Source organism: Magnolia sinica, chromosome 3, assembly GCF_029962835.1.
Source record: "Magnolia sinica isolate HGM2019 chromosome 3, MsV1, whole genome shotgun sequence".
Taxonomy (NCBI): Eukaryota; Viridiplantae; Streptophyta; class Magnoliopsida; order Magnoliales; family Magnoliaceae; genus Magnolia; species Magnolia sinica.
The window spans coordinates 98,249,135-98,321,223 of record NC_080575.1 but is presented as its reverse complement, the minus strand read 5'-3'; the positions used below and the strand labels follow the sequence as shown (position 1 = coordinate 98,321,223).

At 38.7% G+C, this 72,089-nt stretch overlaps 1 protein-coding gene across 2 annotated transcripts; it reads right to left on the bottom strand.

Annotated features, from left to right (window-relative positions):
* Positions 1 to 24,382: 24,382 nt before the first annotated feature.
* LOC131240364 (ethylene-insensitive protein 2.1-like) lies at positions 24,383 to 63,471 on the bottom strand. Of its 2 annotated transcripts, none has more exons than XM_058238539.1 (8): positions 63,317 to 63,471; positions 59,279 to 60,206; positions 58,037 to 58,123; positions 57,776 to 57,886; positions 57,469 to 57,681; positions 32,836 to 33,021; positions 26,154 to 28,775; positions 24,383 to 25,072 (listed from the first exon to the last, which is right to left on the bottom strand). In XM_058238539.1, the coding sequence occupies exons 2-8, from the start codon at positions 59,525 to 59,527 to the stop codon at positions 24,686 to 24,688; spliced, it is 3,855 nt and encodes a 1,284-aa protein (XP_058094522.1). In that variant the 5' UTR covers positions 59,528 to 60,206; positions 63,317 to 63,471; the 3' UTR covers positions 24,383 to 24,685. The 2 variants fall into 2 exon arrangements, with proteins under 2 accessions (XP_058094522.1, XP_058094525.1); XM_058238542.1 differs by having other exon boundaries at positions 24,411 to 25,072; positions 32,836 to 33,018.
* Between the last annotated feature and the right edge of the window lie 8,618 nt (positions 63,472 to 72,089).

Sequence of the window (72,089 nt, the reverse complement as noted above, 5' to 3'; positions counted from 1 at the left end):
AAGGTTTAGGTTTAGGAAATTGGGTTCGGGTTCAGGATCGGGTTTTGGTTTTGGTTTTCAAGTTTAGGTTTAGGTTTAGGTTAGGGAGTTGAGATTAGAATTAGGTGTAGGTTTAGGTTTAGGGATTTGATAATACATTTAGGTTTTAGGTTTAGGTTTAGGTTTAGGTTTAGGGATTTGATAATACATTTAGGTTTTAGGTTTAGGTTTAGGTTTAGGTTATAGGTTACAGGTTTAGGTTTAGGTTAAGGTTATAGGTTATAGGTTTAGGTTTAGGTTTCGGTTTAGGTTATAAGCTATAGGTTTAGGGAATTGAGAATAGGTTAAGGTTTAGGTTTAGGAAATCGGGTTCGGGTTCGGGATCGGGTTTAGGTTTGGGTTTTCAAGTTTAGGTTTAGGTTTAGGTTAGGGAGTTGAGATTAGGATTAGGTGTAGGTTTAGGTTTAGGGATTTGAGAATACATTTAGGTTTTAGGTTTAGGTTTAGGTTATAAGTTACAGGTTTAAGTTTAGGTTTAGGTTAAGGTTATAGGTTTAGGTTTAGGTTTAGGTTATGGTTGAGGTTTAGGTTTAGGTTATAAGATATAGGTTTAGAGAATTAAGAATAGGTTAACGTTTAGGTTTAGGAAATCAGGATCGGGTTCGGGATCGGGTTTAAGTTTAGGTTAAAGAGTTGAGATTAAGATTATGTGTAGGTTTAGGTCTAAGGATTTGAGAATACACTTAGGTTATAGGTTTAGGTTTAGGTTATAAATTTAGGTTTAGGTTAGGTTACAAGTTAAGGTTTAGGGAATTGAAAATAGGTTGAGGTTTAGGTTTAGGGAATTGAGAATAGGTTGAGGTTTAGGTTTAGAAAATCAGGTTCGGGTTCAGGATTAGGTTTAGGTTTGGATTTTCAAGTTTAGGTTTAGGTTTAGGTTAGGGAGTTGAGATTAGGATTAGGTGTAGGTTTAGGTTTAGGGATTTGAGAATACATTTAGGTTTTAGGTTTATGTTTAGGTTATAGGTTATAGGTTTAGGTTAAGGTATAAGTTTAGGTTTTGGTTTAGGTTATAAGCTATAGGTTTTGCGAATTGAGAAGGATTAGGTGTAGGTTTAGGTTTAGGGATTTGAGAATACATTTAGGTTTTAGGTTTATGTTTAGGTTATAGGTTATAGGTTTAGGTTAAGGTATAGGTTTAGGTTTCGGTTTAGGTTATAAGCTATAGGTTTAGCGAATTGAGAATGGGTTTAAGGTTTAGGTTTAGGAAATCGGGTTCGGGATTTGAGAATAGGTTTAGGCTATAGGTTTTGGTTAAAGTTATATGTTAAGGTTAAGGTTATAAGTTTAGGTTTATGTTAAGGTTATATGTTTAGGTTTAGGTTAGGTTATAGGTTTTTGGTTAAGGTTTAGATTATAGTTATAGGTTTTGGGATTTAAAAATAGGTTTAGGTTATAAGTATAGGTTTAGGTTAGGTTATAGGTTAAGGTTTAGGTTTAGGAAATCGAGTTCGGGTTCAGGATTGGGTTTTCAAGTTTAGGTTAGGGAGTTGAGATTAGGATTAGGTGTAGGTTTAGGTTTAGGGATTTGAGAATACATTAGGTTTTAGGTTTAGGTTTAGGTTATAGGTTTAGGTTTAGGTTTAGGTTTAGGTTTGGTTTTGGTTTTGATTTAGGTTATAGGTTATAGGTTTAGGTTAAGGTTTAGGGAAAGGTAATAGGTTTTGATTTAGGTTATAGGTTATAAGCTTAGGTTTTAGGTTTAGGTTTAGGTTTTGATTTATATTATAGGTTATAGGTTTAGGTTAAGGTTAAGGTTTAAGTTTAGGTTATAGGTTTTGGGATTTGAGAATGGGTTTGGGTTTAGGTTATAGGTTTTGGTTATAGGTTATAGGTTTAGGTTAAGGTTTATGTTTAGGTTATAGGTTTTGGGATTTGAGAATGGGTTCGGGTTTAGGTTATAGGTTTTGGTTTTGGTTTAGGTTATATGTTTTGGGATTTGAGAATGAGTTCAAGTTTAGGTTATAAGTTTTGGTTTTGGTTTAGGTTTAGGTTATAGGTTTTTGGATTTAAGAATGGGTTATGGTTTAGGTTTAGGAAATCGGGTTCAAGTTCGGGATTGGGTTTAAGTTTGAGTTTTCAAGTTTATGTTTAGGTTTAGGTTAGGGAGTTGAGATTAGGATTAGGTGTAGGTTTAACTTTAGGGAATTGAGTTTAACTTATAGGTTTAGGGAAAGCTTAGGTTTAAGTTATAGGTTTTGGGATTTGGGAATAGTTTTAGGTTATAAGTATAGGTTTAGGTTAGGTTATAGGTTAAAGTTTAGGGATTTGAGTTTAGGCTATAGGTTTAGGTTTAGGTCTAGGTTTAGGTTTAGAGAATTAAGTTTAGGTTATAGGTTTAGGGAAAGGTAAGGTTTAGGTTATAGGTTTTGGAATTTGAGAATAGTTTTAGGTTATAAGTATAGGTTTAGGTTAGGTTATAAGTTAAGGTTTAGGGATTTGAGTTTATGTTATAGGATTAGGATTAGGTTTAGGTTTAGGGATTTGAGTTTAGGTTATAGGTTTAGGTTTTAGGTTTCGGTTTAGGTTTAGGTTTAGGTTTGGGTTTTGGGATTTGGTTTTGATTATATGTTTTGATTTAGGTTATAGATTATAGGTTTAGGTTTTAGGTTTTGGTTTTAGGTTTAGGTTTGGTTTAGGTTATAGGTTTTGATTTAGGTTATAGGTTAACGGTTTAGGTTATAGGTTTTTGGATTTGAAAATGGGTTCGAGTTTAGGCTATAGGTTTTGGCTTTGGTTTAGGTTATAGGTTTTGGTTTAGGTTATAGGTTATAGGTTTAGGTTTAGGTTTAGGTTTAGATTATGGGTTATAGGATTTGAGAATGCGTTCGGGTTTAGGATATAGGTTTTGGTTTTGGTTTTGGTTTTGGTTATATGTTTTGATTTAGGTTTAGGTTATAAGTTTAGGTTTTAGGTTAAGGTTATAGGTTTAGGTTAAGGTTTAGGTTTAGGTTTAGGTTTAGGTTAAGGTTATAGGTATAGGTTAAGGTTTAGGTTTAGGTTTAGGTTTAGGTTATAAGATATAGGTTTAGGGAATTGAGAATAGGTTAAGGTTAAGGTTTAGGTTCGGGTTCGGGATTGGGTTTATGTTTGGATTTTCAAGTTTAGGTATAGGTTTAGGTTAGGGAGTTAAGATTAGGATTAAGTGTAGGTTTAGGTTTAGAAATTTGAGAATACATTTAGGTTTTAGGTTAAGGTTTAGGTTTAGGTTAAGGTTGAGGTTTAGGTTATAGGTTAAGGTTTTAGGTCATAGGTTTTGGTTTAGGTTAAGAGTATGGTCCCTGCAAATACAGATATAAACACGGTCATCCGGCGCAAATGGCCAGGCCCTTCCAATGCTGTCCATAAAAAATGGACAGCTTCATCATGGTCATAATAGTGGTTCCCTCTTTCCAGGAAACCCCGCTCTTCCGAATAGCTCCGACGCACATCCGGGCCTGTTCCATTAATTTCGATCAAATACATAAACACAGCATGTCCAAATGGCCAGGCCCCTCCAATGCTGTCCATAGGAAATGGACAGCTTCATCATGGTCATAACAGCGGTTCCCACCTTCCAGGGACCCCCGCTCAACATTCGGATAGCTCCAACACACATCCAGGCCTGCTCCATCAATTTCGAGTTAATACATAAACATGGCCTGTCCAAATGGTCAGGTCACTCCAATGTTGTCCATAGAAAATGGACAGCTTCATCATGGTCATAACAGCGGTTCCCACCTTCCAGGGACCCCCGCTCAACATCCGGATAGCTCCGACGAACATCCAGATCTGCTCCATCAATTTCGATCTAATACATTTAAAAACAACATAATTATATCTAAAAGCATTTGGATACCTGGGGAAGGCCTCCCATATTCGTATTGTTGGTTACTCATCCCTTTGTCTATAAGCCACAATCGACCAACACTTTCTATTGCTACCTGTACTCTGAAACCAACACAAATATAACTGGGAAACAATATAAGGAATAAAAAAATGAATTTACCTGTATACATCATTAAATGTTTTCCTATAAGGAGGTGATATTATATCTTTGATAGCCACAACCTGTATGATAGAGAAAAATGCAACCGATACAGTCTATTACAATTCAAAGGAGAAAAAAGATTTGTGGCTGCACCGATATTCTAGTACATTACGAACGGCTGCCTACGTATCCAAAAAGTCAAATTGGGATCAAGCCACTGCGTAGTTCTTTTTAATTAACCAAGTTACTAAAGGTCATAAATTTCATATTTAGCAAAGTATCACTGAATGTCATCTCAAATCGTTTCTGGTTGGGATTTGAGAATAGGTTTAAGTTAAGGTAATAAGTTTAGGTAAAGGTTATAAGTTTAGGTTATAGGTTAAAGTTTAGGTTTAGGTTTAGGTTATAGGTTATAGGTTAAGGTTTAGGTTAGGTTTTAAGTTTAGGTTAAGATTATAGGTTTAGGTTATAAGTGTAGGTTATAGGTTTAGGTTTAGGTTAGGTTATAGGTTAAGGTTTAGGGAATTGAGAATAGTTGTAGGTTTAGGTTTAGAAAATTGGGTTCGGGTTCAGGTTAAGGTTTAGGTTATAAAGATAGGTTTTGGTTATAAGAATAGGTTTAGGTTTAGGTTTTATGTTTAGGTTGAGGTTATAAGTTTAAGTTATATGTTTAGGTTTAGGTTATAAGTGTAGGTTATAGGTTTAGGTTTAGATTTTATGTTTAGGTTAAAGTTATAGGTTTAAGTTATATGTTTAGGTTTAGGTTAGGTTATAGGTTAAGGTTTAGGGAATTGAGTTTAGATTTTAAGTTAGGGAGTTGAGATTAGGATTAGGTGTAGGTTTAAGTTTAAGGATTTGAGAATACGTTAAAGTTTAAGTTTAGGAAATCGGGTTCGAGTTCGAGATTGGGTTTACATTTGGGTTTTAGGTTTAGGTTTAGGTTATAGGTTATAGCATTAGGTTATAGGTTTATGTTTAGGTTAAGGTTAAGGTTTAGGTTATAGGTTTTGGGATTTGAGAATAGGTTATATATTATAAATTCTTTATTTTCATTTACATTCGCAAATACATTCATCATCCATTCAAGAAAATTGAGACAAGTGAAAGATACACATAAAAGAGAGGACAGGAAAAAAAAATTGGTAAGAAAAGCAGTAAAATCTCACTCTGCCATGTAGGAGATTGGTTCATAAGAGTAAGGTGGATTGACCATTTTAGGCTGACCATTGTAATTTTATCAGGAACCCAAATGAGGTTTAAAAAAAAAGAAAAGAGAGAGAGAGAGAGAGAGAGAGAGAGAGAGAGAGAGAGATCTTTACTTAAGGTATTTGGAACCCGCAGTATTGCATTAGCTCACCCTTTGCAATACCAACTTAAAAATCAAGATGTATCTAAGCGAGTTGACGCATGTAAGGCATGTTGGAGACTTGGTTCATGAAACAAAGGTGACTGATAATTGTACTGTGGCCTTGGTAATTTTAACTAGAACCCAAATGCATACAATCTTTTGAGTTCCAAAACTATCAACTCACAGGCAGGAGGGTTATCACCATGTCTCTTTGTTTTAAACTAACCCAATTGATATGCAACATGTGGAACTATCGATAAAAGAACTTGAAACTTTCCCATCCTTAAATGTACTGAAACTCAAACAAAATCTCCAACATAATCTATCATCATAATCATCTTCATAATCAATGAACGGGTGCAAATCCACCAAATGGTTTGTTCCCCAATTATCTCTTAAATTTCAAATGATGGAAAATGAGAGGTTCCATGATCATGATTGAATGGAATTAGTAAAGAAACTGAAAATAGAAAATAAATTACACCACTTATCTTCATTAGCCATAAAAGCAAGCGTCTAGCCATACCATGGTTTTATTGTACCAGATAAGGATGAATGGTATGGCAAATTAACAACCAATGACAAATCGGAAGATGCATCAGCAGTATTTATGTTACCCCATAGAAAGCCCCTGGTGATGGGAAATTTGCAACTTCTCCAAGATGTTCAAGTAGATTATCTATACATAAGTGCTCATCTTCCATGTACTGTTTGGGTCCTTTATCTGAACAACTCCCAGAGCGAAAAATGGGTAAAAACACAGACTTCTCGTTTGCTGGTGATTTGGGGCCAATATTCTCAATATTCAACTCCTACATGCAGAGAGAGAGAGAGAGAGAGAGAGATTGGTAGCAATTACGTTAGATTTAGCTTGATTCCCAAGGCAGCAAGATGCCCATGGTTATAATTTTTCGGGCATATCCGTAATTTTCAAACATAAAATGTCCAATTAAAAAAAATCCGTAACAAAGGGGAAATTCAAAAACTCACCAATTCGTCTTCAGCCACCAGCTGAGCACTGCTGATGCAATGCCGAATGACCGAAAGGTGCCGAGGAGGTTTCCCGATATTCATCTGTTTCAAGCTCTCCAGGGCCTCAGAGTTCTCATCGCCAATGGTGGCCTATTATCATTACAGAATCGACCATCTAATACAGTAAAAGGACGCGATAAATCAGTCCCTGCAGCCATTACCCTTTCCACACATAAAACCCTCCAAAATAACCCAAAATTCAAACGACCCAAAATTTTGTTACACCAGTTACAAAGCTAAAACCCTTCAAAATTGGATCAGATACCCAACCATCCGTTATTTGCAAGAGATAGAAAACCAAAAAACTAAAACCTGATCCACCCCAATTCCGAATTCAGTGAATGCTCATCAGTTACAACTTGAAACTTTCCCATCCTTAAAATTATATACATCTAAGCCATTTGGCCTTTCATACAATGCTCAGCCATTTTTGTTTTTCAGTTTGTACAGATGGGGCTAGTCTGACAAATAGTCGTTGGAGAAAGAAAACTCAGCAATGGTTTACATTCAACCTGGAAAAGGCCAAATATTCTATAGCCGGGATCTTCCAATCTTAGGATCCTTCCATATGTGGCCCATCTATGAAAAGTTCGGATTACTGAACCATGGACCCGACTTGTATAAACTGACTCACCTGAACATACTGTACAAACTCAGCTTGAGCATTGTATAATGAGGCCTCAAACATTCAGGAACTTAGCTTGAGCATTCTATAATACCTCAAACATCCAGGAACCATTTGTTAATCAAATAAAAGAAGATAGCGTGATCTCACTGCCTTACACCATCTTTGCACCTTACAATTCGAATCTCACAGCCCACCATTCAAAATGTCACCTTCATCAACAAACAAACAAGCAGAGAGAGAAAAAAAAACATTGATGATGTTGAAAACTCTCCTAGCTTGACTTTAAAAAGATTTTAAAAAAGCAGAATCTGATCTGAGCAAAACCAAGACTCCAAAACAAAATCAAAGCCTAATAGTAACAGCTTATGACAAGTTTAATAACCAATGGCACCACCATAGCAGGGAGAGAGAGAGAGAGAGAGAGAGAGAACCAAACAGACCAGATATAACAATCCCATAGACCTTGCACCAATCCACTGACGCAGCTAGCATTACCTTGAAATCCATGCAATCCACTCTTATACCATCCAATCCCATCCATTCTGCCCGGCCAAACAGGCCCTTATTATACTGAGTAAACTCAGTAGGGCCCACCTTAAACCCTAAATCCCTAAATCCCCAAATCCCCAAATTCCTAAATCCCTAAATCCACAAATCCCCAAATCCCTAAATTAATATTGAGATTGAGAGAGATTGAGAGAGAGAGAGAGAGATACCTCACTGTCGTGAATGACCTTCAACCGAGCTTCAGAGAGAGAGAGAGAGAGAGGGCATGCGTGGGTAGGGCGTTCGACAACAGACCGCAGGAGACGGAGAGGGAGGGACGGATTGGGGAACAGAGAGAGAGAGAGAGAGAGAGAGAGAGAGAGAGATTGGGGAACGAATAAAGAGAGGGAGGAAGATGAGAGAGTTGGAGCAAGATCGAGAGAGAGGGCTAGGGAACGGCGAGAGAGAGAGAGAGAGAGAGAGAGAGAGAGAGAGAGAGAGGGAGGGAGAGAGAGAAATGGAGTCATTTTTGGGCGCGGCTCTGTTTTGAGCGCGCACCCAAATTTGGAAAACGTACGGTGTGCTCTGTGGGACCCAACATGATGTATGTGTTGCATTCATGCCGTCCATCTCTTTTTACAGATCATTTTATGGTATGAGACCAAAAATGGGGTATATCCCAATCTCAAGTGGACCACATTACAGGAAACAGTGTTGAATGAGTGTCGACCACTAAAAATATTTTAGGGGCCATAAAAGTTTTGGATCAAGCTGATTTTTGTTTTTTCCCATCATCTAGGCCTGTATGACCTAATCAACATGTTGGGTGTCAAATAAATAGTACATTGGGCCTTAGGAGGATTTTAATGGTGGATATCCAATCACTATTGTTTTCATATGGTGTGGTCCACCTTAGATTTATATCCCTCTCATTTTTAGGATCAAGCGATAAAATGATCTTTAAAAATGGATGAACAGCATGGATGAAACACATACATCATGGTGGGGCCCACAGAGCACCGACCACCAGCCACGGGGCTGGTGGTTGGGAGAGTAGCCAATCGGTGGATGGGGTACGACGAACATGGATGTCCTGTCTAGAGTTTTGTGGGACCCACCATGATGTATTTTGTATATCCATTCCATCCAATAATTTTAATAAATAATTTTAGTACATGATACCAAACATAAAGTAGATTGAAGGCCCAAGAGGACCACACCATAGGAAGCACATGTGATTTAATCTCCATGTTTCCTACCGTGTGGTCCACTTTAGCCTTCAATATACCTGATTTTTAGTTTCATGACCTATAATAATATTTCAAAATAGATGGACGGCTTAGATATAAAACATATATTTTTGTAGGCCCTATAGAGCTCCTATAGAGCCCTATAATAACATTTCAAAATAGATGGACGGCTTCGATATAAAACATATATTTTTGTAGGCCCTATAGGGTCCTATAACCTAATCTTTTTTCTCAGATCATTATAAGGTATCATGCAAAACATTAGGAAGGAACAAGGCTTGAGTGGACTACAAATTGGGCATTGCACTTCCACCATTAAAAACTTCTTGGGAGCTGGAGAAGTTTCGGATCAAGCTCATTATGTGTCCCACTGAGGGGTCAGACCCAGTTTCAGCTGCATTCAAAACTCATGTGGGCCCCACCAAGTGCTTTTATATTTTTTTTAAATGTCTTTACATAGTTTTAGATATGGTATAGCCCACTGAGTTTCGTATATGGATGATTTTTGAGATATCTCATATGCTAAAGGGGACACATCAAAACTATGTATGTCCCACCTTATTCCATGTCTGTATTAACTTATAAACAGGTTGGATCTCAAATAAACATCGCAGCGGGCCCTAAGAAGGTTTCAATAGTGGGTGTCACTATCCCACTCTTTTCTATGGTGGGTCCACTTGAACTTTGGATTTGCCCCGTCAGTCAGATGCACCATTCTACAGTGGGCCACGACCTTAAAAATATCATTTTTATTATAAAATATTTCAAAAAAAAATTAAAATACAAATTTTGAATTTTTATTTTCAAAATCTCAAAAAAATTCTCATATTTTAATTTTTTCTCAAAGATTTCAAATTTTCGATTTTTTTCTTCAAAAGCATCATTTTGTTCTACAAATTTTTCTCAAACATAGTTAAAATTTCTAAACTTTTCAATATTCTTTTTCATATAATATTTTAAATCATTTAAATATTACCTTTTAATTATATATATATAGATATTTTAAATCATTTAAATATTACCTTTTAATTATATATAAAATATTACCTTTTTAATGCTAATTTTAGGGGTTGATCCCAAAATTGAAGTAGATCCAAAGCTCAATTGGACCATTACATAGGAAACAGTGTGGAATAGTGATTTCCACTGTTGAAACCTTCTTAGGGTCTAAAGTAATTTTTATTTGTCATCCAACCTGTTAATATGATCACAAAGACATGGATGAAGAGAAAGCACAAACACCAGCTTGATCCAAAACTTCTTTGGCCTCCAAAAAATTTTCAATGATAGATGTTCAATCAAACTGTTTCCTGTGCTGTGGTCCACTTGAGATTTTAATTTTCTTCATTTTTCAGATCATACCCTAAAATTATCCATTAACATAGATTAACGGAGTGGATAAAATAAATTAAATAACAGGTTCTCACGAGGTCAATAAGTTAGGATTTTGACCAGAATATTTGGTCCATTTTACATGTCTGGTCCATTCACTCTATTTTATTGATCATTACCCTCAAACTGACTAGTTACTCGCCCCGATCATGCTACATATGAGAGAGATATTGGGTAAACAAGATTGATTAACAATTTGAGTGAATTTTGAATTAAACATGTGAAGTTATTTACTTTTCAATCTGGACTGATCAGATTGTCCAAAAACAGTTAAAGGTTGTTCATAATATCAAAAATATATGAATGAATAGAAAACACAAACATCAGCTTGATCCAAAACTTCTATGGCCTCCAAGAAATTTTAAATGGTAGAGGTTCAATCACACTAGCTATTTCCTGTGGTGTGGTCCACTTGAGCTTTGGATATGCTTCCTTTTTGTTCTTTAGACCTCAAATTATCTATTAACATGGATGAATGGAGTGGATAAAATAAATAAATAATAGTGGACCCCACAGAGTTTACTTTGGTAAAAGTAACAAGTAACTACCTAAATGTAGTAGAGAAGGGTTTCCTTAAAACATTCATAATCATATATTGGGCCTGCCTGAATGTGATTCACATATCCAACCCACTCATTATGTGTGTCCCACTTGGATGAGGGATATCATACCAAGTTTCAACCGCATCCATGTCTATATTAACTTATAAACAGATTTGAGCTCTAATAAACATTGCGGCGGGCCCTAAGAAGGTTTCAATAGTGGTTGTCAGTATCCCACTCTTTTCTATGGTGAGTCCACTTGAACTTTGGTTCTACCCCGTCAATCAGATGCACCATTCCATGGTGGGCCACGAGCTTAAAAATAAAGTCAATCCATGACTTGGGTGGGCCACACCACATACTATAGTTGAAAGGGTTACCCTCCCATTAAAACATTCATAATCATTTATTGGGCCTACCTAGATGTGGTTCATAGATCCAACCCATTCATTATGTGTGTCTCACTTGGATGAGGAGTCAGACCAAGTTCATACACATCCAAAACTCATGTGGGCCCCACCAAATGCTTTTATATGTTTTAGGGATGTCTTCACATAGTTTTAAATGCTATGGCCCACCTGAGTTTCGTATATGACTGATTTTTGGACTTAAAGGGGACACATTAAATGCATGGTGTTGATGTTCTACATACTTCATGGTGGGGCGCACACAGATTAACCTCATGGGAAGTTCCCATGAGGTGACCTTATAGTACAATTTCACTATTTTAAGTCTTTCATGGGTGTTACTCTAACCGTGTAGGGCCCACCTTAATATATTTTATGTATATCGACATCGTCCATATATTTTTTCATCATATTTTAGGATGTGATTTTAAATCATAAGAACTAAATAATCTTAGGTGGGCTATACCAATCAAAATAATATGATGAATAACCATTAAAAACCTTTTGAAGGCCACAAAAGTTTTGGATCAATTTGATCTTTGTAGTTTACCTTCATCTAGATCTTCTTTACATTATCAACAAGTTGGATTCAAAATAAATATTACTAAAACCATACGATGGGCTCTTTATAATTTTTAATGGTGAGGTACTATATTATCATTCTTTCTAGTGGTGTGGTCCACTTAAGATTTAAATCTACACAATTTTTTATACCCGGCCAAAAAATGGGTTGGAGAAACGTATGGGCGGCAAGGATATACAACACATCATCAAAATCTCATTTCTGTTATATAATTTTTCAATTTTTCTTGTCAAAATACAAAATCGAGTTTTCTTTTTTTAAAATATATTTTTTTACAATTTGACAATTTTTTCACAATTTTGTTTATTTTTTAAAATTTTATTTTTCAAAATATCATTTTTTTTATCAAAATCTCACTTTTGTTATCCAAGTTTTCAATTTTTCTTGTCAAAATACAAAATTTAGTTTTCTTTTTTAAAATATATATATATTTTTTACAATTTGTCAATTTTTTCACAATTTTGTTTAATTTCTTAAATTTTCTTTTTTAAAATATCATTTTTTTTAATCTCACTTTTGTTATATATAACTTTTCAATTTTTCCTGTCAAAATACAAAATCTAGTTTTCTTTTTTAAAAAATATTTTTTTTTCAATTTGTCAAAATTTTCACAATTTTGTTTAATTTTTAAAATTTTCTTTTTCAAAATATCATTTTTTTATCGAAATCTTTTTTTTTTCAAAATTATCAGTAGTTTTTTTTTTTTTCAAAATTTAAATTTTTCTTAAGCATTGTTAATTATTTTTCTAAGTTTCTTAACTATTTTTTTCGAAATTCATAATTTTTTCGAATAGCTTAATTGAGCATTAGAGACGGTCTTTGATAGGGCTATAAAACAGTTTAGGACCATCTCTAATAGAGACAGTCCTTGATAGTCTCTAATAGAGATGGTCTTTGACAGTCTTTAATAGAGACGGTTTTTGACAAGGTTGTGAGATGGCTAAGGACTGTCTCTAATAGAGACGGTCTTTGACAGTCTCAGATTGCAAGTAAAAGACGGCCAATGACCGTCTCTAATGTAGACGACTAATGACTGTCTCAAATGCCCGCATATAAGACGGTCAAGGACCGTCTCTAATGCGGACGGTCAATGACCGTCTCAGATGACCCATATAAGACGGTCAACAACCGTCTTAAATGATTTGTCGACGTTCAAATTTTAAAGAATTTTAAAGATGGTTAGGGGCCATCGAAAGTTTTAGAGACGGTTTACGACCGTCTCTAAAGCGTCCTTAAACCAAGCATTTTTAGAGACGGTCCAGAACCGTCTCTAAATTCATCCTTTTTTTCCATTTTTTTCCATATTGGACTCCCTAATGCTCCCCAGCCCCACCCAGTCGAGAAAGAGATGGCCACTGGAGGATTGAGGAAGATCCCAAACGGCACGAAAGACCCTACTACACTACAAAGTACTACCCAAGCGGGCAAGACCATCTGCCACCCCATTGGCTTCCCTGGGAGCATAGACAATGGAAATATGGGCTCTCCTCTTAAGATGAGTGACCTGGTCTAACTAGTACCAAAGGTCCCACTTAAATGGGGAGCCTAAATTAAAGATGTCGACGGTCACCTCAGAGTCACTCTCTACAGTAATCTTGAATAGCCCCTGGCGCAGACCCCAAGAGAGACCTTCCACAAAAGCACGAGCTTCTGCTCGACTATTGGAGCCCCAACCAAAGCCCCTAGAGAAAGCAAAAAAATAAAATCTCCCTTATTGACTCTACAGATTCCTCCACCGCTTGAAAGACTAGGATTACCTCTAGAGGAGCCATTAACATTGATTTTAAACCAGTCATCTGTCTTGTGCCACTTAACCGTGCTAAAAGAGGGACAGCGGGGCTAACCTAAATAGATACCCATGGCCTACAAAGACTACTAACGCAAAGCAAGGTTGTCCATAAGCTAAGGGAGGAACTGCCCGATCTACTTGAGCCAATACTAAATGCGAGAGATGACTTTAACCGGGTTCACTGTCGAATTGTCGAAACGGCTCCCATTTCGTTCCTTCTAATTCTCCCAGAATATGAGAGTAGGAAGCAAGCCTATTAACTCTTCAAATTAAAACAATCCGCCGACGACGCTTTCCTCCACCAAAGAATTGATTGACCCAAGATCAAAGGTTGGCCTAGTAGAATGTCCCATTACTTCGAGAAAAAATCCCACGCCTTAGATGCCAAAATCCCTAACACAAAGAGATGGTCTAGCGTTTCCTCAGACAAAGGGGACTCGAGACCACAATAGTTCACTTTGAACAAAGCTGAATCCCCTTGGATCTGATCTCGTCCACAACCGGCAATGCACTTTACAAGAGCTTCCATATGAAAGTGAAATTTTTTGGGGGCAACTTAGAGTGACACACCCATCTGGATCATGCCTTCCTTGGTTCATCCTCTCTTATCAGGTGCCATGCTGAGTGAACCTAGAATTCACTTGAAGGTGATTGAGGCCATATTTGCCTGTCCCTCCCCTTAGATGTGTAAACCCCTTCTTCGGAGATAAACTTCCATATGTTATTTGACAGCGGGGAGGAAATGGGATTTAAAGCTACAACACCAGTTGACCCAAGAATGTCTTTAACTTGAAGGCCTTGCATGGAGGTCAGAATCTAGTCAACAACCCACACCTCTAGTTTTCCAAGGCCGGACCAATCGTCCTTCCACACATTTAGGTCCCCATTACACATCTACCACTTGACGTGGTTATCGAGCAACGAAAAAAGACTACAGATACCTTTCCAAAAAGGAGATCTCACTTCTCCGTGCACCATGTCTACACCCGCGATACAATATGCATTATACTTGGCTTTGAAGAAAGATGACCAAATGTTATTAGCTTCTCTGTATCTAATAGACCGAGCCAGTTTTAACCTTGGAACTTCATTACGTCGGCTAGCTTTTTTTATACCCAACCCTCCTTCAGATTTTGGGGTTGCAACATTTCTCCAATTGACCTAGTGAAGCATTTTCTTTCCCTCATTCCAGCCCTAAAAGAAATTTGCGAAGCACTTCTCAAGCCTCGATATAATCTGTTTCGGAAGGTCAGTTGCTACCATAGAGTGGATAGGAATACTACTCAACACATGGTTGATTAGAACAGATCTCCTTGCTTGAGATAGGAACCTCCCATTCCAACCCGAGATTCAGTTTCGGATTTTTTCGAGCATCGACTGGAAGTAATGGATTCCAGTTCTCCCTTTGAATATAGAGACTCCCAAGTAATATAAAGAAGAAGTTGATACCAACATGCCCAAGTGTCTTTCTAATGATTGAATCCTACTAGGGGAGGCCTTGGTTGAAGTGAAGCACGTGCTCTTAGCTGCGTTGATTTTCTGGCCTGTGATATCTTGGTATTTTTGTAGGATTTCGATCACTACCTTGAGGGAGTTATGGCTTCCATTAATGAAGAGTATCATCTACGAACAATAGATGGCAAATGAGGGCGCATCTACTGGGGACTTTGAAGGGTTGGTAGAATCCTCGTTCTATCAACCTTTTAAACCCTCTGCTAAGAGCTTCCACTGCAATGATGAATAGGCTCAAAGAGAGGATTTCCCTGGCGAAGGCCCCTTGAAGATTTGATGAAACTGCATGATTCTCTATTCACTAGAACCGAAAATCAATAGTTAGGTCAATACTTTTCAATCAAACAAATTCAGTCTTTATGGAAGCCAAATTGTTGGAGCACTGCTTTGAGGAAGCCCCGCTCAACTCGATCATAGGATTTTTTCCATGTCTAGTTTGACAATGACGTTACTTCCCCTGACTTTTCTACGATTTCTCTAATGAGCTCTTGGATGATAGCTATATTTTCGACAACTACCCTCACTTTGACAAACATGCCTTGTTCTTCATAAATGATCTTGGGAAGTAGCCCATTAAGTCTCAAGGCAATAACTTTAAAGAAGATTTAATTACATAAGCTAATAGGGTAATAGTTTAAAAACTTATTTGGAGCTTACGTCTTTGGGATCAGGTAAAGTTGATCAGTTGTCGTGAACGCCTAAGGTAGATTACCACCATTGAACATATATTCCACAACTCTCAGTAAATCCTACCCCACTATATCCCAACATGCCATGAAGAAATTACCAGAGATATGAATTTGAAGATTATCAATGATTCGTGGTTGGTAATCAATCAGTTGGCCAGATTATATAAATGCTCGAGTTGGACATTAATGTTGCATTACGGGATGGTTGTCCAACTGATGGCTGACTTTGAATGTTATGCTTAAATAAATCCCACAAGAGTTTAACACTAATGCCAATGAGAAGGCACAAATTGTAGTATGCCTCACGAGTGCCAGAGGGATTATTTAGAAGACTCCTTAAATGTCAAGAAATGTTCACTCCCAGCCGCACAATAAATAGCCATAACAGTCAAAATAGCTTTGCTAGAGATGACAGACAATGATTGGAGAAATACGATTATCCGATATCTAATGAGGCCAAGCACTAGGATTGACCGAACCATCAAAAGGATCGCACCACATTATTTATTCCTCGACAAAGATTTGTACAGGAAAGAAGCTGATGACCTTTTACTCAAATATTTAGGAAAAGACGATGCCATGATTGTTATGGGAGAAGTGAATGAAGGCATCTGTGGAGCCCACCAAGCAAGTCAGAAGATGAGGTGGCTAATCCAAAGGCACAACTTTTATTGGTTGAACATTTAGAAGAATTACATGAAATATGTGAAAGGGTGTCCAACCTACCAGAAGCATGACAACTACAACACTTTGTAAAACCATAGTTTTTCCATGGATGGGTTATAGATATCATCGGTCAAATCTACCCATCATCTTCAAAGCAACACAGCTTTATCATCTATGTGACCGATTATTTTACCAAATGAGTGGAAGCACAACCACTAAAAGGAGTTGCCTAGGTGGAAGTCATGGATTTCATTAAGGAATACATTATACATTAATTTGGCATCCCTAAGACTATTACAATGAGCAGTGGAGTTGCGTTCTCTAGAGCCAAGATTCAGGCTTTCATGAATGCTTATAAATTCAAGTTCATCTATTCCATGTCGTATTATGATCAAGCCAATAGACAAAGCCGAGTCAATTAACAAAATGCTAAAGAATATCATCAAGCAGATGGTAGATCACCATCCTCAATTGTAGCATGCGACATTATTAGAAGTACACTAAGGGCTCTAAAGCATAGTCTTTATAAGACCACTAATGGTAAATTGGTGATTTCTAGAGATGTGATATTTGAAGAGATAACAACATATCAAAATGAGATGAGAGACAATACCAAGTCCCAAAGACATTTAAAGAACCTAAAATTATATCAAAGAAGACTCCAACTCCATGTTCTCCTCCACCAAGTCCTACTACACCAAATTTAAGCTCGCTTACATCAAGTAGTTCTTTAAGCTCATCAAGTGGTTCTTCATTGGATCCTTGCTCTCGCTCCAATGGTAGACTCTCAGGAGTTTCAACACCCAGTCAAGGGTTCGAGTGTCCATAGGTGGTGAAATCCCACTACGGCATGTGTGGGGGTATGAGCGTGTGTAAAAAAGAATTGGTTCTTCATCAAACTCCTATTAACCTCTACGAAAAGTACGTTCTCTAAGAGAAATTATAATGTGTGATGTTGCCTTGTAGATTTTCATGTGAGCCACAGAAATTTGAGAAAGTAGTACAATAAGAAGCTTAGATTAAAATAGTGGACGAAGAAATTGTGGTTGCTGAGAAAAATCACACATGGGAACTTGTTGATCATTAGCTTGAAGGAAAAGATATTATTGACTTGAAATGAATTTACAAGATCAAGTAGAATAAAGATGACATGATCTAAAAGCATAATGCTTACTATGCCAAAATTGCGATTTTGCAACGGATTTTGGCCGTTGCAAAAAAAAAAAAAAAAAAAAAACACACCTTAATTTATCAAGTCACTAAAGGAAAATGTCGGTCACGCGAAATTTTTAATGAAAGTTATGGCAGTTGAGGAATTTAGCAACAGACCAAAATCTGTCGATAAAAAGAGATTTGCGACAGCATTAATTAAGATTTTGCGAAGAATTTTTTCTAATAAGTGAGATAAAATCTGTCAATAAAATGAGATTTGCGACGACCCAAAAAACCCAATATAAACATTTAGCGACAGATTTTATTCGCTTTTGCGACGGACCACAATCCATCGTAAATTGTATTTTATTATAGTCTAATAAGTGTTTTTTAATAAATTTTCAGTGTTTTAATTTTATTTATTAAATAGATATTTAAATACTTTGAAATATCACATGAAAAATCTCACTCTACATCCTTCATATTTTATTAAAAATCGACATTTTAGGAATTGAAGTGCAGAAAAAATCCTGAGATTTAAAAATGCGACGGACCAAATCCATTGTTAATTTTGTTTTGCAGCAGATTGAGTCCACCGCAAATTCACGATTTTGGCGTAGTATTGAATGGTGGCACAAGACTATTTTTAACAACAATGTATAGATTTCAATGAAAATTTTGGTCCTATTACTCATATGGAAATCATAATGACTATTTTAGCTCTTACAGCTCAATTACAATTACTAGTTTTTTTAATTTAATGTTAAATCAACATTTCTCAATTAAGAAATCGAAGAAGTATATGTTGAGCAACCAGAAATAATGTATTGGAAAGTGTTGGGTATTTTTAGATCTCCTAAATCATTTATCTTATATTTCCCATGTACGTAGAATCCTCCCCATAAGTCTAAACATGCCAAAGGTCTAAACTACAATCAGTAGCACTATTCTTCTTTTTTTTTCTTCTTCTTCTTTTTTTTTTTTTTGCATCTTCTCCCTTTCCCACCAAAGGGCCTACTCGGTTCAGCAGAGAGGACACTGGTAGAAATCATGTTTTCATAAGGTCCACTGAATTGCCTTCGAAAACAAGGGGTAAGGTAGTGGTGGACAACAAGCATACGAAATCTCCATGAAGTGTGGTTCCCTGTTATTTAAGTATCATGTGGCTGCTGTCCTTTATTTTTATTTTATTTATTTATTTATTAGCAGGAGGAGGCAATTATTTTTATGTTGGTTGGTTTCCAATGTGATCTTTGGCATGTATAGGAGTCCTTAATTTGCTCCATGTGTGGGTCCATACCCCCTTCTACGGTTGTGAGAAAATTCTTCTATCAATATGCTACAGGTGGCGTGCTCTTACCATTCAGTGAAAAACGGTAAAAATAAAAGTTCATGAAGAAAGAAAGAAACAAAAGAAAACAAAGATATATATCATGGTGCTTTAGTAATGGAAATTCAAACAGCAAGCGCCAACTTAAAAATATGTTAGAGTTTGTAACAACTGTACCCTCAAAACATTGAACTTTCGGGGAATGCAAAGGCATTCTTAATATTTAGAGAAGTACCCTAACTATAGAAGATATAATTTAGAACGTCAAACCAGAACCTTGTAACTTTTGTTCTACGAGTCGATCCAACCATTCCATCATTTGAGGCGTCAGATAATTCAACGAATCACTGACCTCCCCTCGTCTGAAGAATAGCTTGTTGTCAAGCCCATTTTCTATCTTTCCGGTCTAATTCACCTCCAAATTGCGCAGATTATCGAAAGTACCAAGCTTTAATATATCCTCTGGCACCCCTTCTCTCTCTTCACTGGGTGTGAAAGGGCAACCTAAAAACTCGGCCAACCTTTTCAACTGAACCATGGTTTCTCTCTTCAAGTCTTCATATTTAAGAAACATTACCTTCCCAGGACTTTCTAAGCTTGCTTTCCAATACCCCAATGCATGGTCCCAAAAGGGCCCACACTACAAAATGCCCAAACAAAATAGGTCAAACGCCTCTTCAAGTGAAATGGGTACTTGGGACTTGGGTGTCAACTCTTTCACGGAAAGCCAATAGGATATAAACACATCTCTTGGATTTCTACAAAGATAGACAACTTCGCAATTAGAGTCTTTAACGGATTCTAGCAGACTCGCGTAAGGTGAGTGTGTGGCGAATACATAGGAGGAGACAAGACCATCAAGATCGCAAATTCGGTTGTTCTTGCAGAGGTCAATCTCCAAGACTGGTATAAGTTTATGGGGATTGTTGGTGAGCAAAGGGTGCTGAGGTTAGGAATAGCACGTCCGGTTCACAATAGCAAATGTGAGTGCCTTGAGCCATGTGGTGCCTGATTTTGGTGTGGTCGCCAATAGATGATCGGTATCACGAGCTTGGAAGTGTTGTTGACATGCCAGCATTCCAAGAAGTTGCTTTTGAAGGTACCAAAAGCCTTGGTATTGATAGATAGGGCTGAATCCCCACCGGTCTTCTCTTGGGAGGGAGGAGAAAAATTCATTATCTTCGTCTGTTAGCTCTTGTGGGAAAACATGATAGTTTTTGAAAGAAGCCATGACAAATGGGATTGTCTTCTTGAATTGAAGAGTTCAAGTGATATGGTAGCATATATAAAAGACCTTGAGAATGCGCATGACACTCTGTGATCATGTCTACATAATTTCAGATGTTGCAGAAATTGCAGCAGTTGAATAATCCCAACAATCCTATATATGACTATCTAATAGATGGTTGAAATGAAATGTCCCGTGTCCAATTTTGACAAACCAAAATCTTCAGGATATGAACCATGTAGTGGGGCCCATTTTTTGGACAGTTCGATATTTGGGTGCAGTGGGCCCATTAGAATTGTTCAATATTGCATGCATGTGTGCATCGGAGATGAGCTGCTAGATAGTAACGTGAAGAATATGTTAATGGCCCACAGAGAGAGAGAGAGAGAGAGAGAGAGAGAGAGAGAGAGAGAGATAATACGACGGATGGTGATTATGATTTTACGTAGTGACAGAAACGTCAGAGCTTGTAAATTGGGTGGTAGGTCGGAACTTGTGGTAGGAGGCGAACGAACCACTCTGACAAATAATCACACGGAATCCAACAAGGACGCAGATTGCTGGCACTGCCAAAAGCCACTCACTACTGAACGCTGCTCTGTCGGCCCCACTATGATGTATGTGTTTCATCCAAATCATATATCCATTTTGGATCATTATTTTAGGGCATGAGCCCAAAAATGAGGTAGATTCAAATATCGGGTGGACCTCACCATTAAAAACTTCCTGTGGTTATGCAAGGAGGGACGTGATGAGATCAATCACCGTCTACCTCCGGAGATATCTACTTTGAATCCACGGAGCTCTTTGGATTCCTTATAGAGCTTCCTCGAATCCCCGAAGGATAAAAAAGCATGAATAATTTCTAATAAATTCAAAATAATTTGATTGATGATATTATATATTACTCTTTAAATAAGGAACTTGAATCTAGATGGAGTTTTAAACTTAGACTCAACTCAAAACCCCTAAAAATGTGACCTATTATAAATAATAAACTTACTATTTATAGATTACCTCTATTCCTACTAGACTTCGGTTTTCATGCTGGGCACGACTTCTACAACTTAAAGGATTAAAACTTATACTCAAATTAAAACTTACTATTTATAATATTAAAAAAATGAAACTAAATGAGACTTTTGACCGTTGATTTGATAGAATCTTACAAATATGGCATGAGCAACTTGACATGGCGAGGTTGGTTGGCTTAAGTAGGGTCTCATGTCCCAAAATCATATATTATATATTGAAAAACTCATCCTGATTTGTGAGATGCAATTGATTTAAGGTCCTGATGGTCCAGATCATTCCTGACTCCAATAAGACCTTCTCTTATATATCTTTGCCATGAAAATGTCTACAACCCGCTCCGCATCATATGGCCTGCTGTGATGTTTATCTACCATCCAACCTATTGATAAGGTCATATAGACCTACATGGAAGGGAAAAGCAAATAATAGCCTGATCCAAAACTTCTGTGGCCTCTAACACGTCTTTAATGGTGGGTGTTCATTCACCACTCTTTCTTGTGGTGTGGTCCAATTGAGATTTGGATTTGCATTATTTATAGGCTCATCCCAAAATAAGCTGGCAAAATGGATCGATGGTGCGGATAAAACACATACATCATGATAGGGCCCACATAGCACCTCCACCGGTGCAGTGTCACTATGCAATCCGCGTCCATCCAACAGTTACAGTATGGGCTCCTCCACCAGGTCACATGGGCTATCCAAGCCATCGTTCTGGACTGTCCATTAGATCCATAAACTTATAACAGTCATTTTATCTGTAGCAACAAAAATTTAAGACCGATCATGGACCATTTTCACAGATCCCCTATCATGACCATAATTATTCGTAGAATTGGTGGAACCAGTCCCTCTACATTTAGATCATAACCCAATCCATTATTTCCTATACACTCCGATATTGGTCTGATAATCAAATCTTCGTAATCCACATAAGGGGCTCTAAACTTCTTTGAAAAGATTTCCATTTTAGAACTATTACGAGAGACGAGAATTCCGAGCATATTGGGATCTGTGATAGGATACTTGCCTTGATAGGTTTTTTTATAGGCACGTGCCACACAAATTAAGGCTATGTATCAATCTTCGTTTCGTTTTCTATGCCATCACTTTTATGACAGGAGACGTATCACCAAAGGATAAGGGCAAAAGTTATCCTCGGCACAAGTATGATTTTGTCATTATTATGCACATAGTACCAAGACATGGCAGTACGTTATTGGTCCATTGGGGTGTGTTGAAAACATGTGTAAACACATACTTTGACAAAAAATGATGAAATTTCAAGCCTCAGTTGAACCACAAGCTTAGGATCACCACTGAGTGACTAACCAACATATTTTAACCATTAATTTACATGGCCAATGTTTGAACTGCTTAGATAATATTATATTGATATAATGTTACTGATGTTGTCGATAATTTGATTGTTTTGTGGATATTATCGGCGTGCCATTTGTACAATGGATTATTAGCCTAACAACACCTATGTTACACGTGCAGCTTCGCTACCTTTAATAATGAGTAAAAAAAGAGAAGACTCCCAATCTCAAAACATAGAGCGATTCCCCTACCTTTAATAATGAGCCAAAAAAAAAAAAGAGATGATTCCTAATCTCAAAACATAACAAAACTTAGAATGTGAAATCCCTCCAACTCCAAATACCTCCCAATCGAAGCTACCAAACGGCCCTAGATAAACGGCCCTAGATTCCAAATACACTCTAATACCTTCCAACCCAGACGGTCAAACGACCCCAAAACATAGCAAAACTTAATATTTGAAATCCCTCCACTTCCAAATACCTCCCAATTCATACTAGCAAAAGGCCCCTAATTCCAAATACACTCTAATACCCTCCAATCCACTGTTAAACAACCCAAAGGAGCTCATGCCTACATATGACTTATACTGAGGGAGTCAACATGAAGCCCAAGTAACAAAATGCTATGTGAGACCCACCATGGTAACCATGCAGCATCCACTCCATCTCAGCATGCAGGCCCCAGGGGTGAAACAGGACACAAGTAGAACTATTCTCTTTCTTCTTTTTTCTTTTTTCTTTTTTTCTGGCCATGAGTCTTCAGTGGTCCTACTGGGCTAGACCAAGGCTCATCAATAAGTGAGACTCAACTGGTCAACAATTACAACCAATTACATCATAGCCGGACAATTTGCTGACTGCATGGTCTAGATCGTTATCTGGTGGACCAGAAATATTTTTGCTGTTGAAGTGCACCTTTGCTTCTTTCCTTTTTTCTTTTTTTCTTTTTTGTTAAAAAAAAAAAAATTTAAAAAAATTTAAAAAAATAAAAAATAAAAAATCCATGCATCCCACAAGTTGAGGTCCTCCACCAACCAATGGTGGCCTCACCAGCTTCCCCAATCATTTAAGATTGTGAGCCCACAAATGAGGCAGATCTAAAACTCAAGTGGACCATACTGCAGGGAACAGTGGGAATTGAATGGCCACCATTGAAACCTAATTGGAGCTCACATAAGTTTTGCATCAAGATAATATTTGTATTTTGCCTACATCATTGCAGGAGTTGCCTTATGCAGGGGTTGGATGGCTTTATAAAGATCACTGTGGGCCCAGGGAAGTTTCAATGGTCGGGGCTCTATGACTAACTTGAGTTTTGGATATGCCTCGTTTTGGGATCATAGCATAACATAATCTTGCAGAACCTGATGGCCGGAGTAGATGTCACACAAACATCACACAGGGCCCACAAAATATCATGAAATGTCATGACAATTGGTATAACCCAATCATACAGACGGTTGGGAATCATATGGACCCTAAACAGAGCTGTCAATGGACCGAGCTAGGGCCGTGCAAAAGCAAAATATTGAACAGGCCTGGCCCATTAGTCTTGATCAAAACAGTTCAAAATCAAGGCGAAACCAACCCCAAGCCCGGCCCATTGACAGCCCTAGCCATGAAATTGGGACGCCGATTGTTCAATCGCATGGGCCACCCGTTTGAACTTCAGGTTTCTAGGTGGTGATTTTCTGATGGTGTGGCCCACTGATTATTATCCAACTTGTACATTTAGTGATTCCCACCATGATGATGGGACTACCTAAAAATCATGCTTATACAATCATTCAGTAGCCACACCATAGAAAACATTGACCCAAAATCCTCCAGATTCAGGTGTTGGTCAATATGATAGGTGTGTTGGGCTGATCGATGAGGCATCCCACTTTCTTGGTTGAGTAACCCTTCTGGCCATATATCCAACACAGCATACCCCAATTTATTCTGCAAAACTGGAAAACAAAAAGAACTTGTAAGAGAAAAAAAAACCCACAAACATTTCTAACATGATTTGAGGTAACTTTATGTATTTCTCCATCTTACTGTAAGCATTCCCCACAACTCACCATTTCAAAATGAAAATGACTTTAAAAAACACACAACCTTTCCACCTCCATTTCTTTCACTTTTTCGTTTCCCCTTGTGCTGCAATCTCAATTCCATTAACCTTATGATCTATATATAACACATGGAAATGGAATTTGCAGCAAAATATCTATATATATAGAGAGAGAGAGGGAGAGAGTAGAAAACCGATGACCATAATCAATTTGCCTCGGGAGCTACAACGCAAAAGAGACAACAGGCACAGGAACCTTCCGGGAACCAGAAGGACCGCCTTCATGTATCCCGACTGACTTGTTCGAGAGACGACGCTTGTAGCGCTTCAGGACTGAGGCCAGGTTCTCTTTCCCTTTGGGGAAGGCAACGTCACCTGCTGGAGTGCCTGTACGTCCCTTGCGGCCAGAAACTGCAGCCTCAACATCCTTCATAAGGTCGAGAAGTGTGCTTGCACTCGTGGGCTGCAACCTACCTGGCCTCCCAGGGACAGGTGAGAGCCCGTTCGGGAGTGGAGGGCCTGATCTTTTCGCATGTGTTGTTGGTATTTGGAGACATGAGCAGGGTGATATGAGAGGACGGGGCTTGAAAAATGCAGGCTCGAGGATTCCCTGATGGTGGCAACATCCATAGGAAAATGTCACTACCATAGTCATTAGATCAAAGAAATAAAATTCAATGGGCAATCAAAGACATGACAAAGGAAACTTTGCAGTTAGGGCACGAATTGTCCAGCTGAACAGGATTCTGAAGAACTTAGAAAAAGGATATGAAAGTGATACTAGAAACAGGAAAAAAAGAATAAAAATAACAAAGAGTACTGTGAAATCAGTCATTTTATCAAGCAATGGATGCAATCAAATTTCAGGGAATTTCAACTGGTGGGTATCCTAGTTTAGTCTATTTCAATAATCGATATGCAGTGTTCCTGAAAATTAAATTTAAAAGAAAATAAAAATATTGAGTGATGATCTTCAACCTGGAGAACCAGCTTTAAGCAACAGCCGTGAGCGAGCAAAATAACAAGCAGACAAATTCATTTGAACAAATAGTTCTGCTTTGATACCTGAGCTCGCTGTTAGTTTTTCCATTTTGTGCCTTTTATAAAATTTCCTCTTCATGTTATTTAAGAAAATGATGTCCTCAGCCACTGGTGTATGCCTCCCCCCTTCATGTTATTCATTGCTCAAGGAATGCTATGCATACTCGCCTGAGATGGATGGCAGGCTTTGCAGCCCGCAGCCAATATGGAACCCATGCATGATCTGGACTACTCATCAGGTAGGGCACATGGTCAGCATGTCCCAGAATAAGAATTTGGGCCAATAGACTCAAGAAGTAGGCCATGTGCACGTTGAACATGGACCCTTGGTCTTCTCTAATCGTTCATTTCTTTTCATAACAGTGGGGCCTGCCTGATGAGTGGGGAGACTGTTTGTTGGGCCAGTATGTGTTCAAAGCCGACCCTAGCGAATGCATGCCATGATTTTGCACATGCACCGCACTAAAAGGAATTTCTACGTTGATCATCAAAAGCACCAGTGGCATGACAGTGATGGAAATCCACCTCACCTCTACCATATTCTTTTTCTGGACATTCAAGATTTACTCAGAAAAAATCAGGTGGCCAATTACCAGTAAAATGAAAGCATACCCTCGTTATTTTCAGAAACTTGTTCCTAGTACTTTTACCTGAAGGCGGTTGAGAACATAAGTATATTTGCCCCAGAGCTCTGGCCGACTCTCCATAACCGACAGCTCCAAAATCCGGTGAATACACCACACGCCAAAGCTAACTATCAGACTAACCCTCCATATGCAGCTCTCTCCACAATGTGGCAACGAAGAAACCAACAACCTGGCAAGACCACCTTCATCATTGCTCGAACCGAACTTCCAATTGGCCTCTCTGGCTTCTGCTTCATATAACTCCCTCGCAGCCACCCAATCAATCAGCTCCTCATCAAACCCACCATTCTGTCGGAACAACCAATCCGATCCATCCAATTTCAAGAGCCTCATGATACAATATCTGAAGGACTGTAGCAACTTGGTCTCTGAATCTGGAGGAGAAATGGTTTCTTGCATAACTCCATCATGAGTCCCACTCTGAGGCTTACCCGCAATGCCAAATAACTGCTCGAACGGTTGTCTAGCCCACAGAGATTTGGTGTTCAAAGTTGAACTCGCTGGCAGGGAGAAGGGATCTTTGTAGAGTTTCGATGGAGAAAGCTCGTCAAATGCCAGAGGAACTTCAGCCCTGGATGCTGTTGTCGAATACAATGATCGTTCATATGGCACTCTACCCACAGATGACCCAGGGCCAATAGGACTGGTCCATTGAGCATTTCTGGCTATTGAGGACGAATTCCTATTAGGAACCACAAGCCCTGAAATGTCTGGCAAGCTATGATATTTCTTTGGATATGCTGAAGATCCAACATCCCCACTGGCTCCAGCCAAAGAAGAATCATAGTAAGGCATTTCTGCCTGTAATCTGCTACTAATGGAAGTCGAAGGATTTTGCAGACTTGATGTCTGTAATGAACTGAGTGCATTGTACCCCAAACGAGGATCTCTGTAGTTTGGAAGTAGCAAAGTAGATTTAGGAGTTGTAGGATCAAATGGGATGTTCAACGAGCCTGCATTTCTGTTGGCAGCAATTCGATTTAGATATGAAGCAATCTGATAACCATGTATTGTGGCCGGCTGATGATCTCGATCCTCAGAATACGATGGAAGCCGCAAGCTAGAATAGCGTCTTTCACTGGCATCAAGCAAATTGTTGGTGGAGCTTTGTGCATATGCATCCGATAGTTGATTATAGGAAGACCAAGACTGGGAACCCATTTGAACCCCATAAGATGACTCTAGACTGCTTGGCATCCTCTGTTGCCTGGGAGAGTCGCAATCCCTTAATCTGTCAGGAAACACGGACCTTACATCTGCTTCCGAGATATACTTTGCAGCATATTCCATTCCTGTAGTGTCTGTTTTTACAGAAGTGGGCTTTGATTCCGATCCCAACAACGCATCCATTCTTTTTGCCCTTGCCTCTTGAGTTACCAACCCATGGAAGTCATACAGTTGCCCCCAAAATTCATCAAGAATGAGAGCTAATTGACGTCTTGCTGCCCGACCCAATCCAGATAATTTTGAAAGGCTTCCGCTGCCATTGCCCCCATCATCATTCTTCCCGCCAAAACTCCTAAAAGATCCCGGGCCCTCGCTCATGGAAGTCAGCGCACTCCCAGAAATTCCTGCAGGCGATTCTTCAAGTTCCCAAACATCCGCCTCATCATCATCCTTTCCAGCAGCCTGCACATCTCCATCTACTCCCCCAGTCTTTCCAACAGGGTCTTTGGATTCAACTATCTGCACAGTACTTGCCACATCCAATGAGCCACCAGCAGAAACCTCATCTACGGTCGCATCCAGAGCCCGTTCGACAGCAGATGTTGATTCTTCCGTAAGAGATGTCGGGGAGGCACTCCCCATAGTATAATTTTCCCCAACAGCAGATTGGAGAGGCTCGGGATTACATTCCAAGATCGTTTCAGGCAGACCGTGATCGAATTCAACAACAGAATTATCTGAATGACTGACCACCGATTTCTCCAAGGTGGCTTCTTCATACATATGCTCTGCATTTCCATCATGTCTCACAGCAGAACTCAGTAATTGCTCATTTTCCTCTCTATACTCAGACGGCTCAGGCAGAGCCTTCCATATATCCAAGTTCCATGTCTGGAACTCTGGTCTGTCACTAGCAGACTTTAATGGTGTGGCTGCCAGCCACAGCATCAAAACAAATGATGCAAAAGCAGTAAGAAGAACAAGAATATAATGGAATGTCATGCTGCTCCCCACGTCCCACGTCAAATTAATAATCCATTCGCTATCTCCAAATAACATCTCTATGATGAAGATAATGTTTAATGCAAGCATCCCGAGAAAGACAGATAAAGCTAAAATTTCCATTACCCGAGAGATTTTGAAAGCACCCATTATCGATCTTGATGAGGCCACTCGGAAAAGGGGAATCACAGAAGATGGGAGCATCATGGCCAAAAAAATTTGAGAGAAAATAAGCAGTTGATAGATTCCTTCAGCCCCTGAATTATATGCACAATAGAGAGCTGGTGTGATGGCAAGAGCTTTGACTGTAACACGGTGTATCCAAACAGGTGGGTCGATGCCAAAGAAATCATGCAGGACCACTTGCCCACCAAGATTCCAAGTTAACGCTGTGACCTGACTGGAAAAGAACAGGACCAGGAAAAGGGCAAAAGGTGCTATAGGACTCTGAAATATCTGCAAGAAAGAAGCAGATATATGGATGCAATGAGCCACTTTTCAGAGAAGATCAATCAAGTTAGTCATTTTGGCACATTAACTTCACAGATCACATCTACAATGCTCTTTCCCTTGCAAAATTCATAAATGTGTTGAAGCAGAGAAAAAGCCACTCAACAGGTACGCAAGTAGGTTTTCATAAATTAGACCAATGTCAGGAAGTACTCATTCTATAGTGAATGGCAAATAACCAAGATCACATGATACGGATCTCAACCAACGAGACCTCTGTTGAAAACATTATGCCATTTCAAAAAAAAAAATTGTTATTGATTTTAAAATTCTGAACAGTCAAATGCAATCCAGTTAGAATATGTTTTAAGTTGGATCTGAGCCTGCAGTTAAAATTATGCATTTGATTCAGGCAACATTCTGCAGAAAGATAAGACATGTTATCATAATCAGGTGTGGTATATTAATCTGGCTACGCGTCAGAATGGGACAAAATTCAGAGTAGATAATAATCAGTTGAATCAAATAAGAGCCACAGCTGCACGAATCAGTCCAAGTTGGATAGTTGTGGATACATCCAGTGTTCGAAATATCGGTATCGCATTACGTATCGCACCCTTGGGATACAGATACGTATCCGTTATCACATGGGATATATCGGTCGTATCGCGTAATGTATCATTGTTGTTGGAAACATGGTGAAACATTGGAAATTGGTCGAATTTTTCAATGAAATTTCAGTGATTGTTAAAAAAGACATCAATACACACTTACAAATCAAAACATTACTAAAAACAAGTGTACCTAATAGGTTTTCTTGGTATGGGGTCCTAATCAATGCGTTGTCTAACTGAATTGATGCAAGTATATTCAAAGTCTATTCATATAATTTATAAATGTAAGAAGACATGTGGAAACACAAGCAATACATTCAAAAGCAAAAGAAGAATCAATAGATTAGGTTACATATATGTTTGATTTTGATTTTTTTTCAATTTTCCGTAACTTGGTCATTCTCCTCCAAATCTCAAAATCGAAGTTCCCAATCCATGATTTTTCATGCAAACATGAAAAATCATGGATTTGTAACAATTTGACACTGATTTAACATGATTTTCAGAAAAAAAAAAAAAAAAAGAAAAGGAAGATCGAAAATAATGAAAAATTGCTCACCAGATCGAACATGTGGGATATAGATCCCACTACTTGTACGTTTCATATCGCACCGGTGGGATACAAGATATATCTTGGGATGTATTGGCTGATATTGTCGATATTTAAAACATTGGATACATCTAGTTGATGCAGCAATAGGAGGTGGGACTAGCATGGTAGGGTAAAAATGGTTCCTGGCATGGTTTAGGGAATGTTTCCTAGGTAATATTTATCAAAGGTGTTTGTTTCAACTACGGTTCATTCTATGAGTATTCTAAATTTCTAATGCATATTGAAGACTATTTTATGTTCTTCTCGGCATACACTTGGTGGATCCTCTTTTTCTTTTTCTTTTTCTTTTTGTAAAGGTAACTGTTAGTGCAACCTTGGGGAACATTTTAATGGACTAACTGATATATAAAGAATCACGTAGCAACAGTTGGGTTTTATATGACAAGAACATTAAAAGTCGGACTCAAAAGCCAGAGAAATATCATTTACATATCAGCAGAATCATAGCATACATTAAAATGACAAGCACACTGCATGTATACTGCAGTACTTTTTCAGTCAATTCATGGCTTTTTTAATTGAAAGTTTGAACATTTTTGTTTGTACTTGTCATCCTTGTGCACGTACCATTCATAATAAATAAATACAGAACAAATGATATGGATGGAAAAGAAAATAGCCCTTACCACCACTATAATATTTGTACAAGATGAGAATATTTAAAAGTCGAAACACATTTTCAGAGACTGAATTTAGCTAAAGGCAAGCTAGGTGCAGGCCTAGGCGTCTGCCTCAGCCATTTACACCATATGCACCTTGCCTAGGCCCAAAATGAGCAGATAACACTAAGTGTGCACCAGGTGCACCTGGGCGCAAATCTCTCAAGCACGCACCTGGGTGCAACTGTAGAAAAAGCAGTAACTGCCCCTATGGGCACCTCAAATAAGGTGAAATTTTGGACTTTTTTTAACATTAATTAGAGGTGGAAACACACAAGGGAGATCATAAAACCTCCTTTAAACACCCTTTATTTTGGATCAAAGTTAGGTTTATGGAAATAATTCTTCAAAATTTCTTAGGTTTTCAATTCACGAGATGATTTCTTCTGATTCTTTCTTCTATTAGTGCTGTAAGACTGCTACAGTGGATGATGAATAAATGGTTCTGTGTGTAACTTGCTTAATTGCCTCATAGCTTTTACTTTGGTTTCTACTTTTTCTTTTTTCCTTCTTTCTTTTTTGAAACGGAAGTCTCTACAATATTTAAATGGTTGTGAGATATGATTCATTTGAATGGCCACTAGACACATGACAGTTGTCTGATTCATTTCAATAACCATGATTTGATTCATTTTTATGCTTATGTAGAAATTGACTGGGTTAAGTGGAACAATAACTTGGTTGGAATGATTGAGTGGATGTCTAACCATCTAAGTACCTTAATAGCTAATACACTCAATAACTTTAAAATTTGTTCTATTTCTGTGTTAAAATTAGTTATAGAGCTAAAACTACTAAAATAAATAAATCCCTATACATATGCATCATTGATCATTTGAAGCATTTAAAATAAAAAGTTCACCCCAAAGTCTACAGGACTGTTTGTAGGCGTCACCTAGCACCTCGGACATTCCAAGGGTCATTTTATCCTGAGTTCAGGTATGGCACCCATGGTGTTCCATAAAGGCCATCATAGGGCCATAAAGGCCTTTATGTATAGGTAAGGGTGGCAACCGTTACACATTACGGGGTCGTAACGGTTGTAACAGCTGTTATCGAAGAAAAAAAAATGACCTGTAACCACCATTAACACCCGTTACACCCCTTGTAAAGGCCATAACAGCCCCGTAATGGTCTGTTACGGGGCAAATAAAGGTTTTTCGGATTATTATTTTTTTTCAACGTTATGGGACAGATACAAGTTTTTCGGATTTTTTTCTTTCAATAAATAAGGAGACCTAGCGGCCGTTATAGGGGCCATAACAGTAGTTACAACCCGTATCGTAAATGTAATGGTAGTGGTCGTTATGGCCACCGTTACCATTACGGAATACCTTGGTACCTTTAAATATTGTATTACCGAATTTAGTTACATACACTTCCAATTAATTGGTATAGGGCTTAGATGATGATGATGACGACGACAATGACATTTCCAATCCACTGTTGGGATATTTGGATGAAGTTTGCAGAACACCAATATCATACTATCATAAGACATCAACATTTAAAAGTCAAAATTTTGAAGATAAATAATTTATATAGAATATTCATGCAGAATCAAGGAAAAGCAGATCAAGGTCGAGGAATGATTATGTTTGACAGAGTAGAGCACTCCAAGTATGAGTGCAAAATTGTTTCAGCTTTATGTTCTCCACATGTCTAGACCCAAGTAAAATCTGATGTCCTTAGCTATAGCCCGTGCACAGAAAGAAGGAACATGCATCCAGTCTTTGGGACCAAAGACTTAAAAAAACATGCAGCAGCAAGAGACTGCATGGGAATCAACAAAAGCATATCACTGTTGTCTGCAATAAACAATCATCAACTAAATCACTTTCACGGTTGAACCCCAGGGCTCAACTAAAGATCAGGGGTGCAGTGGGCAAGGGACAGATCATGATCAGCCCATGTGAAGCTCATTTATCTATCAGTACTGAAATCTGACCGCAAAGAAAAATTAGAAACAAAAAGGGCCTATTTTTTTTTATCATTTACTATGATTTTGATAGCTGAGAGTTCACCAGCAGATTCAGACCATATGGCTTATGAATTACGTAGAAAGCAGAATTTTATCCATTTGCACCATTATAATTCAAAATAAGATAACATGTCATGAGGATGTCTTGCACATGATCCTTAAATAACCACGGAACTGATTGCTTGTGTAAGAAATAAACCTGGTCCATTAGCAAAAGGGAATCCTGAAAAGTAAGCACAGCAAGGCCAGCACTGTGGAAGATGGTCGCCGCTGAGAGCATCAACACACAATTCACCAGAAAAACGCCACTAAAAATAAATAGGATGACGAAAAAATGATCATGACACAAGGCACCCATCGAAACATTTGGTGGTTTCTGTTGCTGCTGCAATGAAACACAAACCGATGTTCAGAAAATAGATGAGCAATCTGTTGCCTAAGAAGTAAATAGCGTCCATGAGAGAGGACCATGAACAACCACAATATAATAACATGTCAAGGAAAAATTATACTTCCAAGAAACTAAGCATTGTAATTCAAATAGAAATAGAATTTTTCCAATCAAAGAGCCACAAGACGCATCCTTGAAGATTCTGAAATCATGAGAAATGAGGCCATGCCTCAACAAGCAAAAATGCCAATAAGACCTAAAAGTTACATAAACAAGGTCATGTGTAAAAGAAAATAGTAAAGCACAAATGAAATTATTCACCCTTTTACTTATTAGCAAGATACTAGTACTCTCAAGTCCACAACAATCAACTGTATTAACCAGCTTCTGTACTATATATATATATATAGCTTTTGTACAACATTAATCAATTTATGCACTAATATCATCCTCATGGGCAATATAACACCACACAAAAGAGAAGCCATCATCAATCTCATGTCTTAGCCTTATCCCAACAACATGGGATTGGCTATTAAAGGGTAGATTGGCAAAAGTTTTGCAACCAGCTGCCTGCCAGAACCCTCTTCTACCCAGGCTCCCAGAACCAGCTACAGAAGAGACCCACGCAAAGACAAAGAGGTAAATTTTGGAATTTAAGACTGACCCCTCCTGTTTTAAAATGAGAAAAATGCATACAGACAGAAGAGCAGCATCGGGACGCGGATCAAAAAGAGAAAATGTATACAGACTGACCCCTCTTTCACCACTTTTGAGATTCCTCAAAACTAGACAGCTCCCCATGGCTTGGTTACAACTGCAAGTTTCTTTCTAAACATCCTTAACAATATAAAATAAAATAATACAAAAATCCATCAAGGCATGGATAAGAGGAATCAATGCATGTGTAAGGATGATGAAGCCTTCCTTAGCAAGGATATCATCCATTTCATTGGCCCCTCAAAGAATGAGATTAAAGATTACCGCGGGGGATTTAATCTCCTGTACATGGAAGATAATTTCCATGTTTACCATTATTCTATCATTATCATCATAGCCTTGTCAGAACTATTAAGGGGTTGGCACATCCTATTTTGCAATATTATGATGTAACCCTACCCTCAGTAAGCAAACTAGCATTCACCTCCCTTCTCACCAATCAACACCTTGATCTGAGTCCTCTTAGGCCTTCCTGTCACCCTCTAGTCATGCATTCAACCCCCTCCTTACTTGAGCTGTCTACGGTTTTCATTGCACATGACCAAACCATCTCAATTTGCTCTTCATCATTATATCTCTTAATGGATTGCTCCTAGTAGAAGTCCTTTATTTTCTTTTTCAGAAAGGGTAAATCCCTGTTGCCTTTCAAAGGAAAAAAAAAAAAAAAGACTGCTCCTAGGATATTTTAGATGACCTCACTCTTAATCCTACCGTCCTATCCTTTGTATACATCCATCTCAACATTCTCAATACTCTGCAACACCTGTCCTCTACTAATGTTGCCTTCTATACTGCCCGACAAGCTGCCCAATAAGCATTGAGGTCGAACAGCAGACTTACAAATTTTCCCCTTCAGTTTTCATGGCGTGTGTAATCACACAACAATACAGTGGTACATTTCCAGTTCATCCTCCATACTACTATTGAAGACCTCGTCAATCTCCATCTTTTAAAAATACAACCAAAATAAAAACTAAAATAAAAAGGAAAAAAAAAATGCTTTGAAGAATTACCTTTATGTTTAGAATGATAATGCACTGAAAAGGCATAGCACCAAACAAAAAGAAGCAAATACAGGAAACAGCCCAAGAAATAGCCAAGCAACAAGAAGTCATTCAACACAAAAACTACAACTAGACCCCAAGGAGCAAACTATCCATCTCCTTCCTATGGTTCCTCTCAATAGAATACACCCACCCACAGCATTTTCCTTTTAACTAATTGAAGAACTGCATTCAACGAATCAGACCAATAGTTAAAACTCTCTGATTTCCAGATTGACCACAAAACAACTAGAACTATATAAGAGAATCGCCAATGAACCTTTTAAGCTTTCCAGACAAGGTTTTAAAATCGGTTTTGCTGTGCACTGTATCAGTCACCACCGAAGCCGATAATGATCATCTGTGTCTGTTGATAAAGGCCGTTGCGCACATGTGCAGTCCATCCACTGTGGAGCAGATTACATCAATGGTTTGGATTACTTATCATTTGGTATGATCTGTACTGTTTGGTAAAAAATTAGGGTTGGAATTTTTTACTTTTGAGTTGATACAGGGGAGTCATTTGACACTTCTTGCAGCATATGATGCTTTTCTTCTTTTTTTTGTTGAAAAGTGACAATATATTATATAAAACGACAGGGATACAGAGCAAAAAGAGAAAAAAGCAAAAAAATGGGAGCACAGCCCGCTGAGTTAGCGAGCCAGGCCACCGACGAACACGGGAAAAACAGGGAATTACAATAACTGCTAGGCAACACTACGGCGGCCCATTCAACGACAAGAAAATGAACCCTCTTGATCAGATGGCCCACTGCATGGGATTCCCCTTTGAAACACCTCCCATTCCTTTCTTCCCAAACCGTCCACCACGCAGCTACTAAGGCCATTCTCCAAAGGACGTTACCTTGCTTACCAAATTCTATTCCTTGCCAAGAAGCAACCAGGGAATCCGAAGAGAAGGGGTGAACCCATGAAGTATTAAACCAGGAAAAGACAGCCGGCCAGATCTGCTGGGTGAGCGGACAGTGAATGAAGAGGTGATTGACTGATTCCGCGTCTTCCATGCAGCAAAGACAAATGTTGGGGATGCACATACCTCTTTTCCACAGATTATCAACTGTCAACACCTTTCTGATGCTAACCAGCCAACTGAAAACCATGAACTTGGGGGGGATTCTGACCTTCCACAGCATATGATGCTTTGACATAGCAACGAGAAATTGTAAACGTGGCACATATTAACTTAAATTAAACTGACTAAATTGTGGACCCACTGTCTCTAAGTTACAGTTCCAAAACCAGATTGGTCGAACAATCCTATCCTCTGATTTGTAGACACTTTTTTGTTGAAACAGGACCACTGGATATTTTGTTATATTCAACTATTGAGTAATGCCCAACAATGCAATAGTCCAATGATGAAATAAGCATATCACTGGGACACACAATGTAGACAGTTTAATCTCAATTTCTTGTAGACCAAATATGCAATTTCTAAGTGCCTGAGTATCATCTACCATTCTCTACCAGAGTATCAATCTTTTCTCATTGATAAGCACGAAGAGTCATTTCCATCAGGGAGCTATGATCCATGCATTATAATCGTGTGCCCACATTTATTTCAGATCTGCTTGAGCTTTGAGGTGTCCCTACGACCTGGTTGGACAAAAATGATGAATGGTTTGGATGGCACATAAACATTGTTACATGCCCAAACGCAATCTGATTTTCTATGTTGGGCATCCTTCCCATTGTTCTCGGTGTTGTTGTCCACCTGAGTTCTGGATTGACATGATTTTCTGAACCATGGCCAAACATGGAGCGGCACACATGATGAACGGATATGGATTTGAGATTAACGTCACGGGGGGCCTTACCAAGCTAAAAGTCAAAACAGTTTACTAGACGAGTTGCATGCATGCAACTCAGACAATACGGACCAAGTAGATCAGTTCAGGGTCAAATCCAACATAAAAGGTGGCATGTACCCACGATATTACAAAACATTACACTAGACGAACAGTTTTTGTGTGTGTGTGTTTTTATTTTTTAACATTCACTAGATGAACCGTTTCATCACCATAGCAGCAAAAACTTTTTTCCTTTTTTTTTTTTTTTTTTTTGGGGGGGGGGGGGGGGGGGAGGGGGAGGGAATCTAAAAGTTTATTGGTAAAATTATTTAAAATGTGAGGATGCCAAATATGTGATTCTTTTTTGGTTTGGATATGTATTGGATAGCGTAACAGGCCATTCTTTGGTAGGAATGCTGTCTGTCAGATAGCTTGACCTGTTGAAAGTCAACTAAATAGACCCTAATCTAACACAAATCAACCATGATTTGGTGGATAAGGGCACATTACATGTAAATACAACAAAACGAAGATGGGAAAAAAATTAAGATGATGGTTTACCCTTCAAATATTTCCCAAAATGGTCCACTCCGCTTCGTTTCATCAAATCCTACTCAGATTTTGTGTTTTAATCCTTAAAATAGGACTCAATCTAGTTTAAAATTAGTTTCCAAGCTTCCTGGTTGAAATGAAGAAAGAAATGGGAAAATGGGAGAAAGTTTGAAAATAAAAAATTTAAAAACCCTCTATGGTTGTATCCACCTGTAGCAGCAGCCAATAGGGTTCATTTTTGTCATAAGCTGATTCACCCCTGTATCATTTAATGGGGGGTGACCGTTTCTATTACATATCGGCCATAAGTGCAAAAAATACCATGTGTACCGTCTCTTTGGGTACCGATTCTAGTATGTATCGGACAATATGTGCCAGTTTTGGACAATGTGTTAAACCTAGTTTCCAGCCCCAATCCCGAACTTAAAGTAACTTGGAAATCAAACATGGCATCGCCCCTGAAAGCACAATGCAGGAGGACATGATCGACAAATTCCTCATTGCATGAACACAGACCATCAATTTGTAATACACATCTAACATGATCATTAGTGAGGATCTTACAAATACCAACCAACCAACCAACCAAAAGTCATAACTTTGAGGGGACTTGATGCTTCCAGATTCTTGCTGTGGAAGCTGCTTGAGGGCAGGACTATACAGGCATATTGTATCCGTATCGGCACAATATGATATGCGATACTGGTCTGCATTGGCCGGTGTTGGAAAAAATGAAAGTGTATCGGCACCTTTACATTGTACCCATATTGTTCAGATCAATACAAACTTAAATAGGCCCAGTTGGTCCCCTTTTTTTCCATTTTTCCCATCTCTTTGTTTTCCTTTCCAAAAAAAAAAAAAAAAAGGTGAAGTACGGTTTTAAGCCCATTTCCAACCAGATCTACAGCAGTTTTCAATATTAAATCAAAGATTTTTTATTGAATCAAAGGATTGAAGGCTGGGTACCCAGTTTGCAGAAAATAATTAAAAGAAAAAAAGGTAAAAGAAAAACTTTCTTCTTCTTTTTTGTTTATTCTTACTAGAATCAAGTCGGGTCAACCCTATAGCACCAAATCGATCAAATCATGCTTGATTTGTTTTCAATTTGGGGATTTTTTGCATTTTCAATTTTTTATTTACGTTGGAATTTTCTAAAAATTATAGAAATTGTTTTTAAACTTTTTCAACTAATTGTTGTAATGATGCATGAAGAGTCTCTTAATACTATAGATCTACAGATTCACACATGCATTGCTTAAATAATTTTTTTCAACATTTTTTGTATTTTTTAGTTAATATTTGGGACATTTTCTGAAATGTTTATGGGATTTTTTAACAATTTTCTATTGATTTTCACCTATTTACGAATGTTTCCCTGATATCGAGGATATTATCACTTGTATTGGGGATATTATCGCTGTTATCATCAATCCCAGGGAACTTTTATAAGGGATTCTTCTTAAAATATCACTAATATCAATAATATCACCAAATATAGCCAATATTATCAAAAATAAGGGTGATATCTGGAAATTTTTCAAATGCCTACAATTTCAATATCGCTGACCTAATGACACCGAAAATATTGGCAATATTATCGGTAATATCGCCGATATTTGGAACACTAGCTCCACGTCTAGTCTTGTTGACCAACACCCAGATCCATATCTCAAGTGGTAGACTGAGTGAAAGATACCTCGTTTCAACACAGAGGTCTTGGTATCGATCCCTAGTGGGGGTGGCTAACAGTGAAGTGTGAACTGACAGTGTTGTGTACTAACAAGCTAACAAAACAAGAAAAAAAAAAAAAAAGTCTTGTTGACCAACGCCGCATGATCCGCAAATAAACACACCCAGAAACCTAATCTTGGACACAAACAATTATGTTGGACTAGTAGTATTTCATGCATTGATGCATAAACGACTACATGTCTAATAGCTTGTGGAGGTCCAGAATTCGGTGACAAGCAAATTATTGTGTTTTGGGAATGACATCAAGAGAATAAGAAAGACCTCCGCCTAGCAGTTTAATGAAAGATCTCTTTAAATGTATGATTTACAGTTACCTTTCAAAGAAAAGAAGAAGAAGAACGTATGATTTACAATAAGCATAGGTTCATAAAAGCAAGAAATACCCATCATAAAAGGATGATTTGAGCATTAACTTAAGGTTCATGAAGACGTAAATCGTTTTACCACAATAAATGATCAAATAGATATCTTGCAATTTTTGCCAAATCACTAAATACATCTCACGATTATTATAAAATCAGTCAAACACCTTGGGGAAAGTTCTACATAGCTGGAAACCCATATGACTTGATGACTAGTTTCAAAATATTTCACATGGATTCATATGAGAAGTTGCCACGGTATTTTATTATAGTTTGACCTGGATACGCATATTTCTGGTAGCAATGTGACCGAAGCTGCAGTGAGTTCCTCAACAATTTTGGCAACATGCCATATGGAGACAATTTTAATGTTCCTATGATTACTGAGCTTCTTTGTCCAGAAAGGAAAAAAAAAATCCCACATAATGTGCCTCAACTATCAGATTAGCAAAGCACTAAAATATAGCATACATGTGGCTTCTAACTCCGCCTAGCAGCAACATGCCAGCTGGTTGAAGTCCGATCAATGAGGGCTGATGTCAGGTGGACAGCCAGTCACCAAACCTTTGCCACACATGCTTGCCATGCAAATCATGCAGCCAATTCCAAATACCTGGGACAAGGCTATGATGATGAGTTTTAATACATATGAGCCATCAAGGTACATGGAATCACCTGACTGTCACTTTTCTCCAGGGTAAAGGCTAAAGAAAATAACCTGGTGTGTGATATACGGAGGTTTGCTAATTCCACATGCAAATCCTAACTCCTCTACATGCTACCAACATGGCATGTATGTACCAGATCCAAGCTGTTCCTCAGGAGGGGCAAATCATGCATGTGCCCCCAGTCCAAGAATCAGATCAGTCATCAGCTAGACCACAGAGATGACTATGGTCCATGTTCAAGGTATGCACGTGGCCAACCTGACGAGTTGAGCAGCCTGATTCTTGGCCAAGGCATACAATAGTGTGTGCTGATTTGTTCATGTGGCACTGTAAGCACCGATCTCATGTGAACTTCCAACTGTTGTCGCGACTGAGTTCTGAAAAAGGGTCAACATCTTCATCTTTTTGTTCTTCCAGGAATTCAGTTTAAGTACCCAAACCCACCCAAGCCGACCCTAATTTCCTTACAAATCTCACTGAATAACCCACGTAAATCCCCAGCAATTGAGTCCAAAGATGAAGAGCGTGGGACCCAGCCTAGTTTTCATTTGGGGGCCCACACCCACATTTTCTCTCTCTACCTGGTGGTTTTCCCGATTTCCACTAGCCAGGGAAGGAAATTTTAGGGAGCTCTTATGCAGCAGAAATACTCTCCGCCATATAGCTACTACTTACATTTTTTTTTTTTTAATAAGAAGTGCACTCACTAGCTGAAAAACTATTTCTGCCACCCATACAGCTTTTGCAGAAAATTGCATTTTAGGGCCCCAATTTCTCTGATCCCCCTGTCCAATTGTTGCAATTTGGGGATCCATGTTAAACCCCTTTGAACAAGCTTTCAGTAAGCCTTAGATCGCAAAAACCAAGGTCCAAGGATGATAATGTGATTGAAATCATTGGAGGGTTTGCATGAATTATCTGCAATGCTTTTTAAAAAAATTACCAAATTGCCCCTACAAGAATTTCTAATCTCAAACTCCATTTCCCTCAAAATCTTAAAATAATTTCTTACTTCTTACCTAATTACCGTAAGGGGCCATTTGGCAGCTTGTATTTGGCATGAATTAGAATCCAAATCACAATTACCATGGAATCCATGTGAATTGGAATCCTCACTTGTGTTTGGCACTTGGTAGATGGAATCTAATGGAATAAAAAATATACGTTTGGCAAATGGAGTAAAACCACATCATTTTCGATGGATTCTAGGTATTCTCACACAAGGCCCACCGTGATGTTTATGTGAAATCCACCCCAATCACCAGGTGCGTCACCCCATTTTAGTTGTAAGGCCCAAAATTCAGCCCGGTCCATGATTCAAATGGACCACACAATTGGAAACAGTATATAGGGCAACATTCACCCTCTAAACTGTTTCCCCTTATGTAGGCCACCTGAATAACAGATACACCTGATTTTGTCCCAACACCTAAATTTTACCTCGGCATCTAAAGAGTTGAAGTGATTTCATATAATCATCACAGTGGGCCCTGAACAAATCAAGGGCCCCTATCATAATTGTTCCCCTTCATATGGCCCACCTAATCACAGACCGGGCTGATTTTTGGGCCCTATGGCTAAAATGAGGTGACACACCTAGTGATCGTGGTGGTTTCCATTTAAACATCATGGGGGGTCCACTGATTCTTGAAGCAGATTTCTGATACAGGACATAAAATTTTAAACATGATATGCGAGATTCCAGGCTTTAGATCATACTAGTTCAAAACAATCACACAAAATTCCACATCCCACATAAAGTCAAGCACTCAATCAAGGGGAATCTATGCGGGTCCAGGCCTACACAGCTAGGGCTGGATCAATTAAAATGATAAACCAAATAATACTCAAAGGAGAGTAGATTCAGCCACACATGCACAAGAATAATTTCCCCAACCCAAGGGATTCACAAGTTTCAATTCGGGAAAACCTAGGTTTTCAAAAGTGGAATAGAACTTGGCGATTTGAGATGATTTAGGGTTAAGGTTATGGAAACAATGCAAAAGAGGAGTGAAATAGAGATGAGATGGAACCTGTAATTAGCCCGCACTTGTGGACAACAAACCGGCCTGACGCACGTGCGTGGATGGCGGCCTGCACATGTGTGGGGCCCACGAATCTAGAATCGGCCAACTAGAGCCTGGTCGGCCAAGGATGGGCCACCTTCTCTCCAAATTTCAAGCCAAACAGATGATCGGTTTGAACACGGTGCTCCGCCGAAGTTTTAGCCCTCCTGCAGGGCCAAATTCTGAAAATCTGTTGTAGGGGAAAGATTAGCTGCAAACGTGGGTGGATTTGATGAGGGGATGGCTGTAGGAGATGAGGAATATGGAGGGTATGAGATGGGGAAGATTTGGGATAGGTGTGGCTTCGCACCACGGTAGTTAGCCCTTTGAAGAAGGGAGGGTTTCGCACCCAATTAGGTTTCCACAACTCAGAGAATTAGAAAAGCAGGAAAACGCAAAATTTTATAAATCACCTTCAATAATTTTTTATTTAAAAAAAAAAAAAAAAAAAAACCCCTACAAGAGGTTACCTTTTTATAAGAAAAACCTATACCCCAAAAGTCGTGCAATGTGCGCATACGATTACTTAAAGACGAAATAATCAAAAAAACAACTAATCAATGCAATCTAAACCGTTCTTAATGTTCCTAATAACGGTAATAAGCAAAACTCAATCCTAGGTCACCTAGGGCAGTGGGTCACAATCATGAGATCCAATGATGGGATCCGCATGATGATCGGGTCCACCCCAAGGAACCAAAACAGTCATCAACTAGGAGGCCCTCTATGGATGTCGTCATCAATACAGATCGAAGGTGGGGCCCACCTCCTTGCGTATGTGCATAAGGAGGGCGTGTGTGTGCGCGAGATATCCCCGTCAACTCTCCCCAGCTGCGAAGATTTCACCACTGGCGAAACAAAACTCCTGAACCGCTCCAAGATGTCAGGATCAAGTCTCTGAAGCTCCTCCTCAGTAAGCCACATACTGTCTGAAGCTGGACGTGACTTCTACTTGACCAGAAACTTTTGAAATCCGCCGTCTGACGTCGATATTATCTGATGGTCCAGAATATCCTATATTTCATCTCTAGGTGTGGGAAGAGTAGGTATGGGAGGAAGAAGCTAGGAAGATGGGTCGAAAGGGGGCCATGGATCAAGGGAAAGGTCTGGGGAATCGGGATGGTTAGGTGACAGGCTGGACAATGTATCAATGGTCCCCTGAAATGCAACTAGATCATCCACATTGAATGTGGAACTAATTCCCATGGAAGGTGGAAGATCTACCACATACGCATTACGACCGTTTCGTTTTATAATTTTTAACGATCCAGCGCTACGTGCATGTAATTTACGAACGGCTCTATGAGGGTACTGCTCTGACCTGATGTGGACCATCACAGAGTCCCTTACATTGAATTCCTTGAATCGTTTATACTGGTCTGTAGAAATTTTGTAATGTTCATTACTAGTAGTGATCTTTCGCCTAATTTCTTGATGCAATGAATGAATGTTGATGCGCAAAGGACTCTGCAGACTCTGATGGCCTATGGGACAGTGACATAGGGGCAAGATCAATAGGCTTCCTAGGTTTATACGTCCCAAACTGAATAGGAACAACATTACACCAAAATGTGTCTTTATATGATTCAAACTGAATAAGAACAACATCACACCAAAACGTGTCTTTATATGATCCAAACTGAATAAGAACAAGACAATGGTGCGAGACTAGAATGGAAGTTTCATCAACCCAGGACACTCTATAGGGTTGAGGATAGGCTTCAAGTTTCAAGCCCAGACGGCTCACAGTGCCAGTTGATGCCACGTTGGCACAACTATCGCTATCCACGATCATCTCGTAGCTCTTATCACCACATTTTGTGTTAGTATCGAAGATTGTGTTACGGCGCCAATCGTCGGTATTCTTTGCTTGTGCAACGCATAATCGCAAGGGTCGCAGACTCATGCACTCCCTCTTCCTCATCACTAGGAGCTTCTGCTGGCTTATATTCTTCCTCCTCACCGTTACTTTATAGGGGCACTACTTCTACTTGCCCCTCAATAAGGAACACCTTGGTGCCCTCTTTCATGCCACACTAGTGGGCAAAGTGACCAAACCCCTGACACCTAGTCGCCTCACTTCTGCGCGAGCTAGATCCAACAACTTCTTTACCCTTATCATCCTTAAGCCTAGACTGGCAGCTACCGAAAGGCTTATACTGATATCCAGTGTCAGGTTTATCCCCAGAAGGGTTGGCCTTAACGCCAGAATCACAAGACTCAAACCACCTTCCCACAGATGCTGAGGTATTGTTCGACCACTAACACTACTTGATACATTTGTTCAAGAGTGTCTATGTCCTTGGCGACCAATTCTCTCCTAATGTCAGAACGGAGGCCCGTCTTAAATTGAGCAAGGGTGAGTATAGGGTCCTCATCAACTTCACAACGGGTCAAGAACTCTTCGAACTTCTCAAGGTATTCAACAACACTCATGGAACCCTGTCAAAGAAACTGTCATTCCTCAAACAACCTCAAGTGATAAGAAAAAGGGAGGTATTTTTACTTAAGAGTTTCTTTCATTTTTTCCCAATGGATTATTGGGAGCCCCCTCGCCCTTTCTTCCCTTTGCTCTACACTAGCCCAAAACCTCTTTGCTTAGCCCAAAAGCTTCATCTTGGCAAATCGAACTCGACGAGCATCCGACATGTCATACCACTCAAAATAGTGGTCCATATCCACCAAGCAATCTAGAAACGTTTTAGGATCCAAGTGGCTACAAACATGGGAGCATCTACTCTTACTCCTTTGAAAAGTTGCGCATCGGGGTCATAGTGGTCTTAATGTCCCTCACGGGGTGGGTGCACGGGTACGCGCCCATAACCAATTCCTTGACCACCTTCATTCCTCGGTTTATCATCCTGACCACCTGCCTGAGATTGGGCATATTCCCCAATGGTGGGGTTTGCCCGAGCGGAGGTCTCTAATTGGGTAACGCGCACATTAATTTGTTCAAAGGCGATAGTCAATACGTTGTTCCAAGTGCCTACCCAAAGACTCAAATTGTCGGGTTAGGTTGTCCATTGATTCTTACAATTGCTCCATGTTTAGCGTAGGGTGCAAACCAAAACCGCGACCAGTACGTGTGGGCATACAACTACTCCTCAACTCAAAGGTCCTCTAATGCAACTATATGCGTCTAAATGGGACTAAATGCTCCTATAGGACTCTGTGAGGGAAACTATACAACGCTTCTAAAATTCCAGCAACATAACTATCCAAATAGTTTGTTAACAGAAAATTCAACAATGAAAATTGGGGAATTTTTTTACAATAGAAAATTCAACAGTCTATTTTGTGAATGATGGGTCCTAAACAACCCTATATGATGAAATTTAATGCAAAATAAACGCGAGTAGACTAAACCCTAAACATGCAATGCAATCCCCTATGAAAAACCTAAGCTCTGATACTAAATTTGATGCAGGACATGAAATTTTAAACATGATATGCGAGAGTCTAGGCTTTAGATCATGCTAGTTCAAAACAATCACACAAAATTCCATATCCCACATAAAGTCAAGCACTCAATCAAGGGAAATCTATGCGGGTCTAGGCCTACACATGCTAGAGCTGGATCAATTAAAATTATAGACCGAACAATACTCAAAAGAGAGTAGATTCAGCCACAAATGCAAAGGAATAATTTCCCCAGTCCAAGGGATTCACAAGTTTCAATTCGGGAAAACCTAGGGTTTCAAAAGTGGAATAGAACTTGGGGATTTGAGATGATCTAGGGTTAGGGTTATGGAAAGAAGGTGAAAGATGAGTGAAATAGATATGGGAGGGGACCTATGATCAGCCCACACTTGTGGACAACAAACCTGCCTGACGCACGCGCGTGGATGGCGGCCCACGTGTGTGTGGGGCTCACGAATCTGAAATCGACCGGCTATGGCCTGGTCGACTAAGGATGGGCCACCTTCACTCCAAATTTTAGGCCAAACAGATGATCGGTTTGAACACGGTACTCCGTCAAAGTTTCAGCCCTCCTGCAGAGCCAGATTCTGAAAATCTGCTGTAAGGAAAAGATTAGCTGCAAACGTGAAAGAACCGTGGAACCAGACCGGAACCGATCTAAGGGTCCGGTTTGGTCTGATTCTACACTATACCGATTCCGGTTCCAGTTCCAAAAATTCAAGAACCGTTGGATACGGTTCGGTTCCGGTTTAGGGGCTTGTAGAACCGATTCGAACCATGGACCCGAACCGTGGATCTGAACCGTGGACCCGAACTTGTGATTAAAACAAAAAAAAAACAAAAAACAAAAAAAAAAAAAACCCTATATGTGAGAGATAGGGTTATGTTTTTGGAAATGTGCCTGGATGAAGGGCTTGTGGTATGTCTCGTTTAAAGGCCTGATAGAGTGAGCTTTTAGCCACTATACAAGCGCAAACAAAGACAATAAGTAGGCCTAGTAAAGGAGAGTGAGATCAAGTAGAAATGGATAATGGGCCGGGTTTTTAAGCCTTGTCTTTATGCTAAATGGACTTGCATAAATATGTCCATTTTGCAAAGTTTTTGGGCTGCATTTTACAAAGCTCAGAACCATGGACCCGATCCGGAACCGAACCGGTTTTCACGGTCCGGTTCCAGTTCGGTTCTAGGGTGCTAACAGTCCGGTTCTGGTTCCGAAAATCCTAGAACCGTTAGGAACGGTTCGGTTCCGATTTCACCCCAGAACCGGACCGAACCGACCCGTGTGCACCCCTAGGCTGTAGGAGATGAGGAATATGGAGGGTAGGAGATGGAGGCGATTTGGGATGGGTGTGGCTTCGCACCATGGTAGTTAGCCCTTCGAAAAAGGGAGGGTTTGGCACCCAATTAGGTTTCCACAACTTAGAGAATTAGAGAAGCAGGAAAACGCAGAATTTTATTAATCATCTTCAATAATAATTTATTTTTTTAAAAAAAAAAAAAAACACCTTACAAGGGGTTGCCTATTTATAAGAAAAACCTAAACCCCAAAAGCCGCGCCATGTGCGCATACTATTACTTAAAGACGAAATAATTAAAAATAACAACTAATCAATGCAATCTAAACCGTTCATGATGTTCCTAATAACGGTAATAAGCAAAACTCAAAAGTCCTAGGTCACCTAGGGTAGTGGGCCACGATCATGAGATCCAATGATGAGATCCACATGATGATCGGGTCCACCCCAAGGAACCAAAACACGGTCCTCTAATTAGGAGGCCCTCCATAAATGTCGTCATCCATCCAGATCGAAGGTGGGGCCCTCCTTACATACGTGCGTAAGGACGGCATGCGTGTGCGCGAGATGTCATGTCCCCATCAATTTCAAGCGATTTTCATGTAGAAGCTAATTGACGTAAACAACGTTCATAGCTAAAAAATTCTCACATGTAGCCCACCATAATGTTTATGTGAAATTCACCCCGATCACCAAGTGCATCACCCCATTTTAGCCGCGGGGCACTAAAATCAGCTTAGGCCATGAATCTAAGATTCAGGTGGACCACACAATTGAAAACAGTATACGGGGCATGCCCACCCTCCAAATTGTTTCCCTTCCTATGGCCCACCTGAATCACAAATGAGCCTGATTTTTTGTCTAAAGGCCTAAAGAAGAAGGGAAAAAAAAGAAAAGAAAAAAGCTTGCCATCTAACAGTTGAGGTGGATTTCATATAATCATCACAGTGGGCCCTGAAAAAAATCAAGGGTGGGCGTCCCTCTCCCAATTGTTTCCCTTTGTATGAGCCACCTGAAGCACAAACCGAGTTCATTTTTGGGCCATATGTTATGGCTAAAATGGGGTGACACATTTGGTAATCGGGGCGGATTTCATATAAACATCACAGTGGGCCCACTAATTTTTTAAGCGGATTTTGGGTATTTTCATGACTGACGTCTCCACATGGAATCCATGGTAGTCGGTGCCTCCACCCAATGATTTTAAAACAACTAAATTAGTGGTAATGGAACCCATTTACTGCCACTGTATGCACTGCCAAATGCCAAAACTTCTTGCGATTTCACACTAATGACCGCCGAATCCACACTGCTAAATGACCCGACCCAACCCCCCCGCTCACATTTTCCAATTTCCTTCTAATTTTCTTCAAATTACTATCCAAACCTGATCGAGATTAGAGTTCCAAAACATTGCACGACATACTCAATAAACATTATTCTGAGCCCAAAGAATTAAGGAAAATATCAAGAAAAAAAAAATAGAATAATAAATTATTCAAGAATCTATCTTCTTCTTTTTTTTTTGTATTTTGGACATGCAATGATGGTGTATTGAACCATTCTTTGATGAGAATGTTATCTGTCGGTTTGATTTGTTGTAGGTCAACTAAATGGACCCTAATTGAACACAAATCAAGCATGATTTGATGCATTAGGGCCCGTTCATTGAAATACAACAAAAAGAAGATAAATTTATCAAAAAGAAAGCGAAGGTTTACCCTTGTTTCCGATTTTTTCCATAATGCTCCACTTCACATCACTTTTTCAAATCTCATTCAAATCATTTGTTTTGAGATCCCAAAATACATCTAGACCTAGCCTAAAATGAGTTTTTAAGCTTCCTCTATGGTTTAAATGCAAAAAAAGAAGAAGAGACTGAGTGTAAATTTGAAGAAAAAAAAAGAAGAAGAAAAAGAAAAGAAAAGTTCAAAATTGGGCTTTTACTAGTGTATTAGTCATATCAGTGTCGTATCGACCGATACGGGTCAATTTTTTTCATATCAAGTCGATACAACCCGTATCGCATATCGTATATGATACCAATATTCACAGTTATGCATGTGGTGGTGGCAAAAGCTTTAAGCAATATGCTAACTAGAGGTGTGAATCAGTCTTATTAACAGATTTAGGGTGGACAAGTCAAACTTCCAAGTTACTCATCTTTAGTACGCAGATGATATAATTCTATTCTATAATTGGGAAGCAGAAGAGAGAAAAGTGGACAATTCGAGGACGATTATTACATGTTTCGAGGTGGAAACAGGTTTAAAGGTAAATGTAAACAAAAATGAGATTTTGGGTGTCAGACTTTCAAAGGAAGAAGTTAGTACGTTTGCTTCTTCTTTTTTCACGCAGGTTCTCCATCGACCTATCTTGAGCTTCCACTTTACATTGGGAAACCGGTAAAGCGGTTGTGGTACAAAGTAAATGAGAGATTCGAAAGCAAGCTTTCAAAATGGAAAAGTAGATATCGTTCTATGGGAGGATGGTTGACATTGATTGGATCGGTTATATCTAATCTTCAAATTTGTAATGTCACTTTTCAGGTGTCTGAAATCAATGATTGATAGAAAGACTGATGCAAGACTTCTTATGGCAAGCAGCAGAAAAACAAAATTCAATCTGATTAAATGGGACGAGGTGTGTAAGTCGTCTGAAGAAGTGGGATTGCAAAATTTAGAACAAATGAACCAAGCGCTTTTTGGGAAATGATTTGGAGGTTTGGGATCCAAAAAAGGAAATCCTTACGGCACATGGGCTCATGCTCTCTCGCACTAAACCCTTACGAATCAATTCTTCCACTTGTCCTCGTAAAATATCACTCTTTCAGACTCACCTGATAATGAGAGCAATTAGGTAAGCTAGCCCCTAGGACAAGGTCGATATGGTGCTGGATATCCTGCATGGGAGGTAACCCATCAGGAAGGTCATCGGGCCAGATTGCCTTAAATTCTTGCAACAACAGTTTCACTTTTTCGGAAATAATCATAGGCTTTACCTCTTCACCTTTTTCACAACCAATGCATGAACTTGCCATGTTTCGTTGGATTCCTCCATAAAGTCCAGTATGCCTGGGCGAGAACGTCCCCCCACTTTAGAAGCTTTGGGCTGCTCATCTAGGTCCATAGGGACGAGAATGGTTTTTTTGTCATCTTTGACAAAATTGTATACATTATCTCATCCTCTGAGTGACATCACGATCTGATAGCCATGGCCGACCGAGTAATATATGACAAGCCTCCATGTCAACCACGTCACATACTAGTTGGTCCCTATAATGTTTACTAGTTGAGAAAGATATAGTGCACCTTCGTCTCGCTGACCTTCTTAATCCAGCCGATTGTGTATGGGGAATGATGTCTTTCCGTCTTCAACTGCAACTTCTCCACCATGACTTTGGAGACAATATTCTCGTTGCTCCCAGTGTCTATGATCACATCACAGACTTTCCGATTCACCATACACCTTGTTAGAAAGATGTCATGTCATTATGGGTGTACCCAGTGTTGTCGAATCGCATATGCGATCGCACAATCGCATATGTGACCGCAATTTTTTATTTTTTATTTTTTTTCCGAAATATATATATAATAGGGAAATTTTCAAATATATATATATATAAGAAACTAAGGGGAACTTTTCTAAGTTAAGAAATAACTAATTTTACATATTTAAAATACATTTCAAAGAGAAAAATCAATTATACAGTGAATTAAACATCAAGTCATCGACATTCAACAATATAGTTAACAAGAAGTAACAACAAAATCAACAAGCTATTTATTTATTATTGTAGAAAATCAATAAGCTATCGTCCTTGAAACTTAAAGGTGCTTGAATCTTGATCTTCCAACTTCCAAGAGCGAGGCAATGTAGGGGAGAGAGAGAGAGAGAGAGAGAGAGAGAGAGAGAGAGAGAGAGATTCAGATCACTTAGAAGTAGGAAATACAAGAGAGAGAGAGAGAGAGAGAGAGAGAGAGAGAGAGAGAGAGAGATTAAGACTTGTAATTAAGAAATGTAAGAGAAGAAGAGAGTAAGATAGTTTTGGAGTGAGAATATTGCAAATGGAGGAGATTTAGAAGCCTTTTTATAGGCGAAATGTTTTTTTTTTTTTTTTTTTTTTTTTTTTGCAAAAAAAACAAAAACATTTAATGTGCCATGGCCAATATGCGATCGCATATTTTCACATATGCCACATATGCGATCGCAAATGTGCCATGATCGCATATGCGATTTGCATATGGATATGCGCATATGCAGTCACATATGCGCATATGCGGTCACACATGACAACACTGGGTGTACCTCTTTTGGCGTATACAATAATCGACTCACTATTAGGGATTCACCGTGATCTTGTGGAACCCAATATTCTTCGTCCACTTTCTCATCCACATCGTGTTCCTCTTAATCAATTTTCGCGTCTTCCTTTGTATTTTCGACACTTGAATCATTAATAGCGAGGTTAGCCACTGCCTCTGAGGACGTGTTTGATAGGTGACCCGATTGGCCACATCGGTAACAATAGCCTACCCTTGGTCGATTGTAGGGGTTTGGGATCCTACTCGGGCCAGCAACAGTGATCACGGCTCTTTAGGGTCTCACTTGTCCGCTTCCCAACTCTCGGTTCGCTGGTGTGTGAGGTTGAGGATGCCCCCTTACAAGTTCTTTCCCCTTGGCCTGTGGTGCTCCCTGCAAAGGACCCGCAGAGGCTACCCTATTGGCAAGATAAGCCCATGTGTTAGATTGTTTAAGTTGTACTTTCACTCAGGTGGGCAGCCTAATCACTTCATTCATCATCCGAATGGGTTTCATCTAAACCTGATCCTGGATCGCAACACGCAAACCACCGTTGAATTGGGCAACTTGTTGAGATTCAATCTCAACTAAATTGTTTCGCGTTGTCAAATGGGAGAATTCCTCTGTGTAATCCCTCACCACTCGACTACCCTGCCAACCATTTTGGTATTGTTGGAACAATACTTAATCGTAATCGCTGGGGAGGAATCGGGCATGCATCAGTTGTTTCATCCGCTACCACGTGCGGATTGGTAACTTCATCTATCTTGTTCATGCAAGCTGAAGTTGTTCCCACCGAGCCAAAGCTCCGCCCTTCAACTTGTAAGCCACGAGTTTAACTTTCTTCTCTTCAGAGATGTCCATGTGGTCAAAGAAGCACTCAACTTCGATTAGCCAATCGAGGTAATCCTAAAGGTCTAGGGGCCTCATTCATTGCTCTAATCCCAAAAACTCCGGGTGCTGCCTCTTTTAAAAACTTCCGTCCGATCAGCCTATTAGGCAATCCTTACAAAATCCTGGTCAAGGTTTTAGCATCTCGATTGAAGAAGGTTATTGGGAAGATTATCTCTAAAAATCAAAGTGCGTTTATCCAAGGAAGGCAGATTCTAGACTGTGCTCTCATAGCGAATGAATGTTTGCATTCAAGCCGTATATTAGGAAAGAAAGGTATAGTCTGCAAATTGGATATCGAAAAGGCCTACGATCACGTGGATTGGGGCTTTTTTGCAATACATGTTGAGGAGGATGGGCTTTGGCATCAAATGGAGAGGGTGGATCCGTGAATGTGTGGGAGTGGCTTACTTTTCAATTCTTCTAAACGGATCGCCAAAAGGATTCTTCACAAGCTCTAGAGGCTTGCGGCAAGGTGACACTCTCTCCCCATTCTTATTTCCCATTGTTGGTGAGGCCCTTTCAAGAATGCTTCAAAAGGGCCAAGAAGTTGGAATCTTAAGCGGTATTAGGGTGCGAGGGATGGCCACTCAGATTTCTCATATTCAGTTTGCGGATGATACTCTCCTTTTTAGCGAAGCCAATATTGCCAAGGTAAATAATTTACACACTACAATTCGCTGTTTTGAAGTTGTCTCGGGGCTTAGAGTTAACATGTCAAAATCTAAGATGCTTGGAATTCACATGGAGGAAGAAGAGTTGAAGAGTTATGCGGATGAATTTGATTGCACTATGGCTTTCTTTCCGACCACCTTTGTTGGGCTTCCCTTGTGTATGGGCAGACCCCCAAAGTATTTATGGGACAAGGTCATTGATAGATTTGAAAAGTATCTTGCCACTTGGAAATGTAGATACCTATCGTTAGGAGGGAGACTTAACCTCATCAAGGCTGCCCTTTCAAACCTCCCTCTTTACTTCATGTCTTTATTTAAATGCCCTTCTTTTGTATTGGCAAGTCTAGAAAAACTAAGGTGGAACTTCCTATGGCAAGGCAAGGAGGAGAAAAAGAAATTTCATCTAGTCAATTGGCAGCAGGTGTGCAAAAATTATCAGGAAGGTGGTGCGGGGATCAAGGACCTCAAAATAATGAATCGGGCGCTCCTAGGTAAGTGGATATGGAGGTTAGGATCCGAAAGCGGCTCTCTTTGGAACAAGCTTATTAAATGTGAATATGGCTGTTCAGATGGTGGATGGTGGACCAAAGACTCATCCATTTATAGGGCCCCTGCTCTTTTTAAGGGAATCGTCTCTATGCACAGGGAGGTGATAAAAGGTGTAGGATATGAGATCGGAAAAGGGAATAAAATCATATTCTGGGAAGACTTATGGATAGGGGACTCTCCCTTGAAAGAAGAATTTCGAAACATCTATCTCCTGGCTCCCCAAAAAGCAGCTATAGTGGATTCTTTCTTTTCTATCCACGGTGGGAAAATAGTTTGGAATGTGGCCTGCAGAAGAAACCTTCAAGGCTGGGAAATCAGTGAATATCTTGCTCTTCTGGATCACATTTTCAGAGTAGTGCCAGATCTGTCTAGTGAAGATAAATTAATCTAGAGGCCAAAAAAAAACTAGCTCTTTCTCGGTAAAATCGCTATTTAATCAATTGGTAAACAGTCCTCTGTCCTCATCTGTTCCTCTGATCAGTCAAATTTGGAAATATCCTATCCCCCCCAAGTTCGTTTCTTTTGGGTGGCTGGTTGGTACGAAGAAAATTCTTACGGTCGATAATCTCAGAAAAAGGGGTATGATTCTTGCGAATGTTTGCCTTTGTTGCATGGAGCAAGAAGAAATGGTGGACCATCTACTCATTCACTGCCCCTTTATCAATCACATCTGGTCAGAATTTATCTCTCGGTTCGGAATCAGGTGGTGCTTCTCAGATTCGGTGAATTTTATGTTAAAAGCTTGGCATGGGGTCAGTCTTGGTAATCAGAGAACGAGGATTTGGAGAATGGCTATCATCGCCATTTGGTGGTGCATTTGGGAAGAAAGGAACGAGAGATGCTTTCGGGACATGGCTCACTCAGCTGTGAGTGTAGCTAGCAAGGCCAAGCGCATTATAAACGAATGGGCCACTCATGTAGACAGTCTTAAGGGTTGTAATTTCCTTTTCCTTGGAGTTTATTAGATGGGCGTGCTTCCTCAGCATCCCGTCTTCTCCTTTTTGTTTTTGTTTCCCTTTTAATAAAATTCTGTGATCTTTAAAATAAAAAAAAATTTGTTGAGTTGGACATTGAAGCTAGGAATATCGACTTTCATCTTAAATTCTTGATCCGTCCGATCTACCCGATCGCCGCCTCGTCTAGGGTGTTGGAGGATCATGTCATATATCTCCTCGTCGCTAGATCCCACATCCTCAAGTATGATTCTGCAATTCACTGCCGGCATCGCCCCGCAATCAGCACGATTGTGAATTCCAACGCCTACCGGAGGCAGATCGTGGCTACAAACACGGAGTTGCCATAAGGCCTCAGTCATGTGATCAAGAGCAACCTATGGCCCTTACATGACTTGCCAATTCTCCCGTTGCAGCGGCTTCCGTTATAAGCGTCCATGGGATTGTTGCCCGATCCGTCGTTATAAGCGATATCGATCCGATGAAAAACCTCAATCTGATACCAAATTGGTGTAGGGAAGGGCATGATGAGGACGTTCACCGTCTTCCTCAAACAATAAATGCCTTGAATCCACAAGGCTCTCTTGAATCCACAAGAGAAGTTTCTCGAATGCACGAGAGAAATAAGGGAAATTTTGAGAAATTTTATTAAAAACTATCCAAATAAACGAGTTTGCATGCTTAAATACTCTTAGGGCCTGTTTGATTTTAAGAATTACATGTAAATGAATATAAATAAGTTATAATTACTTTTGCGTTATGTTTGAGAAAGAGGGAAATACCTTTCTTAAATGTGTCTCAAAAACCCCGCTTACATGCATGATATCGACCGGAATTGCCTAATGGTAAAATCTGTGGGTCCCACATTCATATATGTGTCTAATCCACGCCATCCATACGTTTTACCATCTCATTTTAGGACATTGACCAAAAACTGAGGCAGATTGTAAGCTCAATTGGACCACACCAAAGGAAGCAAGGGGATAATGACTTGCACCATTCAAAACCGAAACCTTCCTAGGGCCCATAGGGTTGTGGGGCTATCATCCAACCTGTTCATAAGGTCTCATATACATGGACGAAGGATAAACATAAATATCAGCATGGTCCAAAATTTTCTTGGCCCACAATAAGTTTTCAATGGTAATCGTTCAATACCCTTTGTTTCCTCTGGTGTGGTCAACTTTAGCTTCACACCTGCCTCACTCTTGGGGTCATACCATAAAATAAGCAGGTAAAATAGATGGACGGCATAGATTAGACATATACATATCAGTTGGCCCCACAATTTTTAATGCATTCGTTGAAGCTTTTTCTTAGTCTTAGAGTCACACCTTCCAAACATGAACAGTTGTCACTTCAAGGTAAAGCAGATGATGGCAACTCTCGCTTCAAGGGAAAGCAGATGAGGTAAATTACCAATGTAAATAATAAATGCCTATTTACAATCTATTTACATTGTAATCCAAAAACCAAACAAACCCTAAGACGCAATTAGAAAAATTTAAACAAAAACTGAAAAACGCGCAAATTTCTGCATTCCATCTATCGATCGGTCGATTAGAATGGCACAAAACGTCCAAAAACTAAAACCCATAAAATTGAATTTGTTTCGATCAATCGACCCAATCGGTCAAATTTAGTAAAAATTCATCTAAATCCAAATTTCGATTGATCGATCGATTGACTTGATCAGTTTGCTCAATCGACCTCGATAGATCGAACTATGCTGAAGCTTTTTTTATTTCTTTTTGGACTTCTTCCGGTCCATTTGTGATAGGCACGTGCTTGCTCCACGTCCTACATCAATAAGCCAAACATCTCAAAGCCAACAATTGGCCGATGAACTAGTACTGCCAGATAGATTTTCTGAAGCAAGATCAGCCATCAACCTGTTTTGATATTCAATAAATGAGTAATGCTATTCAAAGTGAGTAGGAATGTAGGATGAGTTGTTAACCCACTTGTGAGTTTTTTCCCCCCTTTTTCAACTTTCCTGTGGATCCAGACTAGTCATTACGTGTTTTCAACATACAATATAATGATTTAGTATAATGTCAGTATTATACACAGCATAGCATTTTTAGTTGCCACAATATAGCAAATCCTTGGAAAAAAGGAGTTGTAAAATCCAACACAAAGCTCAATCACCTTGCATCTAGAAAGTCACATCAGTAAATTTAAATTATTTGGGATCAAGAATCCCCTTCTAAATATCTCAGCCAAACCTAATTAAACTGGCATGGACAGCAAGTGGGAAAGGGAAATCAAAACATAAAGCAATGTCCACAATCCTAATTTTGTATCTATTGTTTCTTCTTATAATCTGCATGATGTAGGACAATTAACCATTTGCTCTAAAAGCTCAAACTGATAGAGAGTAACGAATCAATCCCTTTATCTCATAGCCTAGGCCCCACATCGCATGGGTTAGGACCTCAGCCGAACCACCTCGTGGGCCGCTTCACACGGGCTACCCACCCCGAGTGTGTCCCTGCATCCCACAGGCTACCCCTCTCGAGCCCGGTGTGAAAATGTCCCTGCATTAATCACTCCCGATGAAGAGTCTCGAACACGAGACATCCCGTTCTGATACCACTTTTATGCAAGACAATTAACCACTTGCTCTAAAAGCTCAAACTGATAGAGAGTGGCGAATCAATCCATTTATCTCATAGCCCAGGCCCCACATTGCATGGGTTAGGACCTCGGCTGAAGCCCCTCGTGGACCCCACTTCACACGGGCCACCCACCCCGAGTGTGTCCTCGCATCCCACAAGCTCGGGCTCGGTGTGAAAATGACCCTGCATTACTGCATCTCTAAGTGCTTTCCCCATCTGATCCCGTATGCAAGAACAAAACACTTTCAAATCCAAACAGTCATAGTGCTAGTTACGAGAAAGCATTCCCGTGCAGCAAAGCTTGAACCACATCGCCATATTGGATATCTGCACTTTGGAGATTTGGTAGGTGCATAAGTTTGCAAATTCATATATCAACAATCCACTCAAAATTAATGCAACCTAACAGATACTTGTGTGTGTGTGTGTGTGTGTGTGTGTTTAGTCAGATAGCATCACATCTCCAACCCTCCAAAACAAGATTCCATGAACAAGATAAGGCCATTTCTTGTGGACACCTTCTAGCACCAAATGGTTGTCAAGGTTTTCTAACTCATATATTAAATTGTATAAAAGTCAATAACAAGACAATTAGTGATATTCTTAAATAAAGTCACTAAAGTATAGAGTCGCCCAGAAACAATTTCCAACTTAATCAAGAGATAAAGGGCAACCAAATATAAGAAGCCAGACAGGTGAAAGATGGCAGTAAGAAGGCAGAAAAAAGAAGAAAAAAGAAAAAGATCAAGAACCAAAACTTACCTGTACAATAGAAGAGTGGAGGTAAAAGTTGTGAGGCACAATACTTGCACCAAGCAGACTCATGAGTGAGTATGCACTTTCCCCTCTCAACCTCGGAAATATCCCATTCATGAAAAATGGGATTTCTGGTTGACTGGTAAGTATTCCAAACACATAAAAAAGCAATGCAAAGCCTGAAATGCTCAAAAACAGTATGCCTGTCTTGCAATTGTCCTGAAAAATGGGGAACAGTTAGAATCCCACAATATATGTGCAGAGTTAATCTACCAGATACATGGTAGAGAAGAATCTTAATGGTTGAGCTTACCAAGAGGGTGATAAAGATTGGAAATAGAAATGCATCGATTGCAGTCAAAAAGACACATGTGAACAGGTCCAGCCCAAAAAGAAGATTAAGCCCATGTGCAATGCCAAGAATCTGGAATCGTGAAGGAGAATACATGTTAGCACTTACCCAACCACACAAATGTAAGCCCCATATTTCAGAGACTCTGGCTCATGTTTCCAGTTTCACCTTTCTGGAGAAACCTGATTCATGAACATTAAGTATCAGGAGTAGAACAGATACCATGGTCAGTTCCAAAACAATTGCTGACAGCTCCGCTTGAACGCCCAATATTATGCATGTGAGCCTGTCATATTCCTCTCTGCATATCTTTCACATCACCAGCAACAATAATGTAAAAGGTTAGTAGTGAAACCTTAGAGAAAACAAGAACAAAAACCATCAAAGAAATATAAAGGATGCAACCAAAAACCAACGAGGAGCATGGAATCCATAAAGTCTAACACTGTTACCTGGACACGTGGCAAAGGTGCCAAGTGTCAACGTGTCCCGAAGTGTCTGGCACAGCAAACTCCAAAATCTAGTCACGGGAACACTTCCGTTCACAGAAAAATAATATTTTTATAATAAAAAAAAATGATAAAGACACTAGAACAAAGGAAATGAGAAAGGAACAAAAAATAAAATAAAATTGAATATTCACACAAAGTCCAATAAAAACCAATTACTAATCATCTATACTAATAAGTAATTGATAAACAAAACATTGAATAATCATTTATAATCACCTCCCACACAAGCAGGTGTGGACGAAGCAAAAGCGAGAAAAGGCCATTCCAATTCGACAAAAGACCCACTCCCAAGTTCCATAGCTTTGCGTGTTTAGATGAACATTAGTCACTCTCTTAAAAGATTAGAGAAAAGCACAAAATAAATAAATAACAAAAAGAAAAAGAAGAAGAACAACAACAACAACAACAAAGCTTGCACTTTTTGTTACAGGTCATGGTACCCACAGTGAAACATGAATTAACATCTAGAGAGTGAGAAGAAGTTTTTAGTAGTTTCTTCAACAAGGGCATGGAAGCAAGCTTGAGGGCTAGAAACAAGACATCTTTTGACTTGACAAACGAAATTCACAGTAAATAAAAGATCGAGCAAGATGAAAGGAAAGCTTATTTTTCAATGACATCACTAGGGCATTTCATCCGTACAGCTTTTGAAGTGCTGTGTTATGTCCGAGAATGTCCAGGTGCCCCCAAGAGTCAGCACGGCAAAAACCCAGAAAATAGAAGTGTCCAGGTAACACTGAAGGCTAAGGAATTTTTAATTTGAATTTGGACAATCAATAATATTATGAACATGTGCCAAATTTTATAGGGAAACCGGGAAATGTAGCGTAATTTTCTCAAGCATGAACATGTACAGTCAATAGACATTTCTAGGTAGCTTCATGGAGTTAAGGATAGTACCCCACAAATGGACATTTTAAAATTATACACAGAAAACCAAAGAAAAGGGTACCTGCGCTAGATTCTTTCCAGTGACCACCCCAACACGAGCTGCAAGATACTGGCACAGAATAGCACTGCAATTGAAAGCAAGTACCAGTAACACAAGATCGAATCCAAAACGAGCGCCCCCATCAACAGTGGCAGCCCACTTTCCAGGGTCGATATACCCCACAGCAATCAGAAGAGTAGGTCCAAGAGATGGGAATAGCTGCGGAACCACATGTAAAGCTCCAAGAACACTGGAGGCCTTGTTGTCCATGTTCTAGGATCAACCTTTGTGCAAAATTAGCAATCGCTAAAATGGTGTGATACTTTGAATGCACAACTCTATGTAATACCTGAATACATCTCTATTTATAATTGCATACACACATCAAAACACTGGAGATACCTCCAACAAGTATCAAGATAAGCACGTGCTGAATGTGGAGGCAGTATCTGGTCTGGAGATGGGTTTTCCTTTTTTTCTTATTGAATCAAAGCATCCTGTACAACTTAACCATCTGGACATTTATGACTCCCATGCTTAACCATCCTTGTTTGTATCCACCATATGGAAAGAGACAGATCTCCTTTCCACCTCAATATCCCAAGTTTTCTACAAACTCTAGTGGTGTACTTGCAGAACTTGAACTCCCCAGCTTCTCTTCAAAACACATCTGCTTGCATGATAAGATGCTAATAACGTGACCAGAATTCTCCTCTCATGGTGATCAGAAGGATAACATTCAGGAGCCGTCTCAGAGTTACCAGCATTTATCAGCTGATCTGACAAGATACTAATATCCTAGAGGTTTTTTATTCTTTTCCCAACCTCACTGAATGAGTAAGTAAACGGCTAATCTAGAAGATGTGAGGCTTCTTTTCAAAACTCGAAGCATACAAAACTAGAAATTAGAATAATTCTGATGTAAGGTGAACCTTCCCCAAATGCCCACCTGCAAAACCAAATCACAATCATCAACAATCATACGGAAAATGTCGCTAGATGACAGAGGCTAAAAATCCAAAAGAATCAAAAGGCTATATCCATGTTAAAGGTTATATCCATGTTTTAAATAGCTACGCTATGTAGCATGTAGCTCAAACAACGTAGTTTAGACTTAATGCTATGTAGCTCATCAAAATAGCTTAAGTTGCATGTAGCCTATGCCACACGCTATATGGTACATGCTACGTAGCTTACAGTACAAGCTTTTCTCACTAAAATGAAATTCAATTTACATTTTCAATGATTTGTTACCTTTTTCTATTTTCAATTAAAAAAATAGTTTATCTTTTCAGCGATCTTGGTAAAATCAATAAAAGTAACAGTATTAAACCAATTTTATTGTTCTTTCTTCATCTTCAGTCTTTGCCCTATTTTTCCTATTATTTTATATTGTGTTTGGTTGCGCCAGATTTCATTAAATTTCATTATTAGTCAGTCTAATTTGGTGCAAGATATCATGAAAGTTCATGATATTTGATGCAACCGAGCACAACCTTAATTAAAAATCTAGAAGTAGCGAACCTTAATTAAAAATCTAGAAATAGCGTGTAGCTTATGCCCCATGCTTCAGAGGGTTAAACGCTACGCCACACACTATTAGCTTATGCCCCACGCTTCAAAAGGATTCATACATTTTAGGTACAATCAACATTGAAACACAAAATTTCATGCATACAAAAAATATGCATGTTCATAAAAATTGGTAGCTGTCAACATTAAATCACCAACCATGTTTGCTGAGAGTATTAAATTACCAACCATGTTTGCTGAGAGCATTAAATCACTAAATAGCAAAACACCACTCTGTATTTCATAGAATTACGTGCGCTGAAATGAAAACTGCACTATTAAAGATGTTGACATGAACATGATGCTTTATGTAAGTAAATGCATGTAAACATAAGATACAGAAAAAGACAGACATATTTACATACATGTGGTACAATGAGGTATTCAAATCAACGGTTGCATTTGCATAACAAAATGCTTGTCCTTATCAAAACTAGCACAAACCTCAAGATCGCATGAGTTTATTAAATCAAAGGAACTGTCCAAATATAAAAGGTCTATTCATATGTGGAACTGAGGGTATATATTGTTCAAAAGCAATGGTAACATCCACCATAAGCAACAGGTAATATTAAAAATTCATATAACATGTATAAATATGTTGATTATCTATTGCAATACGACAGCTAGAAAAATGCATCATAACCAAAAACAAAAACAAAAAAAAAAACAAAAAAAAAAAAAAGAACTAGAAGAGCACTTTTTTTAATTGTTCATATGATGGATCAACAATGGCAGATGTGCACAACTTATATCTAGACATCATCCCCATCGCCCAGCTACAAGCTAGATAAAGGATCCCCCTGTCCATGGGTGCAACTCGGGTCAAGTTGGTTCAGGTTGGGCCGTTGGGATGCCTGAACCTAGCCCAAAGAACTCAAATGTTAACCAAACCCAATTCTCAACTTGACGTGCCTTCATATTACCCAACTCAAACTCGCCCTGAGCTGAATTTCTGGATTTGGGTAATGAAACTTCGTCCCGATCATTGATGCGAACATCCCACCATGGCTCACCCAAAACCATGGTGCGGCATAACAGCCATAACATAATAGTAATGGTGGCAACCGTTACATGTTACAGGGTTGTAATGGCCGTTATGGAAAAAATTACCCATAGAAGCCGTTATGGGGCTGATACAGGTTTTCTTCAAAATAAAAAGGTCGTTTACATATCGTAATGGTACCATTATGGAATACCTTGCCCAAACTCTTCTATATCAAAGTATGAAACCAAAACGACTTGAGTATGCACACTCGGGTCAGGTCGGGTTATGAGTCAACCCATTTCAAACCCAACTTGAGTTAAAATTGGGCCAAGCCAGTCGGTCCACTTTGAGCCCAGGCAGCCAAGTTGCAGCCCCACACCTTCCCTGATACTTGAACTACAGAACTATTAACTATTTAGAAGACAAAACAGGATCTTGCTAACTAGGCTGCAATCCCAATTTGTGATATTTTTGGGAAACACTCTGACATTATCTCAATCATGACTTGTGGCCAACCCTTGTTTGTAGCCAAATGCTACAATTTAGGACTTTAGAGGTTTATCGTACCCACCCTTGTCATGATAACATATCCACATTCTACTTTAAAATAGACCAAAGATTGGTTAGCTAGGAAGTTTCAGAGGCACACCCATTACCAGTGTGGCCCACCAGGTCAGCAGCCTGGACCACCAAATCATCAGGCCCACTAATAAGGACTGCGTCAAATAGGGAACGTTACTCATTTCCACAGGATAAAATATCAAGGATTCAGACTAATGTATATACATAACCAGAAGAGGTTACTAATAATACCAATCGCCCCTGTACTAATCTGAAAGGCATTTCATATACTGACTGCTAACCACTGCTGGCTTAGAACTACAATCAATACCCATGACTTAAATACAAACATCTCAATCCCATTTCTTACAAGCAAGCGTGTCAAGAAAGATGACATCAGAAATACTACCGAGTTCTCTCCAACATACTAAAGATATCTAATTTCATCATAATTCCATACAACCAACATAGAATTACAGCAACCAATACACCAAAACATCCATTTATAATATACAAACCACCCAACGCTCTCTTTGCCAAATCACCAACTATATATATATATATATATATATATATATATATATATATATATAGAAAAAAAAAAGTAAAAATATTAAAATAAAATTATCGTCGTCCTATCATAGAGAAAAACCACTAAAATAATTACACTACAAATCCCCATAACAGATCTTCCACCACACACCATCAAAATCCCAAAAAAATAAAAACCACAAAAGCTTCTTTTTTTTCAACCAAAAATCAATACCGTTTAGTCCAAAAAGAGCAACAGAGTGACACAACCATTCAAACAGATCCGATTCCGAAGAACTGAAAAATTAACGAAATTCAACAGATTCCATTTCTTCTTAGTTTTGAATTAGGGTTAAAAAGAAATCGGAATTTGTCAAAAATTAAAAACAATATATATATATATATACCTTCTTTTCGCTACTTTCTGTCTGCAGTTTCTACTAAGAGTAGAAGAGAGCAGGCATTAAAGAAAGCGAAGACTCCGAGACCTAAAATGGAAAATTGGGAGAGAAGAGGTAGAAATTCCACATAAGTTTAAAAGGACGGAAAAAGTACTGTTTAATGGTTTCTCTTCATTTTATAACTGCGTTTTCCGCTGTCCTGAATAGGCGTAGTCGTACGGAGCGCGTAACTACAACTAACCCAGCAGGGGAACTTTTCAGACGATCCACCACGTCCATCAGATGTTTCTACCTATTTTCATCGTTAATCCTAAAATTTATTTCAAAAATATACTTGTGTCGAAAACATCATACTGAAAATTGTAAAATCATGAGTAAAAACAATAAATTTACGTGGTGTGGCCCACATAAGCTTCTTAATGTTCTTAATTTCGGTTATTACATTCATCCAGGTGTGGCATATTAGACGAACGGAGTAGATTTTGTATGGTGATCACACGCAATTTAAATGATTTTAGTGGTGAGACTTCCCATCTCGACAATTCCTTACGGCGTAGCCTTCTTGAGTTTCTAATCAACATGAATTTTTGGGATCACTTCCATACCGTGTGTAGTGACCGGATGGACGGTTTGGATTTTATTCACATTAAGTCTTCCATCCACTTCAGCGAATAGTCATGCGCCCGCATGACTAGGCGCCGTCCAGCAAGTGCTTTCGTTTCGTTTTTCAGGATTTTTAATACTCTTGATAAGTATAGTATTTCATACGTATGCAGTCGTTCTATGTATACGTTTCAGACAATTAAATCAATCCAAACCGTTAAAAAATTTGGTCCCACTAAATATAAGCTTTAGACTCGAATTTAAAATCATGTAACTGTTATGTAGTGTGATTAATAGACTTTTTCATTGATTCAATCCATTGATTGGTTATTATTTTAGCAGTCCAATTTTCCAGTTAAAATATCATTTTAATCTAATTTTTAGTTTGATTTCCGTCTAAAGTGGGGCAGACAATTTCTGATTTGGATTTTTTGGATAAAGGTTCTGAGTGCATGAGTATGATAAATCAAGCTCTGTCAGAGCATCAGATTTTTTTCTTCACAATCTCGTGTGCATGCGTGTGAAAAAGAAATGCAACGATCACCCTTCGAGCACGTGCACTCGCCTCACGCTTGGATACGAGGCACACGTGCGTATTATCTTATCTACTCATCAAGAAGTAAAATATCTCAAAATCGAGGCCCTTGTGACCATTGAATGAGCTAAAACTGTACAAAATAAAAGAAAGGCAAAGTTAAATTTCTCAACGGTGCAATTTTAATGTAGTTTTGTGGTTCAATCAATTATTTTTAAAAAATGGAATTTCATTATTAATTTTTTAAAATGGAATTTCAATGTTAATTTTCGCATGATAAGAGGTTCTGATATTACACATGTATTCATATTTTGCACGTACAAGGCTGATGGTCGTGCCAAGGGCACTCGCGCAAATGCCGCCAGCAGTTCTCTCCGTTTTACTCGCATTTCCGACAGCAGGTCTCCCGACGTGAAAGTCTTTTTTTTCCATTTCCTATTTTAGCCCAAATGACCAAAATGCCCTTCACCTACATGTGCTTTCGAGCTCATCTCTTTTGGTTCTATGCGTTTCGGTTTCATGGCAGTATATATATATGATACGTGCGTGCCCAATCACTGCTAGATACACGCATGTTTTCAATTACGTAAAGTGGACCTCAATCTTAGATAATCCAGACCATTGGTCTGTTGTGTCTCACTTTGAATTGTAATTTTCCCGAATTTGGCCCAGGTATGGACGGTTAAAAAGAGAAATATAGGAAAATTCCACGTTCAACTGTAGAAATGGAGTCCTGATACTGACTGCTGGAAATTTTATTTTTTTTTGAGATGTTTTCCATCCATAGTGGGATTTAATAGACCAATGGTCTGGATTAACTAACGATGGGCCCTACTTGTCGGGAATGGAAAACAGTGTGTATTGTGCAAAGATTTCATTATAGAGAAAGGCTAATTAGACGCGGCTTAACGCGTTACCTTGTTGTGCACGACGTGTTGCGAGGACTCCTGCAAGATTAGGATTACAGTATGGTTGGGCCCCACATGGATGGTGTAGCTGGTAAGAAAATGAGCGTGGTCAGATGAGCCTGACTGGTCAAACATTAAGCTTTGATAGGTTAAGCTTAACCTACAAAGTGACATGTGGGGCCAGCACGATGGGTACATGACATCCGATTCATCTACCATGTTATCGTTGCAGCTCAAAAATCAGGCCGGCCATGGTGTAAAATCATGCCTATAATCTCTAAAATCACATAATGTGGTGTTACCAAGTTGTAGAATTGGAGAATGGGTGTATATGAGAACATGGTAGGCTGGGCACATTGTCTGAAAGATTTTTAATGTTGGGTGTCTTCGTCCTAACCATAGGCTAATTGCATGTTAAGGGTTGTTTGAAAGCATGAACATGGTGGCAATCAGTGGTAAAATAAGAGGTAGGAGCATTTGGGATGGTGTACCATGGCTGTAAATGGATTTATTTACCACTTATTCAGGCGTTTTCAAATCCCCCAGTAGAGGAGTGATTAATTTAAGCACATTATCACATATTACCAACTATGACGTTAGCATAAAAATCAAAGTAAATTTCACTTCATGGAGTCGTGAGTTCTACCATAATATTTAATTGAAATTCACCCTAATCACTCGGTGTGTCGCCGCATTTTAGCTATAAGGTCCAAAATTCAACCTGGTCTATCATTAGTTAGTCATGCGAAGGGAAACCATCCAAGAGAGGGAGACCCATCCTTTATTTTTATTTTTTTAGGGCCAGCGATATAATGACTATATGAAATCTACTCCTATCGTTGGATGAAAAACTAAAATTTAGGTCTTCTAACCAAAAATCAAGCCCATCATAGATTCCGGTGGACTACGCGAAAGGAAACAGTAATATTTACCCTCCCAAGTATTTTTGTTTTTGTAGCCCACTTGAGTTACAGACTGGGCTAATTTTTGAACCTTACAACTAAAATGGGGTGATGCACTTGGTGATTAATGTAAATTTTACACAAATGTTATGGTGAGCCATGTATCAGAATTTTTTTGGGATGGATGGGTTCACATCGGTATCCTTACATGAAAATGACGTTAATTTGACTTTAAGAATTAGTTGACCCCATTGTAAAGTTTATTTCAAATCCAACCTAGTCACTGGGTGCGTCACCCCATTTTTGTTGTAATGCTAAAAAAATAGCTTGGTCCATGATTTACGTGGGCTATATAAAAGGAAATAGCTAGGAGAAGGACATCTTGTATTCTATTTTCAATTATATAATCTACACCTAAATCATCAACTAAGCTAATTTTTAAGCCTTATGGCCAAATGGAGTGACACACCTGATTGGGATGGATTTCATATAAACATCGTAGAGGTCTATCTATAAGAATTCATAGATTCCCTAACATGTATGCAAGAATGTGCCAAATTGGAATTCATCTATATAGTGCCAAACACAATTAAGGGCTATAATTCACATGGATTTCATGGTTATTATGATTTGAATTCTAATTATTACTAAATTCATAACGCCAAATGATCCTTTATCCATATAGTGATGGGGACTCATGCATTGGTTAGTATGTTAAGTTTAACTCATAAAACTTTGTAGTGAATTTCTCCTCATTCTTTTTTAGAAAGAGAAATGATTTGGTTAGTTGAATATATTAAAACCTTTTTTATGCACACTTTTCTACATGGATTCGTAGGCATTTGCCTTGCTTGTTTGGACAATCTAATAGATCCAATCCATTTCTCATAAGCTTCTTCACACACACACACACACACACACACACACTAATATGATTATTAAAACTACAATGTTTGTGACAATGATAATATAGATGGACAAGATTGTTTGCGGTAGACACGTAAATTCCATATTCTTAGGGCTTTTATATTGACGCAAGTCTTTATAAACAATTTGTCCAAAAAAGACATTAAAATTACTCTTTGACTTTAGTGGGGCTTCGAAAAAGCACCCCCATGAGGCTTACCCATCAAGCAACTATGCAAGTTGGACACATGCATTTCAAGCAGGTCCCAACAATAATTGATGAACCAAATCTACAAATAAAATGGCAAATCAATCTAATTCTGACCAAATCGCTAGGATCCACTGAGAGTTCAGAACATGCATCATTCCGATAAAACCACCTCCACATATGGTAGCACTTGGATTTGCTTAATTGACTTGATTTGGTTTTAATCTTGTTGGTTTACTTAGTTATTAATGGGTTTTAAAGTGGCTATGTTATGCATTTATGAGTAACTTGATTAATAGACAAGTTAAGCAACTGCATAGCTTTACATAATTGCATTTTATTAATTGTATTCTATGGTTGTAGTATTATAGCACTAGGAAGCCGCGATTGTTGAAATTTGCATTTTGTTTATATGGAATCCAAGTAGTCGGTTAGTCATGACCCAAACTCATACAACAAATGGACAGTCAAAAGGTTTAGACAATTGTTCGCATTCAATTTCGAACTTACATGTGTGCCTTAATTAAAGATTGAACCTTCCTAATTTTGGGCCAGGCCATTTGCGCTTTGGGGTCTACCCAATAAACCATTAGAATCTTACACACTTATGAATCATTGGCATATTTAGGGGTGTGCATAGGGTAGGCTCTATGCGCATGTGAGATATCAAACATTTTGTTTCGTCTCATTCATCCATTTGTTGCTTATGGAACTTGTTTTATTATGAGTGGAGACCTAGATTATAAAAGAGGCATTTTACACCAATTATATGTGATGAATGAAAGCACTAAAGCAAAGCTGCCCAAAGTCCAATCACTCTTCATGTGTCTAAAGGGGAGTCATTGTCGCCATCTTAATGCATTCTTTTATGTTAAATAGATATAAAAATAATGTTTAGATGGGAAATTTGTGTGTTTTACAAGCTATACAAAGGTGTTGCAAGGATTCCATACTTGTAGACCATCTAAAACCTAATAATTGTACATTGTGCAAGCTAAAAATACCGACTCTTAATAATTTGAACTTAAATCGTGGCACTCAAATTGAGTAAATATTAGTGGACCCACTTTTGAAGTCTATCAAAGGTTCAAAGTTACATCATTTTTAGTCAAAGTATACATGCTTGTTACAATGAACTTCTAAAATATCATAAATGTATACTGTTTGGGGGTATTAAAGCAATTTACTTAATCAAATTCAAATTTCTATAAATAGTATAGATATCCAATACATTTCAAATTCAGGCGTTAAACATATTTTTTTTTTTTTAATTTCAAGAATTTTAATTACAGGGTATCAAACACAACTAAAATTTTTACATCACTTCAATTCCATAGCAATTATGATTTGGATTCAAATGCATTCTAAATACAAGGTGCCAAATGAGCCCTAAGGCAACCTATTTTTAATGGTCCTGGACCCATCTACCATGGAAAGCTCCAGTTAAATAATCTGGATCTTGCATTATTCTACCATGTGTTGGCATGGAAGCTCTATTAATCCATATATGCAATTACTAAGTTATTCCAATATGTTTTTGATTGCATTATATGTGATCATATTTTATAATTAAGCAATCTCATTTAATACAAATTTTCACAATATTTCATGAAATCTATTGTAAATGAATTAGATTTTTGAATCAATGAAGAAGAATGAGTGAAAATCTTTAGGATTCCATTAACCCTACATCACTGCCCTCAATTGACACACCATCTTTAATGACTTTCATCAAGACCATCTTCTTGCTAGCATGGCCCATTCTTCAGGTGGTGGTGATCTCAAAGCAAATGTACCCCAGGTCTAGATTCTAGAAATACAACCTAACCCCTCTTAATTATTATGATTATATGTTACCTATAGGGGCTAGGAAAGGTTTAAAATGGATAGGAAATGGCTCTGTGGTAATGTGAAAGGGACTTGTCATGTGAAGGTTTTGGTATGCAGTTGAAAAGAAATAGCAATTCTTTATTCATGTTGATTTGCTTTCTTGACATTGATGGTTTGACCGATCACATAAAAGCCAGAAATGCAAGCATTCCAACTTGCAATGGGACACACGTGTCGATGCTTCATATTGAAGATCTTACACGGATATGGGCGTTTTCTTTTGATTTTTTCTTCCTCCACCCCCAGAAGGGTTTAGGTGTTTCGAGTAAAACCTTAGTTGGTGTTACCCTTTCCACAGTGCCCACCTTGATTATTTATCGTATATCCATACCGTCTATCCATTTTTCCAGCCTATTTTAGAAAGTGGCCCCAAAAGTTAAGCCTATCCAATTTTTAGGTGGACCACAACACATGAACTAGTGTTGAATGAATGCCCACCATTAAAAAATTTATAAGACCCATCGTATTATTTATTTGCCATCTAACCCATTGTCTTGCCTAGCAGGCAAAGACTAACATAGCGTGGAATCTAGATCTACTGTGTATTCTGACTTTGTTTGATCAAGTTAGATATTGAGGCCTTCTACTATTATCATGGAGAGACTAAGCTCCACTTTAGAGATTGGACTCTCTTACTGTGATTAGCCTGGGCTGTTCCGTCGAAAGACTAATTCACTCAGATCAACATGAGATTCTAATACCATTACATTGTTAGAATTCATGTTGTATATTTAAAATAAATTGACTCTCATAGTAGAGTCATCTTCATGTTGAGCCCTCAATTAGACCTAAATGAAGGAAAAATACGAATATATGTGGTGGTCCACCAGAGATTTGGATCTACTTAAGTTCTGAGATCACCTCCTAACATGATTTGGGAAAAACAGATGGCCCATGTGGATATACAATATATTCATCAAGGTGGACCTTTTCCCGATGAGGATGACAACCCCTTGTAATACCTAATCCATTCTCTCCACAAAACATCAAAATTAAAAATAATAATACTAATAAAACATTATGGTATCTAGAAGATAATTAATTTGGTACATTTAAAAAAAGCAAAGGTTTAAGGGTAGTTTCAGAGTAAACTAAGGGCAAATTGGTAACTCTGCTTCCATTTAGGGGCCAGAGTCACGAGTTTCCCGTTTAGTGATGTTAAAGGATCCTATTTATACAATTTTTTTCTCCGCTAGGTTTGCACCATTTAAAGAAATGATAGTGGCTCTTTGAAAGTACACGTGGCATGGTTGTAAGGCAATCAAAACAGCCCAAATAGCTGAACTAACTGCGGATGGAGCATAAGAGAAAAATTAAACTTTGAAGATAATATTAATCATCTTATTTTTTTCCTTTGAAGACCACTCAAAATTTTACTTTCGACCGTCCATTTTATAACCATTAATTAGGTGGTTATGAGTGCTTTATTAGTGTCATTTTATAGATATGCTCCATTGATAATGCGGTCCACAATTCGGTTGGTCTAGATAGCTGTAAAAGGTGACTCACCACCAGTCCTTAAATAGTGAAAAACTCACACATGGGTATTGGTTTGCTACTCCGGCAGAGATAATGGATGATACGCGTGCCTGAGAAATTGTACACGTGACCTAATTATGGGTCCCACTTATGATGCATCACAAATCAAATTTATAACTGAATCTTTTTATGACTGTTGTATTGTTGGGCATTTATTAGACGGTTGAAATGAAAAATGTCCAAAGGGCATATTTGGTCATATTTCAGCAAATAAGTGTCCATGAATCGGAGGTCAGCATTTCTCAACTAATCTGATTTATTGAGAATGGATAAGTGATTTTCAAGCCAATGTATACTACGTGTCAATCTCCTTGTGCATGTGTATCTAGCATGCACTACTGCCAGAGTATCAATTAACTCCCTTTGGATCATTGGATGATCGTTTGGAGGTTTTTCGAAATGATGATACGGAAGATTGTAAGCTTAGTAAACAAGTAACACAAACAAAACCCTACATATTGTAGGGCCCACTACAGATTAGCTATTAGATCTTACGTCAAATTGACTGGACTTCTCTAAACAGTTACTAATTGAGGGTTGGGCGTGATGCGATGGAGCACTGTATTCCTCACAAATAATTATTCCAAATCTAAGAAACTTCTCTGGATCCCGTAGGGAGATTCCTTAAATTCACATCAGTATAAAATAAAAATAATTTCTAAATAAATTGATGATGATACACCCTAATCCATAACTTAACTGGTAGACTGAGTGAAAGATACCTCGTTTCAATACTGAAGTGTGAACTGGCAGCTTGACTTCCTACAAATGATAAATTTACTAGACCTCGTGGTTTTCGGCAAAAATAATGTCATACTCAGCTTAACAATATTATTCTCCTAATTTTTTAAAGTACTTTTCATGATACACACAACTCTTAAAACTCAACATATCAAAAGTTATAATCAAACTAAATTTCAATATAAATAGTTAAAACGGTAATAAAAAGAACTTTTGATAGTTGATTTAATGGAATCTTGCAAATTCAACATGGGCTACTTGGTGTAGCAGGTTAGATGACTAAAGTAGCTTTTTCGACTCAAAACCATATATGGTACTTGAATAACTCATTTTAATTTATGAGATATACATGTTTCGAGGTTCTGATGGCCTGGATCACTTCCACCTTCGATTGGGCCTTCTCTAGTCCATTTTGGCCATGAAATTGTACGCAACTCACTTTACATCACTAAGTGGTCATTTGGCACCGTGGTTTGGAGGGTGTTTCCAATCCCCTGGCTATTTGGTAGCATAAAATAACTGTGGGTTTTAAATCCAGGTTTCCAAT

Excerpts from the sequence above, each read along its gene's own strand:
- LOC131240364 (XM_058238539.1), bottom strand. The coding sequence starts at position 59,527 with ATGGACAACAAGGCCTCCAGTGTTCTTGGAGCTTTACATGTGGTTCCG. Across the intron at positions 33,022-57,468 it reads TCCACTCTTCTATTGTACAG|CAGCAACAGAAACCACCAAA; the intron begins GTAAGTTTTGGT and ends GTTTCATTGCAG. Across the intron at positions 25,073-26,153 it reads ATGTTCTCAACCGCCTTCAG|GGAATCCTCGAGCCTGCATT; the intron begins GTAAAAGTACTA and ends TGCCACCATCAG.